Source organism: Mytilus galloprovincialis, chromosome 3 (genome assembly GCF_965363235.1).
Source record: "Mytilus galloprovincialis chromosome 3, xbMytGall1.hap1.1, whole genome shotgun sequence".
NCBI classification, from domain to species: Eukaryota; Metazoa; Mollusca; class Bivalvia; order Mytilida; family Mytilidae; genus Mytilus; species Mytilus galloprovincialis.
Window position 1 is genome coordinate 71,479,182 of NC_134840.1, and position 72,089 is coordinate 71,551,270.

Genomic DNA, 72,089 nt, shown 5'->3' on the forward strand with positions numbered 1-72,089 from the left:
CTTTTGCCATCAGATATTTAGCTTAATGACCCCTGAACTTTTTCAGAATTGAGACTTCTCATTCAATTGCTTATACACACCCAGTCATTTCTTTCATTGTAAATTTTAATGTAAAATCTCAGTAACAACAGATTGCAAATGCTTCTATATGTTGTAATACAATTGATACAATCAAAATTGAAAATGTAAATTATGCAATAACACCAAATTTTCAAACTACATGTTAAACAAAATTTTCATTTCAAAATATGAATGGATTGTACCCCAGTGTTTTTTTTAATGTCAAACAGGGCTGACAAGTATGAAATTGGTGCACTCTTGGCATAGCATGGTTAAATGTCAGCATTGTAAGAGTTTTCAGTTTAAAGCAATACAATTATAAACTGCTGTAAATACTTATTATTATTTTTATTAAACATCTCAAACACAAATATATTGGTTGATATTAGAATTTCCTTCTTATCTATTGAAAATCATACTGTAAATATGAAAATGAAGATTTGGTATGATTGCCAATTAGACTACTCTCCACAAGAGACCAAAATGACACAGAAATTAACAACTATAGGTCACTGGATGGCCTTCAACAATGAGCATAGCCTATACCGTATAGTCATCTATAAAAGGCCACAAAATGACGATGTAAAACAATTCAAACGAATACCCTAAATATAGTTCACCTCTGGCTTATAGCATCTGAAAAATAGATCCAACCACAGATATGCAACCAATAAACCATGAAAACAATATAAAGTGGTACAATCCATGCCAGACAGACTTTTTAACCTTACAATCATTCTATACACCAACATAACTTTGACCTATATTGATTATAGCATCTGAGAAACACCTAACCACGACAAGAGTGCACACCTTGAAATGTCTTCTTTACTAATCATTGATATTATGTTGATAGTCCTAAATATAAAGCTTTATTACAACTGTCACATAAACTTAACATTAACCAAGAAAACTAAACATTTTTATATAGATTAGACCGTTGGTTTTCTTGTTTAAATGGTTTTACACTAGTAATTTTTGGGGCCCTTTATAGCTTGCTGTTCGGTGTGAGCCAAGGCTCCGTGTTGAAGGCTGCACCTTGACCTATAATGGTTTACTTTTATAAATTGTTACTTGTATGGAGTTGTCTCATTGGCACTCATACCACACCTTCCTATATCTATTGACCAATGAACTATGAAAATGAGGTCAAGGTCAGATGAACCATTACAGGCAGACATGCACAGCTAACAATTCTTCCATACACTAAATATAATTGACCTATTGCTTATAGTTGAAGAAAAACAGACCAAAACAAAAAACCTTAACACTGATCAATGAACCTTGAAAATGAGGTCAAGGTCAGATGACACCTGTCAGCTAGACATGTACACCTTACAATCATTCCATGCACCAAATATAGTAGAACTATTGCATACAGTATAAAACAGACCAAATCACAAAAAACTTATAATCACTGAACCATAAAAATGAGGTCATGGTCAGATGACACCTGACAGTTGGACATGCACAACTTAGTCCTTCCATACACCGAATACACTAGACCTATTGCTTATAGTATCTGAGATATGGACTTGACTCCCAAAACTTAACCTTGTTCACTTTAGCCACTGAACCATGAAAATGAGGTCAAGGGCATTGGACATGTGACTGGCGGAAACTTCATAACATGAGGCATCTATATACAAAGTATGAATCATCCAGGTCTTCCATCTTCTAAAATATTAAGCCTTTAAGAAGTTAGCTAACGACACAGCCGCCTGATCTCTAACCCATAGTGGAGCTTTCTGCTACAAAAGTCGCAGGCTCTACAAAAACTTAAAGTGACCAATGAACCATGAAAATGAGGACATGGTCAAATGCAAGCTGGAAAAGGTACACACATTATATACACCAAATTTATATAGTTGACCTATTGCTATTAGTATTGGAGATTGGGACTTGACCACGAAAACTCAACACTGACCACTGATCCACATATATTGAATATAGTTGTCCTATTACTCATAAGTAAGAACTATACATGATTAAAAACAAGTGTATATCTCTGAATCCTGAAAATGAGGTCATGGACAATTGACATGAGACAGAAACCTTATTATATTAGGCGTGAAGTATCTAGCTTACTATGCAGTTAGGATGTTTTTAATTTTTGAATGCCGTAAGGTGACTCTATTTGTTAACCTTTGTCATTTTGTTTCTGATGGAGATTTGTTTCATTGGCAAGCATACCACTTCTTATTTTTATAAGGTCTTCTACCTTTTGAAATATAGGATTTTATTCAAAAAGTTTCTGATATTGTACTGCCAAATTAGCATCCATGTTTCATATTCAGTGATGAAGGAAGGAGAAAAAACTAAAACCTCTGCTTCTTCATACCATTGGGTTTAATGATGATGGAGGGATGGAATGTCCAGTAGCAAATTTAATGCATTTTTAGGACCATTATATGTTTATATGATTATTTACCCTACTTTGTACTTGACCAGATTTTTAATATGCTAGTTCACAAGGTAACAGTCAGCAGGAAGACTTGTCACTCTATCAGGACACACTTTTATGACTCCCAGCCCACGAGTGTATGATCTTACTACTTTATTTTGCATGCTACGCGGAGAGGCAGAAAATACAGATTTTAAAATCTTTGATTTGACACACCAAAGGTAAATTTGACAGTTAATACAGATATGCCTGGTTTTATTATCTATCGTTCCAAGTGTGCCTAAAAAATAAGTTTGACAACAACACAAAATATACAGAATAGAAACTTTAATTGTCTTCATTATTTTCCATACAAAATATCCATATAACTGAACAAATAAATTTAACTTTTACAGTGCATTCATTCCTCTTGAAGACTTTACTAAATAACAAATGTTTGAATCTACAAAATGTATACTTCACTTAAAATTAAGTTAAAAATTGAAAAATTGAAAAATAACAGGACTTTTGCTCAGATTTTTTAAATGACAATACTACTGAATTTCTAAATGGAAAAAAAATGTTTTTGCATAACGTAAAAGACACTTTAAGGCAAAACATAATCCTAAGGTATGCATCTGATTGATTGTATTTAATATATTGCAATAATGGATCATTTTCTTCACTTTAATTAAAACATGAAATTCTAATTGATCCATAATTGTATAAAATGTTTTCAGCTGTATCAAATAAGTTATGACAAACATATGAATGATTTATTTCATGTATTTTTAGAATTTGAAATTCTGAAATAAAAAGTATAGTACGTATTCTTTTTAAAAATTTAACTTCTGTTTACTGGTATAAATCTAGGTATATCTTCTCACCAAGCCTGCATTGCCAGCTAGCATCTAAATGTTGATCTTCATTTCAATAAGCTTTTCAATACCTTGTGATCAATATATATATTTATGAATCATTTGTATTAAACTGCAATCAGGTACAAATTATTATCATTATCTTAAAAAAAAACTATGGGGCATGGATTCCCAATTCATTGGTTATTAGAACAATGAGCAGAAATTTTGTCATTTTCATGAAATTTCCTACACTAAAGGAGTGAAATCAAGGAAAGAATGATTTACATGTCTCTGATATAAAAATCAGGTAATTATTTATTTTTAAACAATTAAAATATCCTCTTTGACAACAGACAATCAAGATGCAGACAGTTATTTTCTAGACAGTCCAAAGGTCATAGGTAATTGGGTCATTAGGCTATATGTATGTCAGCAGACATACTTTAAAAAGTGGGCATCCTGAGAATGATTAAGTCAATCTATTTTCAATAAGCTGAGCAAGATATTTGGAATACAATGAACGTACATACACATAGTGATGGCAGTAGTTAAACATGACCGTTGGGCCTAGTGAACAAATATGTGTATTCCTCACCCCTTCCCTTACATAGTGAAATACCAAAAAGCACAATAATGAAGAAAAAGAGTCCAAAGTTCATAGGTAATTGGGTCATTAGGTTATATGTATGTCAGCAGACATACTTTGAAAAGTGGGCATCCTGAGAATGATTAAGTCAATCTATTTTAAATAAGCTGAGCAAGATATTTGGAATACAATGAACGTACATACACATAGTGATGGCAGTAGATAAACATGACCGTTGGGCCTAGTGAACAAATATGTGTATTCCTCACCCCTTCCCTTACATAGTGAAATACCAAAACGCACAATAATGAATTACGAAAGAACATCAAGTTAACAGAATGACACGATGCATAAGGTGAAATTTTTAGAATTGAAGTGCAGTTTAGCAAATTAATGAGTGAATGTACAAATCATAAGAAAATAATATCACATGTGGTAGAAAATAACATACAGAAAGTAAAATGTATGTTTTTATCATAGTAAAGTCCACACTGTCACAATCTTAACATTCTTAAACATTGCATTTAATCCCTAATTTACATTCGACGATGGAAGTTTTTAACAACCTTGACTGGCTGTACATCCCTTGCATGGTTGGTTTCAAATGGCTTACCCTTAAATACTTGTTAATTTGCACATTTATATGTGTATGATTGCAATATGTTTTGTCCATTTAAATAACTCACTATATATTGAATACAAACAAAATCATTAACTACATAATTTATAATATATCAAATTTATATCCAAAATCCTACACAATAAATCACAAAATGGAAAAAATTATTTAATGCAGAATTGATATTTCTCTCTCACTGATGTTGTGTCCTCTCTCATTTGTTTGAACATATACTGTAAACCAACAAATTTTCCCAGAGCGATTTATTTTTCGTGACTTTTGCCAGTAGAAAAATAACGTAAATATAACCCGTCCTCAATATGTTAAACTTTGATCTTGAATTATTTAACTACATCAATAAAATTAGAAAATCATGAAATAATATAAGGTGAAATGAACTAGAAAGGGCTAAATGTGAAATCAAGTCTCAGCGAAAATAAGTTGGTTTACAATTATCAAATACCATTGAGACAGACTGACTAGCAATTGCACCAATGTTAAACTATGATGAAGTTGTAGAAAAAAACTTTGATTTGTAAACATGCACCAAGAATCACCTATAAATTATCTCCCCTTCTAACACCAACATATATACAATACATTCTAGCACTATTGAACCTCATATAAAAGCATGTTGAGGTATTGAACTCGATAAATTTTCATTCTTCTTCAGAATAATCAATTTTGAATGTAATCTAGAAATATTTTCCTTATCATGGAATATTTCCTAAAAATTGCACATTGGGAATTTAATTAAGTATCCAACGCATCTATGAACAAAAGAATAGGAAATTACCTTAACTGGCCATGTTTCACAATTGAATCTTCATTACAAGACAGATTACTTTTAACTTGTATATCTATAAACAGAATCGGAATGTACTTATACTCAAGATTCACTACATTTAAAGAATAAAAATTACGTGTATAAACAAAATACAGGAAAATGTGGGAGAAAACATGTAGAAACATTTATTTGCTATTGGAATTACATGATTATAAAGTTTATGTTTAGATTATCCACCTAAACATCTGACAAATTTACTAGCTCTTAGAGATTATATTTAATTCATCCAATTGAAATTTTTCTTCAATAAGTTCAAGTTTAAGACAATCTGTCTTTCACCATCTTGACAAGTTCAAAACCGATCAATGTGCGATAATACTGTTGTATTTTAAGAAAACTCCCAAATATTTTTCTTCAGTAATTAAGTAAGAATGTGACCCTATTACATGTTACATAGTATATTAAGCACTATCAAAACTTTCTGACAAGATCATCCACAACAATTATTCATTACACATACACCCACTTATTCATCTAGAGATCACATTAACACCCAAATTACATCATCTATATTTTTAGTAACACAATAATCACATGACAGATTGTAATGGTAAGTAGATCCTATTTATAGCATGGATCACAGAAGTGTGATGACAAAATCTTCTTGCAATTTAGTTCCTGGTTTCTTAATTGCTAAAAGTGATGTATTAGGATCATATCCAAAAGCTAATTGTTGTTGCTGATTTCCTGAAATATACAAAAGCAAAATTGACAAAATATGTTACTTAAACAGGGTCTGGACATAAATAGTCATATACAAAAAAGTTTTCGAAAACCTCTAACAATTCAAAGGAAACTGATGTTATATATAAATGGACTTTGAATTTAGATAACAGAAGACAAAAGTATTTGATTTAAAAAGATCCACTACTATAATAAGGAGATGTAAATGTATTGATATTTATAGGTTATCGTTGATCATCTCAACCAGATTGACTTTCTTGCTTGAGCAGATACAGCAAAAGTGAGAAAAGCAATCGAGTTGAGATGACCAATGACAATCTGTTTATCGCTATTTTGACGACGTTGTCAATTTCAGTAACAACGCCATGTGCCCCCTTAGTTTCTAGTGATAATGTTTCATACCACTAGACTCCGCTAAGAAAAGATATAATCAGTCAGCAAGATCAAAGGAAAAAATCCTAAAATAGCGATAAAGAAGTAATAAACTGCTCACCTCCTAATTTTGTATGTACATGTTATTTCTATAAGTTCATTACAACTTGCAATATCTATTTTTATGTTACAATTATTACACGTAATGTTTTGGCAGTATATAATATCCTTAAAGGTAACAGGAAAATGTGATTACAGGTGACAGAGTAAGCTTAAACAAGAGGCTGTCACAACGACAGCAAACTGGATTTATTAACATTTATTTGTGTCCTGGCAATATCACAAGAACCATAACTGGTGAACGGTGAAAGTGAAAATCGTCAATATCAAATTTGACCTCCATTTTGTCATCAGTATCAACATACTAAAATTTAAAAAGCTTAGGTTGAATGGTTCATGAGTAAATGCAACAACATGAATGGAAACGTCCTTTTTCGATCTTTCAAGAACCATAACTCCTGAACGGTAAAAGTCAAAATCAACATTATTGAACTTAACCTCCGTTTTGTCATCAGTAACAACATATTAAAATTTGAAAAGCTTTAGTTGAACAGTTCATGACTAAATGCACGGACACGACTGGAAACGCCATCTTTCAAGAACCATAACTCCTGAACGGTAAAAGTCAAAATCGTGATTATTGAACTTGACCTTCATTTTGTCATCAGTAACAACATATTAAAATTTGGTAAGCTATGGTTGAACAGTTCATGCGTAAATGCACGGACACGACTGGAAACGCCATTTTTCAATCTTTCAAGAACCATAACTCCTGAACAGTAAAAGTCAAAATTGTCATTATTAAGCTTGACCTTCATTTTGTTGTCAGTAACAACATAATGAAATTTAAAAAGCTTTGATTGAAAGGTTCACGAGTAAATGCATGGACAACATTTGGTTGCCGCCCGCCAGGCCGCCGTAAATCCCCAAATCAATAATCTGGTTAAAAATGTAGCTTACATTCAATTTAATCTAAACAATATCTTTGAATTAAAATGTTAAAGAAACAAATATAACCATGGCTTTACTTAAAGCTTTCAAATGAAAGCTGATTTCAGAAACCTCTTTTGACCAGGTCACAAACCATTATAACCTTAATTTACTGCACACATATCAGATATAACTTTTAAACTATCTTTACAAAACATGTGTAATGTAATACAAACCTATTTTAATTGCAACACCATTCGGCTTTTTAAGAACTCCTAAAATTAATATTCTTTCTATCCATTCTTTTGTTTCGAAAACACCATTTTTATCTGCATTGCTAAAAATATAAAAGAATACAGTTGAAATCCTCTGAAATTTGGAATATGAATATATATACCGGTAACATACAGTAAAACCTGTTTTGTAACAGTCACCTCAATTGAGAGCAAACCAGTGTTGGAAGTCACCCTCATTACACCATTGTAGGTTGTATTTTGAACCTAAATTCAAAGGTCAATTTCCCCCAAGTCCAAAGTGTGACCTTTATATACAGGTTTGGCTAACTTAGAATACATGTAAAATAGGTGAATGGAAAAGCACATCTTATTTTTTCAGTAACGTTGTTTACCTCCAGAAATTAAGATACAATCCAGGTAAACTCATCAATCCATTAATGAAATCAATTTTAAAATATTGTTTAAATATGAATTTTGTTTTTGTTATCAATAGATTAAAACCATACTGAATATTACACATATGTACTTTCACAGTACAATAATCTGTTGATACCTATATTTTGGCATTGCACATGTTCATGTTTTTCTCTTGACTAACTATACACTAAATCTATTGAATGTTGGAGGTGAGCTTATTGATATTTTAGTCTTAGTTACATGATTTGTTTAAGCTGTTATTGGCTTAAAACTAACTCTGAGTAATTGTGAGTACTCTTAAGATCTATACTTTTGTGTTTTGTTGTTAGAGATGATGGCTGGATATATACCCTGCCATGTCTCGTCTGCATTTTTGTTTGTTCTTTTCTATAGAGTCTAATCCAGACATTGGCAAAACCATGAAATCAAATATCTATGAAAAAATCATTTTTGTCCTTAAGGTGGTACCTAACACTACAGGGAGATAACTCTGTAAAGTCATCTAAACGTTTTAATTACGTTGTGTTGTAAAAGGAATATTAAGCTTCTCAATGATCAAAATTGGTGTTAGTCAAACTGCTATATAACCAGTGTAAATTTTCTGACAAAATGGTTGGTTCAAAATTTTTGAAATTTTTATATTTTTGTTAAAGGGTCAAAGTAAATACTTTGACAAAATTTTATTAAAATTAAACGAGCCAAGTTAATTTTAGTGAAAGTGTTGGGTACCACCTTAATCCACATAAATTGGCACCAAGAAAATAGATGAATCCACAGTACTAACAATTAATCTTACCTATTAGTTAACTTATTATTTGAAAATGTAAACTGTCTATGTAAATATTTTCCCTTTTGATATTGGAATGTATGGTAATCATCTGCATACATATCACCACTAGCTTTACCCTGTAAATAATAAACTATAGTTTAGGATTCATAAAATTGATTTCTTGGTTCAGATATACAATGTACAAATGTAATAGATATTTTCTCATATAGAGATACACATAATTCACTTGACACATACATTAAATATTTACAACTAGAATGTATCCAGTTCTTTTTCAGTAAGACTGGCTGCTATTCAGTCAAAGTAAATTGCATTAAGATTTTTTTTAATATCTAGATTTTATACACACCATTTGAACATTTTTTTATTTATTTAAAGCGAGAAATGATTGTTTCAAAAGGAGACAGTATTTAATCCTTCAGCTTATTTATTCAATTCCGATGTTGAAAAGCCATCTATCACATTACATTATCAAAAAGTTGACTTGTCTTTCATACTTAGCCACTAAACAAATTATATTTATAAGACCAAAACAAATAATACATGTGTTTCAGGTAACTCTTTCGACCCTAATTTTAAGTGCCAACACAAACACTTTTTATATCATTTTGTAACAAGCACTGTTAAAGTAAAACTGATTCCATAGTAGTAACCAGCTAAAAAATGTTTTAAATCAAAATGATATTGCCTACCTACCTATGGATTATTTTGCAGCACATAAGCAGAAACACATGTATTATTTATTTTGCCTAAGGTATTATATTATTACCTGTCTATCAAGACAAATAAACAATGTGATTGGATCATCATGCATCAGTCCAGACGATCTTCTCACTCTCATTTTTCTTGGTATGACAGAACCTCCTCTCTGGAATACTGGTATTTTTTCTAATGGAGCATTTACATAAATTGATTTTCCTCCCAAATATTTCTCAGCTGTTAAAATGTCATACCAAACCTAATGAAAAAAATGTTAATAAATTAAATTCATTTATTGAATTTCAGGTTACCATTATTCAGATTTGTTATAACAATTAATCAAAAGTTTACAGAGCACATAATTTTGGTGTCCTACATATAAACAACAAATTGAACAACCATTTTTCTGTGAGAGCCTTAAAAGCCAATTTGTTTCAATTTTGGTCTTAGAAGATAATTGGTTTTAATTTACTGCATGAAAAGAATATTATTCCTACAAAAGCAACAATTATGAACATTTATCTATCAAACATCAAGAAAAATAAAATACAGCTTGGTATCATGACATTATAATTAAGTGCAAAGGGAAGTAACTCATTATTTAGAAAATGTATTTGCATTTTGAAAGCTGTCATATGTCAGACTAGTAACCAATCAACTAAGAGAATGAACTGCATGCAGTATACTCACATCATTAGCTCCAGGGAAATATACATTGGTACCAGTACCCCCTTGTTCTGTGATTGGTTTAACCAGTAATGATGGACCTAAAAACAGAACAATGCATTTAGCAAATGTTAGGAAAAAAATGAAAGCTCTATTAAAAAGCTTTCTTGTTTAAATGTAAAATGAAATTAAGAATTTAACAAAGTTTGCATTCATTAAAACAATTGGCAGTTGAAAAACTGTAACTACAGAGACGCTATAACATGGACAAAGATTATGACACTGATAATGAAACACAATACAACTAATGTTTTTGGATTTAACATTCCCCCCTCTCCCCCTCTGATATTCAAAAATCCCAAACGAGTTTATGGGATTATGCAGCAGTTACTTAGAACTCTTTCGTTTTCATTTTACCGGTCCTCTAACTTACCTATTAGGAATTGATCATCCATTTTAAATGTTGATTTATCTTCTGGATATTCTGCCCACAGTGGCTGCATGACTGGTCCCCCATTTTTATAAGTGTTATAGAATACAGTATACCAGTAGGGTAAGAATGTGTATCTTGCTCTGATGGCATTCCTGACAATCTTCATATTATTATCTGGTAACAAGTATGGCTCTCTACGTTTGGTGTCAATATGAGCATGAGATCTGAAGAATGGCTGGAATGCACCTGCCTGCAAAATTTAATTTCATACAGTGAAATAATTACTTGTTTAAATTTATAAAATGTTTCCAAAAATTCTGCAGAACCCTATATAGCTTGCCTGCGGATTGCTGCTGACAGATAAAAAGTGTAATGCCAACTGTAAAATGTGAGAGCATTTTTCAGTAAAATACAGAGTTTTTAAAAATCTAACTTTTTCTGAAGATGCTAATTCTTCATCTTGAAGACTAGCTTATTTCCAAGTTTCATAACAGCCTATTTATGTTTGCTAAATGTTAAGGTTATTTTAATTGAACAATTCCAGCATAACATACTGTAAACAGACTTATTTGTGACAATTGAAATTTGCATATATTTTTTTTATTTACGAAAGTTGTGTAAATAGCTTTACTACAAAATTAGTTGCTTTCAAATATGTGTGTGTTGAATATCAAAGACATATGTCCAAAGAAGAATAACTTTCAAGATACTAGAACAAAACTTGATATTGTAAACATACATGAATTCAACATTTTAGATTCTAATGCATTTTTGGTAGTATTTTTAAATGTATACAGCATAATGTTGTATTTGTTCAAAACATCTTAAACAATGCAAAATGAACCAATAAATGACTTTATTTTCTTTTTTGGGTACAAGCAATGAAATTATGCATAGTTCTTTAGATTCTGAAACAGTGAATTGCCAAAAAGTGAGCACCAGATGAATCTTTGAGCTTAACATGTGCAATATTTCGACCCACTTACTTGCCACCATCTTGTGAGTAATTCTGGATCAGGATTTTTGAAGAAGCCACCAACATCAGCTCCAGCAAAGGTAATACCAACAAGATTTAATGATAACAACATAGGATTGGACACCTTGAGATGGCTCCATTCTCCTATATTATCTCCTGTCCATACAGCGCCTGAAAAAAAAAAATACTCAATTAACTTGTTTAGCCTATAGCTATTTATTACATGATTCATGTTGAAATAATTGAATTTAAATTAAGAACTTCTGGGATCTTTATTATTGCAAGAATTGTGATGGAAAAGGTTATAACAGAATACCAAAGTCATCAATACAATAGGTGGAGCTGTAACCAATATTGTTTCTGAGTCAACTCACAAAGTGATTCCATCCAACTCTGCAAATTTGATTATCTCCCCTTTGACAATTTGGACAAGGATTATATTCCTGTAAGCAAATCCTCAGGAAGTGTCTACACTTGTGTAAAATTTATTAATATCCTTCTAGCACTTTAGAAGTTGTGCTTATGAGAGACTATTATCACATATTGCAATGTTGAAGTAAGCTTTGAGTATCTACAATTGGAATCAATATTCTATATGGGCATTTTAAGATAGTGTTTTACAACAGCCTTCAGTTTTATCAATATCCCTCAACCTGTATAGGAGAAGATGTGATTACAAGGCAAATGAACAAACAAACTAAAAGACAGATGAAGAAACCAAAACTTAGAAGATATGAGTACATTAGTTTCCAGAAGTATAACAAATGAGTAATGCAGTTGTTAGACCATTCAATTACCTAGATTTGACTAGAAAATTGGTGTATGGAAGGTTTTCACAAACATGATGTAAAACTTGTATTCTGAAACAAACTATAATGCTCAAACATTATTTATTTAACAGTATTCTTACCATTTCTCTGTGAACCAGCAAAGAATGATCTAGTTAATACAAAAGGTCTTTCCTTGTGATCAGATCTTAATATCAGTCCATCTGCTGTTGCTTGTTGCTAAAACACAGGAAAAAAGATACATTTTTAAGAAGTGCTACTAATTTTGAAATTTTCTGTTGTTAACACAACTGAATCAAAATATAATTCACCAAAAATCTTCAAACATTACAAATCAGGTAAAAGCTTATGCACAAGGCAGGTTTTAATTTATCTGATAATAAAAATTATTTATATCTCAAAGGGAAATTTCACAACTTTGTATGTTTTTCATAGAAGAGTACTCTTTGTTTGATGGTAAATTTCATTTGATTCTGATATTAATATTCATTTCAATGATTTTTAGTTTTATAGACATTTGCTAAACAATAAAGGTTTTAAGGTTATAAATGTTATTTGAAGAAACTATTTCATTGGTTTCATAATTTTAAGTTGAGTCAGGGATCTCCATGGATGAAAATTGAACGATGGAGGAACTTTCACCATTACAAACCGTGTCTACGCTGTACAGTGTAGCGCGATCGGAAGTATTTTATCCCTCCATACAAGGAATGGTGAACATGCTAATTCATTGCTTATTTAAATTATATTTATTTGAATTTTCATTATAGAATTAGAAGTATCAATATTTTCATTTATTTCCGTGTTTAACCATTCAAATGCCAAGTCTTCATGGTCCCCCCTTAGTCAAAAATGACCAAAAGCTGTCATGAAGGTCCCCATGTAGATATTCTTGTATTTTTGGTACTTGTTATGGGGGTTAAAAATCATATGATGTGGAGCTTATTTTTCATGGACACTGTCAAATTCAGAACCCATTACCGGTATGGCTGATTTGCAGCAACAACAAAACGATTCGTACGGGTTATGTAAAAGGTTAAAGAGATTTGTAAAGCAAACGTTGACAAATGAAAAGGTTTTTAATGACTTTACCTGGCAAATTGATGCTGTGCAACATGCATCTTTCGAGTCTGAATAGAAACCGGAAACGCGGATGTACCAATTTAATTGTAATATACGAAATGAATTCGGAATTACGATACGATATTTCTTTACAGGAAATATTTAAGTTTTTACTTTTAAACTTTTAAAGTAATTCTAAATTATCGTTACAGCAGTACTCGAGTTATTTGTGATGAAATAATATTTACTGTTTTTCGTCTTGTTTTGTACTTCTTAAAAAAGGGGGATGCTGATTGCGTAAGTCAAAATAAAGCACGTGTTCGACTTGTTAAACTGTTTTATTTGCAACTGGATTATTAATTTATTTATTTAATCTAAATTATCATAATCATTTGCTGAATCTTAGTTGATTAATTCGACAAATGGATCGTCTTTTCTCAGATAGTATTCTCCTGTCTGGTTTGTTGATCTACCTGTACAAGCTCAGGTAGAAGTGATTAGCAATCTTAATCCGGATATCCCTCAGGCGTTAGAACTGTATTGCATTATAATATAAAAAGCCTAAGGGTTATGCAATTACATGCATTTGATTATAATTGATAAAAAAAATGGCGTCGGGCTACAAAAAACGATGAAGTTTTGAACGATGGCGGAAGACAATTTAACGATGGCGCGAGTCATTTGACGATAGCGCAAGACATTTGAACGATGGCGGGGAGCCATCGTTAAACAGGCCATGGAGATCCCTGTTGAGTACTACATAGTTGAAGCATTTTTTATAGGTACTAATTGTCATGTTTTGCAAACATACACATATGCCTGTTCGAAGTAAGGAGCCTGTAATTCAATGGTCGTCGTTTGTTGCTGTGTTACACATATGTTTTTACGTTCATTATTTTGAACATTAAGTAAGCCCTTATTTTTCTCGTTTGAATTGTTTTACATTTGTGATTTGGGGCCTTTTATAGCTGACTATGCGGTATGGGCTTTGTTCATTATTAAAGGCTGTACGGTCACCTATATCTTAAATTTTGAGTCATTGTGGAGAGTTGTCTCATTGGCAATCATACCACATCTTCATTTTATACACACACAATAGCAAATCCGCCTAATTGATAATATTTACCACTAAATGACCATATATATTGTGTACATCTCTGTTCTCCCATCCATGATGATGTTTTGCATCTCTATGGAAACTGATTTCTGGACCATTAAATACAGAAGGTTCATTCATGTCATTCCATGTGTGTAGGTCATTAGTACTACCTTCATATTCAGACAACAGGAACTTAGACTCCCACCATTTTCTGACCTCTGGGTCAGTAAAATCTGGCCATGCGGAGGATCCTGGCCAACACCATCCATCATACTCATTACCATCTTTATTTTTCACCAATAAATCTTTACTTTTAGCATCTGCATACACCTTGTAGTTATCATCTTTCTTTAAATGTGGATCCACAATCGTAACCATTTTACGACCTTTTGATGCTACATTGTTTATCATGTCGACAGAGTGTGAAAACTTGTTTCCATCCCATGTAAAATATCTACAATATAAACATCAACAATGCAAGGTTCAGATCACCAGTGCAATTTGCTTCAAACTGAAAAGAATCTGTATTATTCTTAATTATAAAAGCAAGTGCACACATGGATTTGGTTTTTAACTAACAGATAGAAATCTGGACACAAGATGAAAAACATTCAGATTCCTCAACTTCCATATCAGTCAATATAAAGACATTTCAAATGAGAAGTTGTTTTGTCCATTACTGGCTAACACTAAAGATATCTTTCATAGATATAAGAAGATGTGGTATAATTGCCAAAGAGATAACTCTCCTTCCAAGTCACTATTTGTAAAAGTGAACCATTATAGGTCAAAGTACGATCTTCAACACAGAGCCTTGGTTTACACCAAACAGGAAGCATTCATAGTTATTTTTGCCGGTTTAAACAGTATTTCTCTGAAAGCATAAATATAATCAATAAAGTAAGGCAATAGTATTTTATCCATATAAAAATCTTGTTAATCTATTAAGAAGATGATAATCTAGGTAAACAACTAAAGGAAGAGAATCGAATGAACTCCAAATGGAGTGAGGTGCTTCCAGGGTAAGCAACAATAAGTGTATTAGGCCACAATTAAAAATATTTTGGTTTGCCCAAACCCTACCCAAGGTTGAAAAAGTGGGTAGGTAGGTAGGCATTTTTTTTTTTTTTTTTTTTTTAAAAGAAATTTACGTATCGGATGTTTATTAGTCTTCATGCCTATCTGATTAAAAAAAAACTTCTTCAAATCAGGACAATAAAAGAATTTGAGTAGGCAGTTTTTTTCTGGGTAGGTAGGGTTTGGGCAAACAAGCCTATTCTTTTTTATGGCCTTACTGCTACTCTATATCAAATTTACAACTTACCTTTTACCATCTGTATGCTCTATATCTAACCAAATCACATCAAATGGAATGTCAAATTTGTCCATATTGGCATCAACACTGAAAATACATACAGGTGATCATCATTATTGAATAGCTTGGCATCTCCCTATTACAATCCAAAGGTATCAATTATTGTGGTGAATAGATTTTCTCTTTAAAAAAGAAAAGAAAAACGATACCCTCTGTCTGTATTGAAGAATTACATCTCCTTAAATCATATGTTTATATTGTTTAATCTCCTAAATCTGTTGCAGATCTGATATCAGATACAGACATTTTATTAAAAACATAAGGTGTCTGAATCCAAAGGTATCAACTATTGTGGTGAATAGACGTATTTACACTTGTATGCAAATTTGTCCGCCATTACATATAATCACACAGGTTCCCGTAAACTTTGACATCATAATTCAAAACATTTGACGTCATAACTAAAAAGTAATAATTTTGCTTGACGTCAAAAGGGTTATTCGGAGGTGATATAAGGTCATTCGGAGGCAAAATACATCTAAATACCAAAAGTGTAAATACGTTTACAGATTTCCTCTTTAAAAAGCTCATTAAATTGTAAATTTCTTATTGTTTAATCTCCAAAATTAGTTACTTTTGCTACTGAAAAAAGAAACCTTTGCACCAATATTATTAAAAGAACTTTCAAGTTGTTTAAAGCGAGTCTTACTTTCTAACATCATCTTGGTCATTGTAATTCCATCTACACTGATGATATGCTATGGAAAACAACTGAAATAAATAAAATCATAAATATAACAAATTATGCTTATAGGTTTAACTATTTTGATACAGAATTAGAAGATTTTCTAAAAAAAAAATGAAGTCCTTATAAAACTTTAAAAATTAATTCTGACATGATTTAAGAAAATTATGAATTTCTGTATAGATTTCAGAATAGAATGCATTATAAATGCAGTGATTTCATTTTAGGAAAAACAGTGCTGTTTTATATCCCATGGTGCAATTTGAAAATACTGGGGGAAAACAATGTGTGATTTTTTGATTATCTACATACTGCTTAAAACTTACAAAATCTGCAACTTTTCAAAATGTAATTTAATTTAAACATTCATAGTATTTAGGGATGACACTAAACAAGATACCAGTTTTACATTTTATTAGCATTTTCATTATAATCATTTACATAAACAAGTGAAAAAAAAATAATCAGGAGAGGTCTCTCCCCATGTAAAGGTATACACAGACATTCAGCTTGTATGGGTAATTTTTTTGCCATGTAAAATATATCAATGGGGTGTAATATAACAATAGGTTATGTATGGTCATCTTCTGTTTTTAGATGTCTGTAAAACATGTGTTCTGATCTGAACCTAAGCTAAACTCCAAACACAAATGTGTACATTGAGAAACCCTGTGATGATATTTTTTCGAATATTAAATTAATTAAACTTACTGGAGGAACAGGTGTGGTCCCTGTTAACACAGCATACTGTTTAAATACATCTTTTGGTTTTGGTCCTAGCATAACAAACAAATCTATCACACCACTCTCTGAAAACCAATGTGTATCTGTCTGAGGAATATCAGAATCTTGCTTGAAAAAGTCAGCAACCTTGGAGAAGAAATTCTGCAAATCATAAAGTTATATAAATCTTAAACAAACCCTACAAGAAGACAATACAAAGTACAAAGTACTGTATGTGGGCAATAAAAAGTATGGTTTGTAAGCATGTATATTTTCTGGAGTTTCATTTATATTCATATATACTCATACTTTTCAATTTGTAGGAGCTACTATATCTTCTTTGACTACCATATACTGTTAACCAACTTATTTTGATTTATTTTTTGCGACTTTCATGAGAAGAAAAATAACGCGAACATAAATCATCGCGAATATGATAAACGTGGATCTGTTATTCTTAAAATTCATTAAGTAAATCAGATAATCCCAAAATTAAATAGTCGCGAAGTGGTCAAGAAAGGTTAAAACGCGAAAATAAGTTGGTTTACAGTACTGAGAATTCATTCATTTCTGTGGGTTACAATTTTTGTTGATATTTGATTTCGTGGTTTTGACAATCTCTGCATACAAAGCATATAGAAATCTTCAATTCGTTGAACTTTTGATTTCATGGTTCACATGTAACCACTAAATCCAAGAAAATTGTATACAACCAATAATAATGATTGATTGATTACCTGGTACTGCCTCATAATGAAACTATAAGACTTATATATGTTATAAATCTATGGTATTCTGTAACTGTTTATTAAAAGGTTCTAAAACTATTGAAATAAAATAATTTTTAAAAGATGAAAACACTTTCATAGTGGACTGCCGATTTTCAAAATATCATTCTACAGAAAATTACAATTTCTTTTTATTATTAGGGAGAGCTTTAAAGTCATAAGAAACCTCAAATTAAAAAAAATAATGCATGTGTTTTTTATAACTCAATGGATAGTTTACATTATAAAACTTATGTACATATACTTTTTTCTGAAGAAAATTCTTTATTCATATTTAGAAGAAGTTTACTTTATTTCCAGGAAGCAATTCCCCTGACATATTTTCCGTATGCAAAGTGACCTCAGTGTGACCCATCTCGTAAAAATCCAGTGATCGCAATACGCATGGATGTCCTTAAAATAAACTATTATCTGAATTTACATGTTAAACACATGCTCAATTTCCATGCTTTTTTGTTGATTTTTTGTTGATTGTTGACAAACAGGTGACAATCTTTAAACTTTGGCTTCAAAACACAAACTTTAATTACCTCACCTGCCATATTTTCACAACACTGACCGATTGAAAAAAAAATTGACGATTATACAAAATTTATGCAAAAAAAAAATGAAAAATTCTAGAACAGAAGACTTAGTTTATCATGTTTGTATGCATTGGTTCAAGAATTGGAAGAACATTATTTTTCACCGGTCACTCTTTTCTTATGACTTTAAAATAAAGATGAAGGAACTAAGAATTTCTGATTTTGTAAATGATTGCATATGGCAGTTTACTGGGTTGCTTTTGCATTCAGTTCATCTAGAACATGATGTTATCTGAAATGTGTTTGGACCACAATTTATTTGGAATTCTAATCTTAGGAACCTTACCTTATCTGCTACATTTGATTTTATGTCGATCCAGGTTTCTGCTGCATTATGCCAAAATATTCCAACTGTATTTTTCTCACTAAATAAAAAATATTTTAATCAAAAAGAAATAAATCAGTTTAACATATTGAACAAGAGCATTTTGAAATTCATTCAATGTATTATGAATTCACTGATAATTTGAAATGTACAAATGAAGTTTCCATTTGTTGTGCAATTTTTCCACTGTCTCTGTGTTCAAAATAAATGTTGAACTTGTGTTTCTCAAAATAAGACATTCTAAGTAGTGCATTTTTAAAAATATTGTCTACCTATAAGGAATGAGACTGTATAGTTTAAACTGAAACAGGTCTTGCGAGCCATCATAACTGATAGTGCTCAAGATAAAGTACTTATCACTTTCGTGCACTTCTACCATAATACTTACTTGTGAGCCATACTTAAACAGGTCTTGCGAGCCATCATAACTGATAGTGCTCAAGATAAAGTACTTATCACTTTCGTGCACATCTTCATTAATACGTACTTGTGAGCCATCATAACTGGCACAGCTCCATATAAAGCCATAGGATTGTACAGTTCATACTCAAACACATCTAAATTAAATAATCTATAGGGATCTGTATCTCTGAAAATATAACATCAAACCGTTTAGAAACATTCAAGCATACAAAAATGTTTTACTTTTATATACATCACTGTTTAAGTGTTCTATTCATATCCATATTGCATTTAAATTAATTTTAACCTAGATCCATCAGCTCATTCAAAAAAATTGTCTTTCCATTATGGAACATTTCTGAATTGGTCACTTACATTTAAGTTACCCACAATAAAGTTTTAAGAAAATTCAGTTGAAACTAAGTGTCTATCTTCTCTAATGATTTTATAATTTTAACATACAAAACAAATGTTGAACTTACTTTGTAGTTTTTAAGGCAAAATCATCAGCATGTTCCGGTATACCATAAACATTCTCAAATCCTGGGAAGGATACATCTAATCCTACAGAACTTGGCCCTGTCAATAGATAACAAATTATTGAGTTCTCAAACAAAGTATTTTTTAGTTCTACTTTTTAAAACTGAATAACAGAATTATTGAAACTCAGAGTAAGAATTTGTAACCCATTGAATATAAAATTCCAAATTCTGTGAACTTACAAAACAGTAAGAATAAGTAAATACAATCCAGGGTAATTAAGTTAAAAAAAAAAACACTTTTGGTTGTCATTGTTTTATAGTGGAGTCTGGTGTCTGTTCGTGATTCATTCTAATTCTTAAATAATTGTCTGTCTATTCTATAGGTATTACCGTATATAAGTAACAAATGTGTGTGTTTACACCATTAGTCACAAGCAATATCCCAATTATTCAGTCTCTCACTTCATAAGCAAGAGTTGACTTGAAAGGAATCACTTTTTGTGTTAGGTAAAAAGAGATATCAATTTGTACATCAAACTAACCATGTGGCTTAGAATCAGTAAATGATTTAAATGTTTCCTCCCATAGATCTGGTTCCTCCTCATCCTTCTTTTGTTCCTCCTCAGCAGGCTTTTCTTCAGCATTTTCATCTCCTTCCTATAAAATCACATGAAATATAAAAATATCTTTGAATCTTTTCTACAGTTATTCTTTAATTTTGATATATATTGTGCAATATTTGTAATAAAACACAATAAAAATAATTTGAAATGAATAAATCATTGGTATTCTGTATCATGAATTCATATCAAATCCTCTTTACAAAATTCAAGGTTTCCACATAAAGGTTTGAAAATGAGTAATCAGTTCATACTGTAAACACTGAGAAATAGATGAGAACTGTGCAGAACTTCATGACATGCTCTAGTTATAGTTTAAGAACCTTGAATAATGATTGAGATTTTTTAGTTCATTTTCTTACATTATTTCATAGATCATCAAGAGACTGTTAAAATTTGCAGGACAATTTGCAGGCACTCCAGCTTCCATAACCAACAAAAACAGGCATCCATAACAAATAGTGTAAAAGGTGGTGTTAGACACCATCAATCAGATCAACCCAAGTAGTTTCCTACTTATTTTATTATTACCTTTGGCTCTTCTCCTTCTTTGGCTTCTTCTACGTTTTCTTCTGGCTGGGCTTCTCTGAAAGGTGCGGAAAACCATGAGAATATAGAAGAACCTGCCTTATTTAACCAGCCCCTAAAACAGCAGATAATAAAGGGCTAAATCCCATCAGAAATCTTTCTGTGCCCTTTAAATATCCTGCATGCCTTATTAGATCTTCCTTAAAGCAAGCCAAACATTAATCTTTGTGCAAAGCAGTGCTTAAATGATATGAATTTAACATCTGTGCAATAAAATCAAATGACAAAAAAATAATAAGTCATTTTGTGCAGTAGTTTCTAAGAAAAGTGTGCCAAAATAGTAAGTTCATTTAACATATTTTTAAGATTCAAAGTACATGTAAATAGGAAGTAGGTTTCTGATTGATGCTGCTGGTCAAATATGAGGTCATTTGAAATTCTGTTTAAAAGTTTCAAAGAAAAGTGACACCAAAACAAATTACACACACACAGTGCTTGCAATATAGAATCTACATTGTACTTATAGAGTGGGGGTATAATATCAAATCTAATACTGCTTATTTGACCAATCAGCTCTTATCAAGAGGGAGTTTTTAATCTCAATAAAATCATAAAATGTGTTTGCTTCAGAAAGCTAAAGTGAATTAAATCAATCAAAGAGACATTGCAAATGATACACCCTATCCCATATTTTCTGTTATTCTTATCTGCAGAAATATACATACTTTGCATATTTACTTTCTTTGCACATTTACCTTCTTTTTGTTGTGCTATTTGCTCTTGTTTAGCAAATCCGTTGATATGAGAGATATCTAATTTCTGTAAGTTTCAGTTTGCAGTTTTCTGTCACAGTGACATTAAGCTCATATTGTGTTTAATTCATTTTTTTCTGGTTTGAAGGAAGATGAGAGTATTTAACACATGAAATTACATATTTTGCTCAGGTGATCAACTTGTTACCAGATTCATCCTTAAATCAAATTTGACAAATGATTAGCAAGGAAATCATTAATATATAGGAGCAAAGTGATAGCTTCAGTGACTCCTGAAAAAGTATAACCATAAAGGTTCAAATGAATGCTGACAATAGTTTATGTTTAGCTCTGACCATGCCGGCAACAATCGTGTTGCCAAAATGACAATTAAAGTTGCCAAAGAATTTTCAAAATTGCTAAATCTTGCTGGCCAAATAGCTACTTCACACCAGCCAATTTATTTCTTAAGTGAAGTTGAAATAGGAAAATCAGTAAAAGGGAGACAACTATATTTTTTTTTTCATTTGTTTGTGCTTTTGCAAGTGAGCAAAAGTTGAGAATAGAAACTAATTTTCCAACCTAACTTTTCCGCATTCAAACTTTTAATTGAACAATGTCTATAACAACTGTGTTTTCATACTTACTGCTTGTGTCTGTAATGTTCAAATTTAAGTAGACCTTGAGCATTTATACTGACAACTGGTTCATCTTCTGTATAAAAGTCTATACGGAAAGGTTTAAAACTGATCACTATTTTATTTTTCTCTATTCCTAATGTTAAACTCTGACTTGTCTGTTCCAACTTTTTCAACCTGAAAGTACAAATACTTGTTATTGAAATGAAATTTAAAGAAATCTTACAATTGAAAATAACAGTAGTGAACATGGGCTTTTCATTGACACTTAAAGTGAATACACTCTTTTCAAAATATTTTTCAGCATAGCTTATTTAAAATAAAACATGTTTATTTCTGTTATCCTATTTTTACGTGTCGCAAGAGATGTAACAAACAATTAATAAAAATCAGTTTGTCTTGAAATGTGCACAAATGTTAAATGTAGTAAACAACAGTCATATTGATACATAAATCAGGATGATTACGTCAAGCTGGCAAAAAACGTAAAGTTAACTTCATTGTTCTATGAACACAATCAGATAGATTAGCAAAATGTACCATATAACCTATTCCAGCAAGCAAACAAACAAACAAACAAACCCTTGTCTTTTTGGTTCCTCAACTAATACATCTCCAATAGGAATTTCATATCTTTGTTTAATTGGTTCCACCTCATTGATTTTGATTCTTGCTGTACTTCTCTCCAGACCTGACAATTCTAATGTAAGTTTGACATTAGTGACTGTGTTGAGTAGTTGTAGATTGACTGATGTAGACTGTACATTGACTGTTTCTGTAATTACTTCATATGCACTTTGACCTGGGGTCATTGCTCTGTGCCTCCTGAAGAAAAAAAATAAACATCCAAATTTAAAGTGTCATTTTTTTATAACACTTTTCTTGCACAAGGTTACAGTTTTTTGCAATTAAATGTGACAGATCAGTTTATGAAGCTTTCAGAGGCACTACTGTCATAACCAGGAAAGGCAAAGTAACCATTTTGTGATCGATATGATAAGGAATTGATCGGCAGTAAGAATTTGTAGTGCATAAATGTTAAGAATTGACTAAAAGAATGCAAATCGGGTTGTTGTCTCTTCGACACATTCCCCATTTCCATTCTCAATTTTAAATGCTGAAATGAAACAATATTGTATGAATTAATTACATGTCATTACATGTATATTGTAGTTTCATTTTATACATTTTTTTCTAAAATCAATACTTTAACAAGTGTTCCAAAATGCTTCAAACATGAGAAATCAGAGTAAAATCTAACAATCTTGTTAATGTGTTACATAACTTGACAATTTAAATGCATGAGTTTGCTTGTAACATGGTTAGCCAGTAAAAATGTACTCTAGTTTCAATTTTTTTTCTTTGAGTTTAACTTCTATTACTGAAGCTTAATTTGAATCATTTTATTTTAGTTTTTTAGCGGTTGAACCATGAAGTTTAAGTTAGGCTAAGAATGAAATGTACAGACAATTTCTAAAAATAAAATGAATTCAAGCATGTTTTCAGATATTTTTTTTCTTTTTTTCAGAGGAACTTTGCATCCAGGTTTGTTAGACCCTTGTTTAAATCACTGCATATGGTAAACAATTTCTATAAATTCCAATTTAAAATTTGTTAGCTAAATGACATGTGCCTCTTTGTACTTACTTGCAGAAACCACTTTGCTGACATGTCTTAAAATTATCTCTGTTTACAGCCACAGATGACTGGATCAGCAAAATCAATGTTACTAAAATTTGCTGCATAACCCTGTAAACAAAAGTTACAGTCAATACACTTAAGGATGTACAATTAGTTTAATTGAAGTCTGGAGCTGGCATGTCAGTTAACTGCTAGTAGTCTGTTGTTATTTATGTATTATTGTCATTTTGTTTATTTTCTTTGGTTACATCTTCTGACATCAGACTCGGACTTCTCTTGAACTGAATTTTATTGTGCGTATTGTTATGCGTTTACTTTTCTACATTGGCTAGAGGTATAGGGGAGGGTTGAGATCTCACAAACATGTTTAACCCCGCCGCATTTTTGCGCCTGTCCCAAGTCAGGAGCCTCTTGCCTTTGTTAGTCTTGTATTATTTTAATTTTAGTTTCTTGTGTACAATTTGGAAATTAGTATGGCGTTCATTATCACTGAACTAGTATATATTTGTTTAGGGGCCAGCTGAAGGACGCCTCCAGGTGCGGGAATTTTTCGCTACATTGAAGACCTGTTGGTGACCTTCTGCTGTTGTTTTTTTCTATGGTCGGGTTGTTGTCTCTTTGGCACATTCCCCATTTCCATTCTCAATTTTACTTAGATGAGGTTTTGGAATGTGCGTCAAATGTTCGGACTCCTTGGTGTTTTTCCATACAATACAATGTAAAATATTTTGCCCCATAAATATATATTTATATATCCAATTATACCAATGCAAATATATGGTAAAAGTCTGAGTCAGTCTTTTCCCGCCATATTTTAAATCTCAAATATCTCGGAAAGGACGTCCATGACCTATCAATATTTTTAGCTTATTTTTATCCTTAATTGATGCTCTACCAGCTTAAAGTATCAATTTTAACTTCTTAATTTATTAATTTTCACCTGGCCTCAGCTAAGTACATCCTTAAATAATCTTTCAATAAAATTTAAAACATTCACAAGTTTTTTACCCTTTATAATTAAAGAACAAAGTACCAATGACCCCCCCCCCCCATTGCACATATTTTATTTATATAAGACACAAGATCAATTACTAAATAAAACACTTTGATTTTGATCATTAAAAAAATTTATAAATATCTTAGGCTGAAGAGCAAATGCAATGCCATTTCAGTTATAATTTTTTTTTCTCCAAGGGACATAACTCATTTAAAATAATGTGTTAATGGAAACCTCTCAATTACATTGTTTGGGTAGTTTTATTAAACTGAGTTTGATTTTGTTTTACACTTCTTCCTGCAACTTTTTTTTAACTAGTTCCTTAAATGGGGTTGTTTCTCACTAGGATAAGTATATAAGTCCTGGACTCATAATTTTCAAAACTTTAAACTGATGAGTTCGAAGATGAATCAAAATTGTAAAATGTTATACAAATTAAGCACAGATACCACCATTTAATGACAAAAGTTTTACATGATCAAAACTTGATGACATTTCCTTATTTTGTCAAGAGGACTGAAATGATAAATGATATACATGTACATATATAATATATCACATTGTGATTGGTTTAACACTGTCACGTGGTGACCCCCTATGAGACCGTAGGGGGGTAGTAAATTTCATAGGGGGTTCATGACGTGTTAATGGTGACGTCATCTATAAATATTGTTGTGTTTCATTGTTTATTTTTCAACAAAACGCAGCCGAAAAAGTCCAGTGTGCGATAAATTGTAATATGGTTAACTACTCACCCCCTACGGACAATAGAGGGTGAATAAAATCCATAGGAAATTCGGCAACCAGCCTCACCCCCAATGGATATTACTAACCCTATATGGATCAGTAGGGGGTCAGTAGCGAACCATATAACTTATAATGTAGTAAGGCCAAAAAAAAATATATGTCTGTTTCCTGTTTCCCGACCGACCCTGACTCAAACCCCCCGACCCTAGATCTTTTTATTCAAACCCGGAAAAAAATCGTTTCCGGTCCGGAAAAATTCATTTCCGGTCCGATCCAGATCCGTATTTTACTATGCCCAAACAATCAAAATGGCTGCTCCCAGCACAAATGTGCTACAATCAAGGTTTAAAAAATGTTAGCACTGGGAGGATTATTCAATTAAAGCTTCTTTAAAGGGATTAAATCATTTTGGGGTACAGGACCTTAACCAAACATGACATGTAACCGACTGCAAATCTGACAGGGAGTGCAAAAATTAAAAAAAAAAAAAATCCCGACCTACCGACCCTGATTTATTTGCCTTGGAAGCAGGAAACAGACATATATTTTTTTTTGGCCTAATAAAATTCTTCTCACAGTTTGACTCAGAATGCCAGAAAGTTGGTCATCATGTGCAATAAGTGCCAATTTGGTGATTTTAAGCTCGGGATTTCTTTTTTTTTTTTAATTTTGACCTCGTAATTTCATGTTTTTAAGCCAGGGATTTTGGGATCAGGACCCCTCCGACCCCTCCTCTAGACAGCATGTAGAGTGGACCCACAGCAAACAAATTAACCACAGCAGTGAAACTGATCTGGGTACAGAATTCTAAAAAAAGGTTACTTGGACAAAAAGTGAAATTTCCCTTATTTTTTATGATTTTGACGATTTTATACTTAAACTGAACTTGCCCCCGGATGTAGTCGTTTCCCATGCATATTTCAATAATAAACATGATTAGCAGTTATGTGCCCACAGGTTTACACTATTTTTTGAAGTTTTAGGCCTCTGAACTTCGAGCGTCAAAGGGAAGCCCACCCGGTCAGCACTATCAGCCACTACTCCAATGCCCTAACCTATTGAAATTTTATTTGGACTAGCAGGTATTTGCAAAACTTTCGTCTTTTAAATAACTAAATACAACTGCTAAGATACTGTACCCTTCATATTGTAAAATATTATGAATTAAAATGACGATTTCTTTCTCAGGCTCAGGAATGAACTCAACAGTTATCACTTTGTATTACATGTGTAAGGGTTGTGACAGTGTGATGGGGTACCTTCATGACGAATAAAGGTAAAAATTCTTGCCAAATGACGTTATTTGTAATTTTTAGTGTATGACGATAAAATGGACACTTACTTTTAGACGATTAAACCATTGACTGATTTTGATGAATCTCGTTAATTTTTTTCCAAAAATGACCGTTATGATCATGATGATAATTATTTAAGACCTCTGACAAATCATGATAAGGTTAATCTGACGAATCATGGTGAAATTTTAACCGATTTGAAGCTAATGGTAGCTGAAAATGACTGTTTGACACCCGACGTTAACAGGCACTACCCTTATGTATAGGTTCACATTACAGATCAGTGACAAAACCTGGTTAATTAGATTTTTTTTATCTTAAAATTGTCAATATTTTTCTAGGATTTGACTGTAACTTTTAAGTTAAAAGACTGAACACATAATTCACTAGAACAAACAGAAAGTTTTGAACAAAATAAACCATTTACATGTACAACCTAGGCCAAAAGTCCATTTCCCCATCCATTCAGGGCATGCCAATAGTTTAATTATATCTAATATTACCTTACATTAATATTATGTTATATACTTTAGCTGAAGACCTTACAAAGGCAGGTGTGAGTTCAAGATAGCCCTAACTATCAAACATTTAACTGATTCCGATTATGTATTGATGATGTGGCCAACCAACCAGATTCAACCACGCAAACGACCTAGATCAATTTTTCAGGTGCCCGGTGTGTGCAAATGTCCTATATTATATTATACACGCTTTGGCAGCATGATATTAATAAATATAGAAAAAAATAATTGGGTTTTTGGTGTACTCTCATACATCTGTTAAAACCTATGAATGAAATCAATATAAGAGACAATAAATGAAATAACTCAAATAACTACCACAAAGAGGGGGTTTCCATCTTTGTTATTTGGAATAATTTAGCGTTTGAACATTAGTTTGTTTTCGGAAAAGATGTTTATTAACAAAAAAACAAAGTTTACTACAAATTTCTCGTATATTTGAATTTTTCTAACTAATTCTCAGAATAAATTGCAACATACCTACAATAAAAAACATGTTACATAAATTTTATTTTCGTATTTCGACTGGTCCTTTCTACGGTTTGTTCAAAATTGAAGACCGGTATTACTTAAAGCAAGGATGATCAGTATCAGTGAGCCTCCTCATGAAGTTATAACTTTAAAAGTGGGGTGTGGTTGTTTTGTCGAAGCGCTAACAATTTTATTAAGTTTTTCATCGCTATAATCAAACTATCTGGTTCAAAATTTAACACTATAAGGCATGGAGAAATTTTGGATTCAGAATTTTTCTTTTGTCCTCTGCTGGCACAGAATATTATTTTTTTCATCAAATTGGGGATCAGAATATTTGAATGTACCATTATCGAAGCCCCTCGTGGAAGTATCAAAGTAAAAAAAGGTGACTATCTACAGAGACATATAAATATATGTCTCTGCTATCTATATATATTGGATTGCCCAAAAGATCACCATTTATCGCTGAAATAAACTTTTGAAAAGAATTTTCAATTTTCAAAATGCCGAAACCTACAAATAGATAGATTAATGAATTAATGTAGTACAGCGGCAACTATTACATAAGTATGAATGCTGAAAATAATCTGTATGGTATACGTTTATATATGATATGAATGGAATTTCATCTTTTACAAAATCAGAGCTATAAGTTGGATATAAACGTTTACTTTATTTTGACCTTTTTATTTTTATTTGACTTTATTTGCCTTTTTAATTAATTTGATTCGAGCGTCACTGATAAGTCTTTTGTAGACGAAACGTGCGTCTGGCGCAAAAACCGACAACATTTATATCCTGGTATCCATGTATGATTAGTTTATGTAGATACCTTGTAACAGTATCTTGGCTCCAATCTACTAATATTTGATCTTAGTACTCTTAATTTCAGCGTAAATAAGATATATATATATATATCAAAAACCTCCCACATTGTTGACTAGTACAACGTTAATTGGGACAACCTTAATTGGGACACCATGCATTCAGTATTCCTACCGTACCAAAAAAATATTAACTTAAATCATTGATACAAGGCAATATAATTATGATCGTCATACAACCGAAAAAAAATGAAAACATAACTTTAAAAGTTACGACCGAAGCGCTTTTCTGGATCGACCTTCTTAGGGAACGCTCAAAGCTGAATATGTAGGGCCAACAACTCACAAAGAACAGATTTAAACGTTTAAAAATGATCGTTGATAATGTACATGGAATGATATATTCTTTAGCCAACATGATTGCAGAAAGTAAGAAGTCGCAGAGCAAAACAGAAAAATTTGAAATCAAAAGAGATAATACACCGTGTTTTTATTGCTTAGAGTTGAGTAGAAAATATATATACATGCTCAACCTAACCACACTATTTGACCTACTGCGAGTTGTTCAGTGTTTACTGTAAACTTCTGTTTCTCCTAAAATATGGGTGTTTTGAAATGAATTCTCTTCTTTTGAGAAATATTTATTTTATCATCCAATTTTGCACCGCTTACAACTGTCTGTTTGTGGTTTTATTTCGTACATTAACTTTTAAGTATCAATATGTTTTCAATTCATATTGTTTCGTTTCGTTTCACTTTTTACAGGTACCCCTCTTTTTGCCCCTTTTCTATTTTTAATATTTTAATCAAAAATTTAAAAATCAAACTTTCAAAAAGTGAAATAATCAAAATTGCACGTAAGGTTAAGTATTTTAAAATTTGATCAAATTCCTAAACTATCAAATTTAAAAACGATATTTAGAATTTTAATATTTTAATAATTTTGTTAAAATTTCAAAATTTCAAAACTTTTATACAATTTGAAATTTTGATATTTTAAAACTTTGATCAAAATTCCAAAAATCCAAAATTTCAAAACTTTTTAAAACTTGTGTTACACGGACCCAACATGTGTGTACGTTGTTATTGTTAAAATAAATAATATAAAAAGTTCTTTGAGCCTTATTTTTGATAGAAATTTATTTATAATGAATGGCAATAATTGACTCTTCACATTTTACACGGATTATTCAATCAATGTGAAGAGTCAAAAATTAGTTTTATGGTTCAATAAATTCAAAATATATATATATAAATTTGTTTATTAAAGTGTCACATATTGATTGCCATAAAACATATACAACAATTATAATATTTACACATAAAACAACAGGGGCGGATGCAGGAATTTTCGAAAGGGGGGGGGGGTGCTAACCCAGGGCACCCAGGGCAAAGGGGGGGTGCAAAACATATGTCCCGATACAAATGCATTGATCGGCAAAAATAAAGGGGGGGTGCGCACCCCCGGAACCCCCCCCCCCCCCCTGGATCCGCCACTGAACAATCAATATCCAGCCATAAATACTGACTTATGAGACACTAACATTATAAAACTTTATACAATTACTGATCAATAGTTAAAACAACTAAACATTACTCATTAAAATTGTTTCTTATACTTATAAAATTTTCCTATATCGTAGTTCTTATACTTGTAAAATTTTCCTATGTCTCGGTTATTGTATAGAAAGGTATATACTATGAAAATTAGAGCGAGGGGCTTTGCCCCAAGCTCTTATTTTCATAGTATATACCTTTCTATACAATATCCAATTTAGCACATATTTACAACTTGAGTAATCCTGTAATTAGTCTATTGATATGTTTTGGCTGACTGGATGTAGCTCATTTACGTAGTTTTGTAAATCTACTCACTATAATATCATTGTAAAAATGGGATTTCAAAGGCCCTTGACTTTAGAATGTAAAGAAGGTAGCTGCTGGTGTAAGTATGTTTATTGATATGAACGAAGCGTTGTTTTACTATACATGTACTTATTTACATGGTAAGATGACAAAATGAATTGACCAAGAGCAGACAATTCTTAAATTGCAGTGAAAGCTTTACATTCTTGAAAACATTTTTTTAATTTCACATAAAACCTAAAACTATCTTAATACAAACAGTTGGATCCCCCTCCCACATCTTTGGTTGAAACACCTTTTAAAAATGGCTGGATCTGCCCTCGGTATGTACCCATAGGTAGTCTAGTGGATAGTTTATATGCATGAAATATTTGTCACTGGACATTAGGCAACCAATTATCGACCAATTTATGACTAAATATATCAAATTGCTTTATTAATAATTTCCCTTCAAAAGATTCATGGTTGACTCTTTTTGTGTACAAAGTAATTGCATGGAAGATAAAGGATTACAAATTTTAGATTGAGTTGTACTTTAATCAAGGTATAAAGCACCATTATTATTACTCTTTATTTAAATGAAAGAAACTTTTTTAATTGTCAAAACAAAATTTAGATCAAAAGATTGATTAGTAGGATGTTAAAAATCTTTTTGAAAACTAATTACAAACTATCTAGTTAAATTTGGAACACATCATTTATTTCAAAATAGCCAGTAGCAATTTTTGTTCTAATATCTTGATTACAATACAATGAAATCTTACCCTTGTGGTCATTCATGCGTAGTTACTTAGTACACGGAAAAAGTATGTACTATGAAAATTAGAAGGCAAATTCAAGCAATTTGATTGGACGAGAAGTTGTAAGTATGTGCAAAATCAACAGGGCCGTAACTAGCCTCTTCAAATATTGAGGCAAAATATATCGCCGAGCGGAGAAACGCAATTAATTTTTAGCTTTTTTCGACAATTTTCTGGTATGAAAGCAAAAACATAGATTCATTGTAATTTAAGCTTTAAGGTTTTATGGACAACATTAAAAGACCGATATGTAGGACAAAGCAAAATTCTTAATTCTCATAATCATTAATACCGGATGTGTCTGTCTGTTTTAGTCTTGTATTGCGCTTAGACTTAGGTGATATTATTATGACTAGATTGAAATATAGTGACAGTGCAGTATTATGCTTTAAATACTAGTAATGCTTAAGTCGACACTAGGGACCATCTTGACCCTGTTTTACGGTATTAATGATTCTTTTATTGTTGAAGACCCTCCAGCAACTTTGACCAAATGATTGATCATTAGAATTTTTTTTTCATACATTGACTTTGTGTGCGATTAGGTTTCGTGCACATTTACTACATATTCCTTTATTTTCTGTAAAAAGGTTTGAACATGACTTAATGCAAGTTTAACCCATCAATAGAAATGGTCATATGGCAATACATTATTGTTTTTTTCAAATTATTTGATGACCTTACTTTAATTTAAACCATGTCAGCTATCTAGTTTTATCAACCAAAAGAAGCCAGTTGTGAATTCTTTGATATCAAATTCAATTCTCCATGCAGAAACGACCAATTTTTTCTGTGTCTTGTATATTCTTAAAATATTCCTCTCACAATATCTGGACATCAGTGGGCATGCAACATTGCAAAACCACACGTTTACAAATGAAAATCAACACTCAGACTATTGTCATAAAGTAGGACAATAAATGAGCAAAAGACAAACACGGGACGGTTGTATAGGTTCATTCCTCTATTCCCACTTTTTATGAATCTTGTAAAAAAAGGTAAAATTTCATGTGGGAATAGGAGGAAAAATTGTGCAAACAAAGGATTATACTGTACAAACATTTTTTAATCAACTGTTAATTGACCAGTGTTTTCTTTTATTAGAACAGGTAATATTAATGCATCTGTATGAATTCTGTTGGTTTTTTAAACAAAACAAATATGAAAAAATTAAAACAAATATAAGTAAATTATTTTCATTACTTTTATAACACAAATTCAACTGTAGATTCAAGCAAGCATAATATAACATAAATTATATAACAGTACTAAATCAAACCACACATTGTAGCACAAACATAAGTTTGTAAATTGACAGTTTGCTGTATTTAACCATGTAACTAGCATTATTATGTTTAGTGTGAATGTATTGAGTATAAACATGTGTATACGTGTATATATGATGTCCTCTTGTACACCTATGTGTCTGAGGTTTATTAATAAAGTCTTGTCTATTGTCAAAATTTAAGTCAGCACTAATCAGATATATCTTGATATGAGTTCATAAGTCAGTTTTGGCAGAATATTTGTAGCCAACACGTCGTACAAAGTTCGCAGTAGTGCATTCACCGTTTAGAAGTTTTGTATTTTGTTCAAGAAGGAAGTCCATCTTCTCAGAGTCCTTTTCATATTTCCAAAAATTAAAAAATTTAAAATAAATCTAACTCCATTCTATTTATCATATTTTTTTCTTTATTTTTAAGTATTTCTTTGATGAAAAAGAAATATATTACAAATAAACAAGGTATTATACCTAAACAGTGTACCAAATATGTTATGCTTTAAACAAAAATACAGGTAAATCTTAGGTGAAATTCTAATTAACTTTGATTGTTATAAAAACAAATTATTTATCAAAACATCTATTGTTATTTGCAAGTGGGAATAGAAGGAATAGTATTTTTAAAAAGTGGGAATAGAAGGAAGACACCCACGGGACACAGAAGTTCAAACAACCATCAACACTGAAAACTAAAAGTAAAAAAGAAACATGGATCACGAAAAACATGCATGGGCGACACCAGAGTGTGAAGAGAACTTGCTTCTTGTTAGACACTTTTCGTGAAAACAATTTGATATTAAGACAATCTTTTGTTTCATTTTTTTTTTTTTGAACTAACATGAGGCATTTGCCTCATTTGCCTCAATGTAGTTACGGCCCTGATCAAAGTTTTTAAAAACAAATTAAAAATCTGAATATATAATAATTTCTTGACTATGATTAAAATTGACGTAAACAATGTAATATAAAGCTTAAAAATTATTGCCTGTATTAAAATTTTCTACTGGTAAAAATATTTACGTTAAAGAACAGTTTATAATAATAGCCATTCATTAAATATATACTGAACTTTATCAAAGTATGAACAAATTCTATCATTTCTAATTCAGAGTCCCATACCGCCTGAACATTCATAAATTGGCGCTAAATTCACCCTGTGTAATGAGTAACAGGACTGATCTACCTGTCTTTTATTTTGCAAAAATGGATGGAAACCAGTCGGGACATTTTATTTCCGGTTAAAGTTGTTTACATTGCCAACATTTTTCGCTTGATTTGACGTATGGATATTTCGTAAATACCGATATCCTGGACGGAAAATGGCTTGTTGTGGGCCAGAAGCGATTCGAATTAAAAGTAAGTCGTACATTTTGTAAATAAACTATTTTGATCACCAATTTTGGGTTGGGATTGAACACCTATAATAGAGGTATCCAGATCTTAATCAATATTATAGGTATAGTACGTTAAATTAGCAGTATCATTTATTATATCATATTTGAATTTTCCACATGGATGATTACCGATACGAGCGAAAGATGAAATATTTTAAGTCGTTTTAAAAATAGACACCAAACCCCTTCTTTTCACGTACATCAATTATTTCAAGTTATAAGCATGAAAACATATCTCGTATATGAAAACTTTGGGTACCACTATTGCAAATTGTTAATAACTGGCAGTTAATCCACTTATTTGTCAGAAATGAGAATTAAATAATAAAAGATAATTTTCATGAAATAAGTTTAGTCAACAGTTACATAATTTCGAATGAGCTTATATAATATAGGACGTTTTCCCTCAGCGTTTTCCTTCGTGTTATCAAAGACATACATGTATATATACTACCATACACTTGTTTATTTGATGTATCTGTTCTTATATTCGATTTGCAAACCAGTCAAATTGATCTATTATTTTTACTTTTAAAGCAGTGCTCACTTTTACTTGTATATATCACTTTTACATGTAATAGAGGATTCATATGAAATCCTTTGAATTTTATGAACGGTTTTATATAATTATAATCATGATGATTGTACCAACATTTAAAGTAAACTATTGTTTAACCTGTCCCATACCCCTTACAGCTACTGATAAAATATAGTAAACTAATATTTGACACACTTGATTGGTTTTTGTTGAGGTTCTCGGCAATCATCTACGTAACTTTGTCCAGTAACTATAACATGTTACCTAATAATACGAAATTAAAACACACACAATTTTCACACAATTTTAAAAGTCATTTTCAGTGAAGTAAAATGTACTGTCTTTGTGAGATTCAGAATATGTACATGTAAGATAAGAACTGGTACATTTAGCTTAAAATGAAATCTCTTGCCTAAGACAATATGATTTTTTTTTTATTGAAATCAAAAGTCACTGACACTGATTATTATTTCTATTAACTTCTATTGGTCTTCATCTAGTTTCCAGGTTCTGAGCCAAAGTTGTAATTTATTTCCTGAATACTGCGAAATTGGGAAGTGAGAGGTTTAGCTAGCTATCCTTAAAAACCAGGTTCAATCCACAATTTCTACATAAGAAAATGCCTGTACCAAGTCAGTGATATGACAGTTGTTATCAAATCGTTTGATGTGTTTGAGCTTTTGATTTTGCCATTAGATTGGGGATTATCCGTTTTTAATTTTCCTCGGAGTTGTGATTTTTACTTTTTATACCATAACCAAACTAATTTCTGTGTTATTTTAGTCTATTGTGGAGAGTTCTCTAATAAACCATACAATTAACATCTTCCTTTTATATTTGCTAGTTATCAAATAAAAATTCAAGTCAGTATAAAGTTTAATACATGTACTAATTATTTGATAAACGATCCAACAAGAATATAAACGATTTTTTCAGTATTGAATCCTCAATCCTGCTTTAATGGTTATAGTTCCTTTCCAAAAAAGTGAATGCATTATATTTCATGAAGAACTTCTTCGTGAAAAATAATTCATGCACAATTTTAAAAGGAACTATAACCATTAAAACAGGAATCAATACTGTAAGATCGCTTTTCATGTTTTGTATATTTCTTAGAAGTATACAAAACATGATAATAAAGAAATACGTGTTACCATGGATTAAGCAATTATTGTCCATTGTTGAGAGATCTCGAAATAATCTGCTAAAAACTGTCTCTGATTCGTAGATACGAAGTCCATTTTCGGATATAAGTATAGAAACAGACACTATAAACCAAAAGATAATTATGTGGGAAAATATGAGCCATATATGACAATTAAAGGATATAATGATTTAAGTCCGAAAGATGATAGTCCCAATAATTTACATGCATTCCGTCCGGCCATAACACCAAGACACAGGTTTTTATCAACTTTTTCTTTAACTCAGTCACTAATTCTGCTTTTTCATAAATTGACATATGAATTATCAGAAATAGATAAATCTCCTTAGGTATTAGATAAAAACAGGGAGATGCTTAAACATGTTAAAAGCCAGTTATTTTTCATTCTGCAGATTTAGTCCATTTTTTCTCTTGCCTATCCAAGTAAACTTTTACGATCATATTTTGCTCCACAGGTGGGTTACTGTTTTTTTTTTACATCAGTAACTGTTAAACCTTCATGGAATTAAATGATATTTGCATGGACAGCAGCTTTTCTATAACCGAAAGGCAGTATTTAAACCGAAATCTTGAAAATATGTTTTTCTTCCTAATTTTCCCGTATTTTACTAATAAAGGGTTTTTGCGGTTAATATTATGATACAGTTTAAGGCTAAAGTTTTTCAGTTATCAAACTTTTATGGACTTTTACATGAATTGATCAGATACGTTTTTATGATCAAAAGACAGAATCCAGTACTTTCGGTCATAAAACTATTCTTCTATAAAAGGATCTGAAGAAAATTTCTGTATTTTACTGCTTGCTTCTTATCGTCAACATACCACTTTACACTGAAAGGAGCAATCACATGCAGGCGAGACATATAATTACGCGGAACCCTTTTTGAGTAACTATTGTTGGTTCCATTGTTGTGTTGATTCGCCACTTTTCCAGGTTAGGGATGGGTTGAGCGCTCAAAAGGACGTTGTTATCAGTTTAAGATATGCTATTAATTTTCTCTTGATTTTTCCCCTTCACATTTTCGTATATACTGGGATCTTACAATGCGTGTTATATAACAGTATTACTAAGTGTTTTGCTCATTGTTAAAGTTTGTTCGATGACCTGTAGTTATTGTCATCGTTGTCCTATTGTTTTTGAAGTAAGTTGTAACATTTTAATCTTATCAAAATTCCTGACAGATAAAGCACATATGAAATAATTATGGACAACAGGTATGCTATTCAATTATCTTTCCCCTGGAAAACAGATGTAGACAATTATTTTTAAATAATTTCCTATTACCCACTCTTCTCAGAGCCTCCAGGGTTCTCACTTAAGCGAGTCCTCAATAAAAACTCTCCAGACTCACTATTTTTAAAATTGGCGAGTCCAGGGATGCATCAAGGTCGATAAATTTTGTATAAACGTAAAACACACGACTCGGACTTCTCTTGAACTGAATTTTAATGTGCGTATTGTTATGCGTTTACTTTTCTACATTGGCTAGAGGTATAGGGGGAGGGTTGAGATCTCACAAACATGTTTAACCCCGCCGCATTTTTGCGCCTGTCCCAAGTCAGGAGCCTCTGGCCTTTGTTAGTCTTGTATTATTTTAATTTTAGTTTCTTGTGTACAATTTGGAAATTAGTATGGCGTTCATTATCACTGAACTAGTATATATTTGTTTAGGGGCCAGTTGAAGGACGCCTCCGGGTGCGGGAATTTCTCGCTACATTGAAGACCTGTTGGTGACCTTCTGCTGTTGTTTTTTTCTATGGTCGGGTTGTTGTCTCTTTGGCACATTCCCCATTTCCATTCTCAATTTTACATATCATTTTATACATTTTTGTAGTTAAAGTTTTCTGAAGTTAGTGTCATTTCATTGCTCTTTAAGGTCATGGTGACTAAAATATTGGTGTCATGGCAGTAACCGTTGATTTCTTAATGCTAACATACATAATTGTTTCTTTAACAAAGTCAATTTACTCATTTAATATAACATTGAGGCCATTATACAAAAAGCAAATACATGTTAACAAATAACAAAAAGGTATATAGATATAGTGTAGCGTATATAAATATTGAATAATTAATTGATATTCGATATGAAAACAAATTACATGTATGTATATTTAACTTAAGGTATATTCATTCTTTTAAATTACAATTTAAATTGTTTGAACACATGATCTTTAAAAATCTAAATATACCAATTTGGCAAATTTTTCCAGATTATAAGGCAAGAAAAAGTTATCAAAGGTACCAGGATTATAATTTAGTACGCCAGACGCGCGTTTCGTCTACATAAGACTCATCAGTGACGCTCATATCAAAATATTCATAAAGCCAAACAAGTAAAAAGTTGAAGAGCATTGAGGATCCAAAATTCCAAAAAGTTGTGCCAAATACGGCCAAGGTAATCTATGCCTGGGATAAGAAAATCCTTAGTGTTTCGAAAAATTCAAAGTTTTGTAAACAGGAAATTTAGAAAAATTACAACATTATTGATATTCATGTCAACACCGGAGTGTTGACTACTGGGCTGGTGTAGATGTTCTTTTTAAAAACCAGAATTCGGTCTACTCTAAGTACACGAAGACGCCCTGATCGGTCGTTGACCTTAACGAATATTATATAAATGTAGATAGATATAAAGCAGATGATATACCATTCGTAAATTTAAAATTGAACAGCTTGACATTTTTATTTTATATTTTTATTTTATATTAAAGCTTGAAAATCAAAAGACACATTTAAAATTAATCGTGCATCATGTTTTTTTTTTTGTAACTGATGAATCCTCTCCATTGACTAACTCTTACATAGTTCGTTGTACGGCCCAATACTACGATGTACTTCAGTATAAGTAGTTTACTATATATAGGTAATATTTAGATACTGTAAAATAAGAATCAGACACATAATGGTAAAAAAATGTCTTAACTTTCTTAAAAAGTGTATTCTGCTTGAAACAATTTTTATATTGTCTAAAGAAATACAATTGTGAATATCAATTTAGGCCACTCTGTTTCAAAATATTGTCCTATGACTGAAGTATTTTTTGCATATTTTTTTTTTACTGAACTTAGTTGTTTCTGGTATTATTGATTGTTTGATTGATTATTGGTTGCTTAGCGTCCAGTGGCAAAGATTTCATGCATGTTCAGGACGATTGGTATTATTGAGAGGGGAACCAGTATCTACGATCAGGGGGAGGATACATTACGTAATTTGCGAAAAGAAAAGGTAAATTGGAACGAAAATTGGTTCGTAATAAGAATGTCGATTGCAGGGGTATATGTCCTAAAGACTTAGGTAGTCTTTGTCAATGAAGGTAAACCCAGAAAACAGTCTGGGACGCAACAAATTTATAAATTTGTATATGTTGCCCTTACCTAAATCGTTCCAACTAAAGATAATGATGGGACGACAAATTGAATATTTGACACCCTTTTAAGAATTTTTGTGGACTTATTATAGCATCTACATTGCATCCCTTTTCTCAATTTATGGTTGTTTTCATAACAAGTGGGTTATGGTTGACATGAATTATCATTGATATGGTTGTATTTATAAATTAACTGTTTACAAAACTTTTGAATTTTAGAAATATTAAGGCTTTTCTACTTCAGAAATATATTACCTTAACTGTATTTGGTACTACTTTTAGGAATTTTGGTCCTCAATGCTCTTCAAATTCGTACCTTTTAACTTTTTTTTAGATTCGAGCGTCACTGATGAGTATTTTGTAGACGACACACGCGTCTGGCGTAAATACAAAATTTAATCCTGGTATATATGATGAGTTTATTTCCGCAAAGTGTCCTTAGAATTGTCAACGAATTGTATGATATTGATATCAGGCTGTTAGAGAGTTATGTTATTAGATTCGTATTCCCATTGGAATAATATACCATTATATTTATCAGATATGTATTATTGATTGTAAGATTAAAACTATTTTGAAAAGAATGTTAACTACGTCATATACTTAATCTAGCTAACCCATACCAACAGCGTGAATTCAATGCATCGTTGGCGATATATTGTTAAGCCTTGTGTGAAAGTTTGAAAGACTACTACAAACTTGAAAAAGAGAGAGAAGATACTTTAGTGAAAATAATATATTTAGAAGCTGCTTACTTAACTTCATCCATTCCCAAACCCAGATGCATAATTTATTGTCGTTGATACTCAATGCTAAAAATTGCTGCATTTGGTTTTGAAAAGCCTTAAACTTTGTCCTTTAAGGCTACAGTGTGATACAATAAAATGCATGACTAGAGTAATTCTTCGAAACCACAACCGTGCAATAAGACTAAATAAGATAGATATATAGAGACCAACATGCACTCATCTACCAATATTATAGACAATGCCATGCAAAAGGTTAGGGGGAGGGTTGGGATCCCGCTAACATGTTTAACCTCGCCACATTATTTATTTATGTGACTGCAATTTAGTGGTTGTCGTTTGTTTATGTGTTACATATTTGTTTTTCGTTCATTTTTTTATATATATAAATACGTAACAAACAAAGGAAAACAAGAATCTCTGTCCATAGGACACCATGCGTCGCTCGAGGTATATTTCTGTGTTCGATGAACCTTACAATTGGGGTCAAATACCTAATTTTTAATATAATCTTAATAGGTCATATCATAATGAACTCGTATACTAAGTTTAAAGTTGTCTGTTGCAGTGACCACAACTGCACGGTAAACTACTTTAACCAAATAAATTTAATAATACTTTTAGATATTTGGATGATATTTTGGCTCTCAATAATGACGACTTCAGTATGTATATTAAAGAAATTTATCCTGTTGAACTTACTTTAAATAAAGCTAATACTAACAATGACCACTGCCCTTTCCTCGATCTTGATATCTATATCACTAACGGAAAGCTGAATACTAAAATTTATGATAAAAGAGATGATTTTTCATTTCCTATCGTTAATTATCCATTTTTAGATGGTGACGTTCCCTTGTCACCATCTTACGGTGTTTATATATCTCAACTTGTACGATTCGCTCGTGTATGTAACAATGTTTTAGAATTTAACGAGAGAAATTTATGTATTACTGAAAAATTATTACACCAGGGTTTTCGATATCACAAACTAGTCAAAACATTTACTAAATTTTATCATCGGTATAAGGACATCATTCGTAAATATAGCTCAACATGCAGACTTCTTATACGTTCAGGTATTTCACATCCAATTTTTTATGGAAATATTCTTTATAAAGCACAAAGGTGTCAGTATTCACCTCAAAAACTAACAAAACCTTTGAATAGACTTATTAAGAAGGGATATAGTTACGATACTGTTGTCAGGTCATTAAAGATTACATATTTTGGCGTTAATATTGATTCACTTATAGGGTCTTTGCATCGGAACTAAACACATTTATTCAAAAACTAGTTGTTGGCATGACACGGGTTATGTTCTTCTCATATATGTTATAATGGTATGATACTAAACCCCTAACGGGAAGGATTGTGCCTGATGTTCATATGATGAAATCATAATCTTTCAGTCAGTTTAATTGAAGTCTGGAGCTGGCATGTCAGTTAACTGCTAGTAGTCTTTTGTTATTTATGTATTATTGTCATTTTGTTTATTTTCTTTGGTTACATCTTCTGACATCAGACTCGGACTTCTCTTGAACTGAATTTTAATGTGCGTATTGTAATGCGTTTACTTTTCTACATTGGCTAGAGGTATAGGGGGAGGGTTGAGATCTCACAAACATGTTTAACCCCGCCGCATTTTTGCGCCTGTCCCAAGTCAGGAGCCTCTGGCCTTTGTTAGTCTTGTATTATTTTAATTTTAGTTTCTTGTGTACAATTTGGAAATTAGTATGGCGTTCATTATCACTGAACTAGTATATATTTGTTTAGGGGCCAGTTGAAGGACGCCTCCGGGTGCGGGAATTTCTCGCTACATTGAAGACCTGTTGGTGACCTTCTGCTGTTGTTTTTTTCTGTGGTCGGGTTGTTGTCTCTTTGGCACATTCCCCATTTCCATTCTCAATTTTATACTATAATCTATATGAGAACAGTGATATTGTTTTCCTTAAATTACCGGAGAATAAAGGTTTTTCCCCCCTGGAGAAGAATCCCAATTTGAAAAAAAATGGCTTAAAATTATGCCAAAAAAGGCTGCATTTTCCCCAAACAGAGCAGCCTCAGTAGTAATTGTGCATGAATGCAAACTGAAAAACACTCATTTATACATTTTACATGCCTAAAATGACAACAGGTGCAGATTTGAGGTCTATATGTCCATATATCATCAATGACAATAAGGGGTCTTATTTCAAAGCAGGGTTTGAATCTTGAATGTGATTTGTAAATTGAAGTTTCGGTTAAATTTATGGCTTAATAAAAATTTCCCGATTTGATAAAAAATGAAACATAAAAAAAACGAAGACTCAGTAATAAGTTAACTGTGAACTATAACTAAACAAGTTCACATTATTATGAATTTGTGTAATACGTTTGTAGTTATAATTAAAAAAAACGACCTTTACCAAATTAATTCTTTACTTCATACAACGACGGACGGACGCACATACACACATACAAGAAAGCATATTGCACCTTAATATCATAGAAGTTGATTTTGATGCATCGACAATGTAAACGTCTTCTAATATATGTTAGTGAAGGAATTATTCCCCTTTCAATTTAAAAAAATCATAAGCCAAAGTAATAATTTGATTGAATGTCGGTTGATTACAGTAGATTCATACATAACACGAACAAGAAAAACAAATGAGAAACTAAGATTGAAACATAAGATTTACTGTACACAATTTATTGCATCTGATGCGCATTTCAACCATTAATTTGCTTAGTCCCGCTCGAGGTCAAAATATCAAATAACCCGAAACCTTGTATCGATGCTGAAAAGGGGGGGGGGGGGCTTGATTCCATTTAAGAATCTAAACTATGTGCTGGTATGATAACACATTTAGAAATTGTAATAAATAAAATGTAAAAATAAAATCATATAACCACGATAGTAGTTTTTAGGATATTTTAAAATTTAGCTACCAAGCATGCTAAAAATTCATATTGAAAGTTGTTAAAAGATCTGACAGGGTAGACTTGTCGATAATTGTTCAGAACGTGGTACAAATAAAAAGTAGCACAACGAAATCCAAAGGTTTACTTGTATAAATCAATTGTTTTCACCCATTTTCAGTTATTTTTTATTGAACGCCCATTAGTTTTCAGCCATTATAGAGATTTGCGTAAACGAACATAACAAATGTCTAGCACGGATGACCTCTTGTTGCCGAAGCTGTTGTCGGAAAAGTTTAGAAGGTACATTTTAATGAAAAAGTAAGGTAAGATGCTTACTTAAACAATGACGTCATATGACGATGTTAAGAAAACGATTCCTTGTCTAAATACATGTACATTGAACTTTGCATATTTTTGTAGGGCCAACTGCACCTGTAGTAAAGACAGGCTATCTGAAGATTTATGAAAGTACGTATGAAAAATAGTCAATATTAATGACAATAGTTTGACAGAAATAAGGATAATAGTATTATAAAAGAAAATAGGATTTTTTGACAGGTTAAGGATATTAATTTCATAGCATAGCTGAGAGTAATGGATATAACAGCAAAAAGTGCAATGGGGCCACTCTTTTTGATGCGATAATCTTATTAAAACTCGGAATTATTTTTTTCAACGAAAACAATCTATGTTAGTTGCCACTTGTATGTGGGTTAAAGATATCTTATTTATGACGCATTACTTAGTAAATTGGGGAAAAAATTATAACAGTACGTATTTTTAGAATATCGCCTTCTAACATTATCATTAAATTTAGAGAAACTAAACATTCATTAATATTGAAGCTTCTTACAACTATAGATAAGATAATGTCTGGACGAAGTCAGGAATATGACAGTTGTTTTCCATACGGTTGATGTGTTTTAGCTTTTAATTTTGCTATTTGATCAGGGACTTTCCGTTTTGAATTTTTATTGGATTTCGGTATTTTTATCCTTTTTACATATATCTTTGTCTGTAGTTTATTCCTAACATGAAAGGTTATTATTCATATCCATATACATTTGTTCACAGAGGGATTCTTAAGCAAAGGCTGGAAATCTCGATATTTTGTACTGTATCAAGACAGCAGTCTAATATGGTTCTCCGACCACAGCAGCTACCAACACAGTGGTGGTGTCAAACTGAAGGTGATTTTTTATATATAAAAGTTTAATATCGTCATTTGATTGTGAAAAAAAATCATTAAAGTTATCTGTCTAATATTATTTTCGCCAGACGCGCGTTTTATCTACAAGAGACTTATCCTGGCACGACCCTCGAATAATAAAAAAACGTTACAGGGCAAATGAAAGAACGAAGGTGAGGTGAAACATACTGAGGTAGAACATACTTAAGATTGTATGAATGAACTTACATTTGGAAAGTATACCTTTAAGGTGCACAATACAAAGATTTTTCTACTTCCAATCTCCAACCTTTAAAATGCTGTAATTTTGTCTTAAGACTGCATATAAATTAATAAAGGAGGTATACATAGATAGATAAAAGATTAACCTTTTAAATGAATGCAATATTTTTGTTATGCAATCATTATGTAATCAATTATTATGCAATTAATGACAAAATCTTGGTCAGTTCACTTGAATGAATTAAGTTCTATCGTCTATATAACTGTACAGGAAATTTTAACGAAATCAATCAACACAGCAGGAGCTACAAAAGGGTGTCTTAAATTATCGCTGTCATATTCCATTCTCTCATAAATCTGTAATTAGTGTAGGCATCCTTACCACATACAAGTAGATAATATTTGATTACGTGTAAAATTTTATCTATACATTGTATAAAAAAAACTAAGACACTCTTTTGTAGATAATGGCTCTAGGTACAACATATAATATAATCAACCCTCCCGGGATATCCACGAAGGAGCTAATTCCAATTGAAAGTGGAAATTTCTTGTAAAATTTTGTGGACACAGTTAACATTATAATTGATTACATAATTGGTGTATAATACTAACATTGCATTAATTTGAAAATAAACTCATCATAGATACCAGGATTAAAATTTTATATTTACGCCAGACGCGCGTTCCGTCTAGAAAAGACTCATCAGTGACGCTCGAATCAAAAGATGTTTAAAAGGCCAAATAAAGTACGAAGTTGAACATGTTGAAGAGCATTGAGGACCAAAAATTCCTAAAAGTAGTGCCAAATACAGCTAAGGTAATCTATTCCTGAGGTAGAAATGCCTTAGTTGGAGTAATCTGTTATCTATCCATAAATACCACTTTTATAAATTTTCAATCATTATAAAGAAAGTTACAGCATTTTAAAACTGGGAAATTGGAGGTATAACATCTTTGTATTGTGCTACCTTAACTCTAATTATGAAGGAGAATCTTCTCCGTCTTATCATTAAGACCTTTCATATTTAAACGTTACGAGGAAAAAAAACACACACACAGACGTTTTACCATATAACCACATCACATTTAAAATTATGATACGACATACACATCTCTTAGGTGTGCTATGACGTTTTGCTTAATATAAAAAGTTTTTGATGTTACTTAATATTCTTTTAATGTATACGTTATTCATCTTCTACACGTTTACATTAGGCAATCAACAGGGTTGGCAAAAACGCGGGTTTTATGAGTATTGCCCAGCCCAGTGGGGAATACTGGGAAAACCCGGGTTTTACTGGCTTTTTCCGGGTAATACTGGGTAATATGAAATACTGGCCTAAATTTCTGAAGAGGATTCAGTGATTAAACACAAATGCAATACATTAAAGATATAATTATATGTAAACACAGTTTGATTTATAAATAAGTCTCATAATCGTTTAAGAAACTTATAATACAAATGTATATATACATTTGAGAATGTATTATTCTAGCAACTCTGAGACAAGTGTACATGAAGACACATTAGACAAATATAAATAGCAGAAAGCCTTTCTAAATAATTATCCTAAAAATCTAGTAAATCACCCATCTGTCTAGATTGGTCACACTCTTAACATTCATTTAAAGCCAAATAATTCATTTATTTCAAATATATATAACTAATGTTAAGAATTAAAAATTGTATGTCAGAAAAAATTCTTTTAAATAATATCTATGAATATCACTAATTAGTAAGTAATTATTCAGAATAGAACACAGATATGTTTATATAACAATAATCAGCCTTTTCATTTCTATAAGTATTAATGACATGACCCTGTAGGGTGTTTATTTAGCAATATGATTGTATGACAATTTGAATTAACCACACTGCAATAAAATGTATTTTTTTGCAAAGATTGAATTATTGAAACAATGCTGAAATTAATAAGCTATCCTAAAATGTGCAAATCATGTATTCTGCCTACATGTATAGAATTAGTAGAGAGGAGAATGAAATTGAATTTTCAATCTTCTAGCAATGACTCTCAATGGTTATCTGTATAAAATGTATATATTTAGCTATAACACTATGAAGTCTTTTGTGCTGAAATAAGCTTAATAAATCATATTGCCCAGTATTGCCCACTAATTCCCATTTCAGGGAGTATTGCCCAGCCCGGGGTTTCCCGGGCGAGTAATACTTTGCCAACCCTGGCAATCTACAATCAAAACAGAATCTTTGGGTTACAATCGAAAACACATATATTAAAAAAAAGGGCACCTAAACCCTTGCTTTCAATTTATCTTCCAGCATGCATAGACATATATATAATTATTCATTGATCCCTGAATGTTAATAAAATCTCCCTGTCTAGATTTAGCTAGCCAAAATATTGCTTTCCTGTTTAATTATTAATTTCTTTTCTTTCTTGTTTTCATTGTATGAAAACACGTTAACATTAATTCCTCTTTGATTGCTTTTAAACTAACATGGCAGTTGTTGATTTCAGATGGTAGCAAATTATATGGCAGTCGGACCAATGTGCCTTCATATAACAGGGAGACCTGATCTTCCTAAAGGCAGATTGGCAACACATATGATGGGTATACCCAATATTTTCAAGAAAGGAACAAAGAAACAAAATATTGTCATGAACTGGATATTGTTTGATGGCGGAGACGAGGAAATGAAGTGAGTTTAATTTCAGATTCGATATGTATGTCCTGAAAACCTTAGGACGGCCAGTTATTCCAGAAACATGTGTGCACTCAAATCTGTATCAAATATGCTCTGAATTGTTTATTATTATATATGCTCCTTTTTTGCCTTGAATAAACGCTTTGAAAAGCATCTGTAAAAAGTAATGGAAAGGAAATTTGTTTTTGTTTGTTCATATTAAAGATATCGCACAATATGTTTACACTAATATTTCTTTACATATATCAATATAATTTTGAAAATTCACTCTTAACCACTCAATCACATTGGCTGTATAAAGACATGTGTTTTAAGCGTGTATAGATGTGATATTATTATTTTATTATTTTATATATTTTATTTTATATATTACATTTTTACAGGACTTGGCTAGATGCTATACAACCAACAGTAAGTACAAGACAGTAACATTAACAGTACATATTATTTTCTGACCAGATCTGTAGTTCGACAATAGGTGTATATACAATGATGACCATAGCCGTAATACCGGTATTAAAAAATCAAAAAACATAAAACAAGAGCTGTTAAAAACAAAAAAGGACAAAAAGCAAACCAAACCCGGACAAGGAATCAGAGTTTTATATGAGGGAGTTACATTCCTTGATTTAATATGATTTCGAAAATTTAAATGAAACAATGTGCGTACTATTATTTTCATGTCAGTGCTCAGTACCATTAGACTGGCGTTACCCTCGGCGACTTGCGTCCCCCTGTGGTATCGACCCAGTGGTAGTAAACACATTAACGGTACCAAATTAGTGGCATTTCGACAATTAATATCTTTTCAGTGATACTTGAAGTTGAGGTTTAGTTAAATGAAAATTTCGAACTTATAAATGTAGCTTTCGTTTAAATACTTTTATCATCTTTGTAATGGACGTTAAGCAACCAACAATCAATCAATCATCTTTGTAATGTTTCTGTAACACAAGTGATTGCCCAATTGTATGATGAATATTCATTGAGACACATTTTAGAGAATACAATTTTGTTTTCCTTTCTGTATGACAAAATGCAAAACAGTTATTAAATGTTATCAATGAAAAATGTTTTTATCAACTAAACTTTTCCCTAGATTTTCATTGATTAAAGTGGTATATTTTGTTTTAGCTACCCCCACCTCCTCCCAGACCAGAACGACCGCCTCATTCTCACCATGCAAAGCAGAATGGTCATCCACAACAGAACGGTCAACCACAACAAAATGGACAACCACCGCCATATGGATTCAATCCTAATGTTGTGCATCGTAAGTGTGAAGAAAATACAAATCTTAAGACCACAAAAGAGTAATTTTTCAATGTCATAATGTTTGATAAGATTTTGCATAGAACTTGTTTATGTTGAACTTCAACATGTTCAAGTGAATAATAATAATAAAAAAATGATGAACTGTATAACTTGAACAAAAAGGGAAAAAGATAACAATTCAAAGAAAAACAATCAACATGATGACCAAGAAAATCGACAAAAACAGTATAAAAAAGATTGGACAATAACCAAACAGTTTTGAGAGTGCCGAAAATCAAAAAATCCTGCTCAACTGTTGACACTTGATTTTTGGTCATTGAAAGTAATAAATCGATGATATGTCATATTTGCTATATTCCCAAACAAGAAGAGAGTATGGCTATGGTAATAAGGTGTTACATATCAATCTCAATCTTAGGGAATTAAATTATGATGTTAGTAAAGCTAAGAGGCAGAATTAACTGTATCAGTAGGATATATGCTTTTAAACATTGTCATCAAACTCTGAGATTTAGAGAGAGATCATCCACTATATTCCGGTAATTGAAGTTAAAGGATAATGCAAGATGTTTCTTCTCCATTAGAAGTGTGAATATATGAATAAAGGAACAATTCAGTTCGAAGAGTAGCACAGTTGGTTCCCATAGGAATGCCGATCGTTGTTGAGAAAACCGTCCTCAAACCTATAAAATATGTTGTCGATCAAGAAATCAAATATCTTGATATTGTTTCAGAGTTTTGTGTTTGCTTAAACATGACCAAAGAGTCATCGACACCATTTTGTTACAAACAATTATTCAAAGCAATGTTCTCCAAACTTTTTTTTCTTTCTAAGAATATAGTAACAGAAAGTAAAAGCAAACAAAAAATGAAGTCAGTGATCCTATGATTATTTTTATTTGTGAAACTTTATCTAACAGCATTGTTTCAGATTTTTTTGAATATCTATGAATTGTTGAAAATATGTTTTCGTCAGTTTTATTTGTTTTCTTTACAGCTGACATCAAGCTGATTTAATTTTATATAATGAAAAAAAAATAAATTTGTCTTTGATCAAAGTACAAGTATATCAATCTAGATTTTAGATGAAATAAAAAAGAATCCAACTACCTCAAGAAAAATTTACCTGCGATGGATGAAGCTATTATATCATGGGCATATTTTGGTCATATAGCTCATGAGGTATTTAAGTCCTATTTTATTTGTATTGTAATCAAAACTTTTGTCAAAAGCCAAATACATTGAAATCAGAACAAAACATGCTAGGTCATGCATAACTTATAAACTATGAAATATTTACTACTTTGCAGAAAAAGCAATCTGATTTACATTTTTCTTTTGCAGCTGCTAACAATACTGGTAAGTCTGGTATCTTTAAAAATTAAAAAAAATAAATCACTGTCTTATATTCAATCAGATATACTATCGGATACTATATTAGATGCTGGGTTAGACTGATTGCAAAACGAATGTTACTTACACTTTATAAATAGTTTGAAATATAAGCAAACTGGAGACTCCAATGACACTGTATTGCTCACCTAGTATTTTTGTATAATAATCTGACAATGATACAATGCAACAAGAATAATGGCAACTGTGTTATGAAAATCTTATCTGGATAATATTTATTTATGGACAATCCGTAACAATACTAAAATATTTGAAAAAAGGTCGTAATTGTCATTTAGGCACTTCAGCTGCTGGAAGAATGTTTTGACAAAATCATTCGTATTATCTGCTGATTTGTAGATCTATTATGCTCACAATGTTTGCTGCTTAAAAATTTAGTATATCTTTCATAGCTTTCAGTATACCTGTTATTATGTTAAAACATTTGTCGAAAATCACTAAATAAGAACAGTTATGAACATTCTTTTTCTATCTTCTAAAGTTTTCATAAAAATATAAACATGCAAGTGTGGATAAAAATTATCATTAATATATATTTCCATTCTATGCAATGCTTTGATTGTAAATTGAATCCCGTCATAAGAAGAATAAATTATTAATTATTTTAAGATATTTATTACTATGATACTGACTTCATTTTTAGCTTACCCGCCGACAAACAATGGCTATCCACCTAACCAGCAAAGAAGACAGAACGGTAAGTAAAACAAACAAAAGCTATAATGCAGCAAAACAAATTTAAATATATTAACTATTGGTTGATGGGGAATGTTTCAACTATTGAATGATTGAAGTCCAGTAAAATAATTTTTCTTTAGGCAATACATATGGGATACAGTCGGAGATCTGGGATCCTTGTCAAATTTCAGCTTTTTATTAAAAAAAAATCCTAGTTCTTAGAAATATGATTAAAAAAATTACTGGAAAAGTGTTTTATTCTGCATTTAGATTGCAATTATACAACTAATCAAAATTTTGAAAAGTAAAAGAACAAAAATACTGAACTCCGCGTATAATTCAAAACAGAAAGACTGCAATCAAATGGCAAAATCAAAAGCTCAACCACACCCAAAGAAAGGATAACAACTGTCAAATTTCTGACTTAGTACAGACATTTTCTTATGTCGAAAATGGTTGATTAAACCTGCTTTCATGGCTAGCTAAACCTCTCACTTGGATGAAATGCAGTCACCCTTCCAAAAGTTTATGTACGTCATCATGATTAGAATGACCGTTATATAGAATAAATGTGTCACATATCACCATGAAAATCCTTCTAATGTAATCAGAATAATGATATCTATGAATATATAGATCTCCCCGGCTTTTGCGTAAATTCGTGTTGTTCCATCTTTAATTTTCTGTGTCGCTCATTATAAACTGTTTATCTCTTCAGCATTTTTCTTTTTGTTCAAAGACAATGATTGGATTGTAATTGTCACTTTGATATCTTCCACCTCATTTATTTATAGAGTGATATTTTTTTGTTCATTTGCTTGACATGAAGTAACTATATGATAAGTCGAGATGATACCTATATAAATATAAAAAAAATACCAAATTATTAGATTAAAGTGGCAGAACCAAATTGATTAAAGTGAAATGCCTGTCAAATGTTTTTAATATTCAAAAGATCCCCAAATATTAAGTATACAACATATTCAAAATGACGCTAAAATGATATAATTTAAGAAATGACTATAATACTCTTTTCTGTTTATGCAGAAATAACAACAAAAATGTGGTGCACACTAAAGAACCCACGTATCTTGTTATTTATAAGTGTGATACACATTTTTTTTCGGTTTTTTTTTCGAATAAACAGAAAAAATATTAAATCATCCCTTACAATTATTTCAAAACTCCACTTGAAGGAGTAAATCATAAAAAACGTTGATGATCACAATGTCAAATGACTAAATTATGTATATGAGCTGATAGACAAGCACTTTCAGCCAATCAGAAGACTTGTAACATCTATTTCTTGGTATATTCCAATAAAGGTCAAGGAGGTGGTCACACAACTGTTGTAGTACAGAATGGTGGAGGAGGAGGACATCGTGACAATAATGACTTTGCAACTGGTAAGTTCAGTAGAAGCAGGAAACAGTTTTGGTGAAATAATCGATTGAATAGAGCTTTAAAGGGGCACTAGCTGCCAAATTCATGCTAACCGATTTGACCCAAATTCTTATATTTTATTAATAACAATGTAAAACATTTTCCAAACTATCAAAAGTATAAAATAAATAATTTACTTGACATGGTCTCAATAAGATGTAGCTTCGTTTTGTGTGAAGATTAGCCAAGATGCCATCTAATTAACTATCGTGTTGACCTTCTATGACCATATAAGCAATGTTAACATAAACATAGATATGAATAGATTAAGCAACTCGTGCAATTGTATTTTTATTGATACGTTAAATTTTGTATTGTAGATTAAAAATTTATGTTTATCGTCGTTTTTACCTTATAAGAATGATTTTGTGTGGATCGAATCAGTTAATCAAATTATTTACATAGTTTCACTATCAATGTTGACATTCTTTTCCTTTAAATACATGTACACGGACAATGCATGCGTTATTCTATTTCTTTCTTTGGGGTTAAATTGAATTTCACATGAATACGGATTTAAAGAGGTCGAATTATTCACTTGCAAGTGAATAAGTCATTATCAATGTTTATTAGCTTAATTTGACAAAAATTGAACAATTTTAGCTGATCAAGGCATATTATTATTTCACTATTTCACTTTCATTAATGATTGAGCCAAACAAATCATACTTTTGATTTTTTTTATATATCTCGTAGCTAGTGCCCCTTTTACAATATTTATTGTGAATTGATATTTGACATGATTGCTTCTATTTACCTAGGAATTTTTTTCACAAATGGTTAAGATATTTGCATCTCATATAAGTTTACGCAATCCATACAAAAAATAAATAACGATTTTCTGCTTTTGGGCTATAATATAATGATTTTACCAGGAATGCCATTGCCATTGGCCTTGAACGTCATTGATGTTTGAAAATATCGTTATATATATTAAAAGCCAAAAGGGCCTTGCCTCTACAAAATATGAAAATAAAGAAATGTCTTTTTGTAGCACTATGTTCTTCTGTGTCAATATATGACTGGGCAACAATGTTTTGTAAGCAGATTGGCTGAGATATATATATATATTTTTCAGACAATGGTTAGGATATTTACATCTCATACAAGTTTACGCAATCCCTACAAAAAATAAATAACGATTTTCTGCTTTTGGGCTATAATATAATGATTTTACCAGGAATGCCATTGCCATTGGCCTTGAACATCATTGATGTTTGAAAATATCGTTATATATAAAAAGCCATCTTCATGTATCAAGGATGTATATATATATGTATATATATTACGGATTACAAATGTGTGGAGGTTTGTGATTGGATAACAACACAGAGATGTCAGTATATATTCGGGAAACTGCCTGGGTATATAGGACGTTTTTATCCCCAATTGGAACCTCAAAAACGTCATCATAACACCGGTTAGTATGTGACGTAGTCAAAAGCTATGGGACTGTCAGAGGCTCACAGAGGGAAAATAATGACGTGCTTCAGTCAATAATACATTTTTAATACAAAATCACGCAATTTACACTTTTAATACTTAAGGTAGCACAATACAAAGATTTTTTTACTTCCAATCACTAACCTTTGAAATGCTGTAACTTTCGTATGAATGCATAGAAAATAATAAAAGAGGTATATATAGATAGATAAAAGATTAATCATTTAAATGAATGCAATATTTTTATTATGCAATCATTATGTAATCAATTATTATGTAATTAGTGGCAAAATCTGGATAAGTTCACTTGAATGAATTTAGCTCTATCATCTCTTTTAACTATACAGAAAATTTTAACGAAATCTTAATCAACACATTTTGGGCCTCAAAAGGTTGTCTCAGATTGTCTCTATGGTATTCCATTCTCTCATAAATCTCTAATTAGTGTAAACATCCTAACCACATAAAAGAAGATAATGTTTAATAAGGTGTAAAATTTGTTCTATACATTCTATCTGAAATCTGAGACATCATTTTGTAGATAATGGCCATATGAACAACATATAATAAAATCAACCCTCTAGGGATACCTATGCAGAAGCTAATTTCATTTGAAAGTGGAAATTTGGTGAAAAATATTTTAGATACAGTTAACATTATAATTGGTTACATAATTGTTGCATAATACTAACATTGCATTTATTTGAAAGAGTTATCTGTTAGCTATCAAAAACTACCACTTTTATAAATTTTCAAGCTTTATTAAGAAAGTTACAGCATTTTAAAACTTGGGAGTTGGAGTTATAAAATCTTTGTATTGTGCTACCTTAAATTTAATGTTCAAGGTGTTATTATAAATTATTACATACACGATAAAATTATGTTCACAGAAAATTAGACAATCCTTCACGTATGCCGAACATATTAGGTTGGGTTTTTCAATATATATGTGTTGTCAACAAATACTTGCACTGGAAAATAACATTAAGTCAGGGGTAATCCGTAATATATGTGTAATTCAGGTCTCAGACAGGGTATATACTGTGACATTCCCGGCTTAGGTCTTATATCCCCTTCGCCTTCGGCTCAGGAGATATAAACTCTAAGCCGGGAATGTCAGAGTATATACCCTGTCTGAGACCTGAATAACATATAATATATATGTCTGTCTGAAATGTGTTATATAGCCTTTACCTCACTATAATTGTAGTTAGTCGGTTAGGTGTTTTAAGGATGGAGTAAGTTCATCCCTTAGCAACTAAACATGAAACCGATCAACCATATCATATATCTTTTAAAGAGTGTATTTTTTTCATTCTTTGATATAAAAGTTTCAATAACATAATACACATTCATTGTCATTATAATTGTGACGATAGTCCGATTCAAACATGAAAGATATTGAAAGGATTTCTCATAATTCTTTTTTTGTGACACATTATAATTAAGAACATATTAAAAAGAAAAATAACAAATATACTGAACTCCACGGAAAATGCGAAATATAAATTCCCTTATCAAATTGCAGAATCATAATTTAAAACACCTCAAACGAATTGAAAACAGCTGTGATATCCCTGACTTGGTACAGGCATTTGCTGATGAAGAAAATTGTAAATTAGACCTAGTTTTGTAGCTAGTTTAATCTCTAGTTTAATGTATGGCAGTCGCATAGAATTACATTTTATTGACAACAATATGCGAGAAAAACAAGCAGACATATTAGGTAAAAAAAGTCAAACATTGTTTTATAATCTTATTCACTTCGAAAAACAGACAAGTATCTATACTATTAAACGAGAAGACCTCATTTTGTGTGTCGCTTCTCTTCCTTCCACAATAAATCAATCATCATGGCTCTATGTCCTATAGGTAACATGCATAGTCACATTTGTCATCCATTCTTACGATTATTCAGATTGAGTTATTTTGGGAGAAAAACGACAAAAAAGGAGTCCGGAAATGATTCGGTCATCAGACTGACTTTTAGTCATAGATAAGACTTCCGGTTTGAAACATGCACAAATACAACCAATCGTATGATAGATAACAAAAATGAAAAAATAAATAAGCCAATCAGAGCTTTCTCCATATCATGGTGTTTAGATCGCAAGGTCCACAACTATTATACCTCCTTATAAGAGGACAATTATTTTTCGCTTTTATCTACATGTAAACTACGATTATACTACTTCAATATAAAGAGACTCTCGATCTGTATTCTGTCTACTGTTTTCTTTGAAATGTTAACGTTTACTATCTAAGGGGTCATACCAGTTTCATATATATTAAAATAAGTAAAACATGTCACACACAAGTACAACCAATCGTATGATAGATAACAAAAATGAAAAATAAATAAGCCATTCAGAGCGTTCTTCATATCATAGTTTAGATCGCAAGAATCACAACTATTATACCTCCTTAGAGAGGACAATTATTTTTCGCGTTTCATATCATGGTGTTTAGATCGCAAGAACCACAATTATTATACCTTCTTAGAGAGGAGAATTATTTTTGGCGTTTATCTACATGTAAACTACGATTATACTACTTTAATATACAGAGACTCTCTGTATTCTGTCAGGGACTTTCTATGTTAGTATAGAAAATACCTGATTCTGTCTACTGTTTTCTTTGAAATGTTTACTATTTAAGGGGTCATCCCACTTGCATATATATACATAAGTAAAACATGCTCAACTTCATCTAAAACTACCTCGACCAAAAACTTTAACCTGAAGCGGGACAGACGGACGGACGGACGACCGAACGAACGAACGCACGGATGCACAGACTAGAAAACATTATGCCCATAAATGGGGCATACAAATTTATTGTTGAAAGGGAAAATAGTGATTTGGCAAAAATGAAAGTAAGGTAGAGATTAGAAAAAGGCAGGACCTTTTTGGGGGCGTCGGGATCGGGTGTTTTTAAGCTCCTGGAGTCAATTTCACAAAAAAACTTACGACTAAGATTTGTCGTAAGTCATGAACAATTCAGTATACTTACGATCAATTTTAGTCGTAAGTTTTTTTTTGTGAAATCGACTCCTGATTTTGGGATTGATCCTTACGTGATCCGGGAATATATTTTACGATTTCGGGATTTCGGGATATGAAGTTTCTTTAATTTCTGCATCTCGGGATTTCATGGTTTTAAGCCCGGGATTTCGGGATCAGGACCCCTCCGACCACCCCTCAAATTAGCCTTAGTCGGTCTTAGTCATTTATACAATATTCATATCCTACCATTGGCATGTTAATAAGGCTCCCAAAAGAAAAAGCACTGATGGATTGTCCTTGAAGCATATTTCATTAGACTAATAATGGTCTATATATAAGCAGTTACATTTATTTCATGTTTGAAACGGTGCAAATTTTTAATTTGATTTGACTTTTACTAAAAGAAGCATTGTAGCAAAGGAGAAGAATAATTGTGGTCTGAGGCCAGAAACACGAAATAATTGAATTTAACAGAAAGGAAACAAATATCGGACTTTGGAAAAAGGGAGAGAGCTTTTCATACCTTTTATGAAATTCGCCATACATAATATCTCTGACAAAAAATCATCCTACAATAGTTCACATATAGCTGTATATGCCCGCGATTTCGCGGGTGTGTTCTAGTATTAATAAAGATAAAACAAAAGGACATATACACAATCTATAGATAAGCAAATGCGCAAAAGTGAAAGACAACAATACAAAGACAAATGTTAGACACTGATATCGTTTTATAATGCCTGCGTATCAGCTCCAAGCACATACATACGGGATGAGTTGGGAAGTGTATATCCCTTTAGTAAGAGCCTCTGGTCTTTGTTAGTCTGGTGTGATTTTTAAATTTTAGTTTATTGTTTATATTTTGGAGTTTAGTATGACGTCCTTATCACTGAACTACTATGCATTTTTGTGTAGGGGCCAGCTGAAGTATGCTTCCAGGTGCGGTTGTATCTCGCTTAATTAGAGATCCCATGGTGGCCCTCGGCTGTTGTTTGCTCTTTGGTCGGGTTGTTGTCTCTTTGACACATTCCCCATTTCCATTCTCAATTTTATTTTGCTTCTAAGATGAGAGAAATTTATAATTTCAAAATCAAAATTGTCTCCTTTTTCTTAGATTCATAGTAGTACATTTACAAACACATACTTATTATACTATACATTATTATTGTATTGTGGGGTCTTTTGTAAAACGTATGCAAAGGCATCACTTAAACACGTTATATTAAACTAGTTTTGATTTTACTGTATTTCAGGAATGCTTTTAGGAGGTGCAATGGGCTATGGTCTCGGTGGATACGGTCCAGGCTATGGATGGGGATATGGTTGGGGCTGGGGACCGCATCCATATGGTGGATACTGGGGAAGTTGGAGTAGTTTTGGAAGTCATGGTGGTTTCGGAAGTCATGGAGGTGACATGAACATAGAGAATAATTACTACGACTGTGATCATGACAATGGAGATTACGGTTATGATGACAATGATGTCGGGGATTTTGAAGCCGGAGATAATGGGGACGGTGGAGACTTTGGTGATGGTGGTGGTGGTTGGGGAGGTGATGATGGGGGCTACGGAGGGGATTATGGTGGAGATTACGGAGGTGATGGAGGCGGGGGCGGTTGCGGGGGTGGGGATGGCGGTGGTGGTGATGGCGGTGGATGTGGAGGTGGATGTGGAGGAGGATGCGGAGGAGGGTGTGGTGGATAATAGATGTCACTACCGTTTTGCAAAACATTTGCATGATTTTTTTGTATACTTTATATAAGATATTATTACAATTGCGAAACAAAGTACTTTATACGTAAATGTATTAAGATCAAATGTAGTATGACACACATTTATTGATTTTTCGTGTTTTAGTCTTTTGTATGTCTTTCAACCAACAAAAGAAAGCAGGTCTGCATAATTTAAGAAACTTTGTGCCATCTTATAATGAATCAATGACAGACAAGTCTTTATGGTTATCTCGGGCATAAATTTGAAATACACAGGTAATGAATTCACGAAGATGAGCTTTTCGTTTTTATGCATTTTATTATTGTGATATAAATGGAAACAGACTTTTAAATCAGGTTGTTTAATAAGTCCGTTAAAGCTTGAAATAAAACTTTCTATTTAGTTTGACATAACGATTCTTAAATTTGTTAAAATATCAAATTTAGGACGGTCTCATTGCTGCTTATTGTCTATGAGACAAACATAATCTATACAATTTTAATACGCTCCACTTGAGATTATTTTTATAAATGTACTGTTTAACCGAAGTATAATTTTACTGCAAATATTTTCATGGGTATTTCAATGTTAATATGCTAGACAGTATCAATTGTTTCTTCTATTTCATTTGGGGAAAATGTCTGTCATTTCAGTTGTGATATACGTAGTCATTCCAGTTGTGATATATGTAGTCATTCCAGTTGTGTTTTAAGTAATGAAGTCCGTCCATAATTTAGTTACATTTATATTTGATATGAAATACACCTATACATTGATGTAGAATAGTATTTATAGTTTTATGACGTTTTTGTGGTACACGTTCTTAACAAAGAGAAATATGGATATTATTTAACTTTTTTTTTGCTGAAGCAAATACTTATGGTTATTAATGTATGTAGGGGTTTTTATTTAATTTTGATTGTGTTTATTTCAATTTTTTGCTTTTTGTTTTGTTTTAAAATTATTTTGATGTTGCATTTATAACTATTTCTATATATTCTGTTTATGATCGGATGAGAATAATACTCTATAAATTTCTTGCATACGAAAAGCTTTTCTTGATTTATCCTGACACACAAGCAAACATTATCTTTTTACATAGGGTTTCAAACATTTTCTGTGCCATACAAATTGTAACTTGTTGAGCATAGGTATAGACAAAAAAGTACAAATATATTTTTATTGCATGCAGAAAACAAATTGATCATGAATGAAAATATATGACAAGAATTTTCATTTGCTACATGGGGCCTTGGTGACCAAGTGTTCTTTATAGTTCTGTACTGTAATCACTAGCAAGTCAACACTGAGGTTGCGAATAAACTCATCATAGATACCAGGACTAAATTTTGTATATCACGCCTGGTAAACCATCTAATCTCAACCAAATGTTGAAACGGTAAAAAGTATTCTGGCACTTCCTGTTGAGCTTTTCTGGTTCAAAATATCCAAAATAAACATAGGGTAGGTCGACTTTTCGTCAATTTACTGAAAATCAATGATTGTTTTGTAAAATAGGAGAATGTCATGCCATAGATAAATGATAGTTGTAACTAATATGTCTCTTCTTGGTTCAAAATATCTGAAATTGAAGTCACAATCACTTTTCTCCTACGGATTATCATGTTTACTTTCTTTGAATCCGATAGAACTGTTACGATATTAATGATTTAGCAAGAAAGTATGTCAATTATTTGTGTTTTTTTAATGCTTTACGATAACCACTTCTGTAAATTGCAAGAATATTTGATTGTCAAGCCTAGTCTTAGCACAGAAATGAAAAATTATAAATGGTTGAGATATAAAGGTATTGGTTGAGTCTTTCTGTCACAATGTTGAGACTTTCTGGTTACTTTGTGTAATGAAATATAAATACTGTTAAAACATTGACACTTAGGTTTCAAAGTTTAAATTAAATATGACTGGCAACCCAACGCGCGTGCATTATTATTATATTAAAATAGCTATGCTAGAGTTTATTTCAACTAATCAAAATGTAATTTCTATTGTAAAAATATAGTTATTTCCCAAAATGAACAAAGAAACTTTATCAGTGCGCGATACTATTCGAGTTTACCTTTTTAACGGTTAACTTGATTTATGTTTTCTGTCTGTGGTAAGTTAAAATCTAAATACAGATACAATTTTAAGATTGCCGATAGAAAAATGCATGCCTTTCAAGTATGAATGAGATTAGTTTATAATATATAAATATTAATATGATTTGGAAGAATTCGATTCCTAACAGACATTGTTCAATGCCGAAAATGCGTACCTTTATAAAGAAATAAAATGGTTAAAAACTTAACAATCGAACAGGACCCCCTTCTCTTGGTTTGTTTTTTGTACACATTATTTCAGGATGAGTTCTCACTCTAAAAGGTGGTGATCATTTATTTGTGAGGAAAAGATGTTATTTTTGTCATTATAATACTCATCACAAAAACAAGATATGATTCGATTTTAAAACTGCTTTGCAAGTACTATAAGTGACGTCCAACTTAGTGTAATCACACGTGTTGTATTGAAATAATTATAACTTAGAATGATTGTTCACAACTGCATTCAGGGCACATCCTAGGCCAAGATCGCACCCCGATCTCTAAAAAGAATCATGCTTTTGACGATGGTAGTGCAATCGTGTAGATCGCAGTATCAGGCGGAAACCGGCGGTTGAAACAGAACAAAAAAAAATCGAAGCTCTTTGTTAGAGAAGGCGATAAATGCTTACTGAATTGTTTACTGTAGTAACAAAAATTTTGTTAATAGAAAAAAATAAAATGACAATTTTCTTCTCTGTTACGAAGTGTTTTATTTTAAAAACACCATTTGCATAAGTTTTCAATTTACCTATAACATAGTTAAGCAGAACAATTATGTATCAAGTCCACGACATGGGTATCTATCAAGATGGATGTAGAAAATGCATAACCTCCGATTTATTTGGAAAATTACCACGAACGGAGAACATCAATCTATTAGTAACAGTTCAGTAATTTTCGTGTCTGCCCTTCCATTAGGGACAACATAAAAAAATCAATGAAGGATAACAAAAAACTTAATTTAAATAGTTCGGGGGTGGGGGTAAAAAAAAAGTTATGTTTAATTGACATCGATTTTATATATATCCTTATTGGTCAATCAATTTTTCCCAAATTAAGTTAAGACGGGGGTTAGGGGGGGAGGGTTAGTGAAAAAACTATATGAATTAAGTTTTTTTATCCTACATTGAACTTTTAATGTCTAGTGAAATACCACAGGCACTTGTCTCAGAAAAAAATCCTATATACCTTAGTATAAGACAAATAACGGATACGAAACGGACACAGAACGGACGAGTATTGTAAAAAAAAAAACGGACGCTTACCGGACACTTCATCCGTTGAACGTCCGTTCAAAGTTTTGAACATGCTAAAAATTTTCCATCGGACAAAACGGACGTCGACTGATAAAGCGGACAGTCCGACACTGAGCGAAATGAAACAGATATCGACCGACGTCTAACGGATAACAACATGCGGCTTACGGACATGAACGAATTCAAAAAAAAGAAGTTATCGGTTCGGCGTCCGTTCGCGCTATCTGGTAAGGTGTGACCGGAGTTTTAAGCACCAGTCACACCTTATTGGATAGCGCAAACGGACGCCGAACGGATAACTTTTTTCAATCCGTTCATGTCCGTTAGAAATTCCTTAGTTTTCGTTTCATGTCCGTTCAGCATCCGTTTTATCCATCAATGTCCCTTCTGTCCGGTGGAAAATTTTGAGCATGTTCAAAACTTTGAATTAAGGGACGTTCAACAGATGAAGTGTCCGTTGTACATCCGGTAGGCGTCCAGTTTTTACGGTATGTGTCCGTTGAGTTTCCGTTTTTAATTCGTATCTTCATCAACGGACTCCCAACGGATATCAATTTTGTCAACGGAAACCCTTGTCTTTTATCCGTTAGGCGTCTGTTCGTGCTATCCGGTACGGTGTGATCACAGCTGAAGTGAGAAGTAAACACTTCTAGACTTAGATTTAGAATAATGTGTTCTTAAAAAGGGACAAATATTAACTGCAGGATAATACCTTGTGTATACTATAAATATAGATATAAAAGAAGATGTGGTATGATTCCCAATGAGAAAACTCTCTGCAAGCGAACAAAATGACACATAAATTAACAACTATAGGTCACCGTACGACCTTCAACCATGAGCAAACCCCATACTGCATAGTCAGCTATAAAAGGCCCTAAAATGAAAATGTACAACAATTGTAGCGAGAAAACTTATTTATTTAAAAAATAAAATGAACGAAAACAAATATGCAACACATAAACAAACGACAACCACTGAAATACATGGTCCTAACTTTTTTTTAGGACAGGCACATACATACATAATGTATGTGGCGGGGTTAAACATGTTATAGCGGGATCCCAACCCTCCCATAACCTGGGACAGTGGAATAACAGTACAACATCAGAACGAATCATAAAAATCAGTTGAAAAAGGCTCATCAGAAGTACACAAATACAAGTGGACGTGTATACCAATTTAATTTCAAAATAGATATAGGAAGATGTGGTGTGAGTGCCAATGAGACAATTAATTTTTAAAAAGTAAACCATAATAGGTCAATGTACGGCCTTCAACACGGAGTCTTGTTCATGTTGATTATAAACATAGAAAAAACGTTATAGAAAATAACTGACCCACTGACATTTACTTTGGTGAAATTGCTACCCGTTGATATATAATTTGACAATGAAAAAGAGACCCATTCCTGTGGCACGTCTATGTATTCTTTATAAAGAAGGAACCCCATACCACGACATGAGGCTGTCAGAATAAAGGTCTAGTGTTGAAGATTCACAGTTAAGCACTGATTATGTAAATATAGCGCAGGGAATACAAATTGTCCCGTGCTAACCGTCGGATTTTTAAAATCAAGTTCTGTAGATAAAGTGTAGTGTTGATGTTAACACCAGCACTGCAAATGTAAAGTATAGCGATGTAGATATCAAAAAGCTAGCTATTGAGATGTTAAGATAAGCGATGTAGGAATAAATTCTAGCTTTTGGAGATGTCAATTACACCAATATTGACTTTATAGCTTATAAGCAAAACTGCATCTCAAAAGCTAGACTATTAATCTCCAGCGCTAGAACTTTAATACTTTAAAAAACACACAGTTGTTTACTATTTAGACTCTATTACAACCAAAGGTCTCTTTAGAAGCTGCTGTCATAACTACAGACAAGATTTAAATGACAGTAGGAATGTTTTAACGGTTATATATGTAATTGATACTAAGCTATAGTTGAAAGTTTCCTTCACCAGAAGATCTCAACATTGTTCCAGAATATCTCAACCGATACCAGAAAATCTCAACATGACATACTTTATAGCATATTTTGCTTAATGCAATTATATAAGTAAAGAAAAAGAACAAACTGTAATTTTATGTTTATAAGGTTTTAGAAAAATACTAATTCACTGATATATACGTTAGTTTATCAATAATATCGCTGTCATTTTGTCAATAGCTGACTTCACTGGCCACATTTACCTGCTGGAGAAAAGTCATTCCGATGTCATTTTAAATCATATTGGTCCATGTTATACACGAGAGAACCCCTAATTCAATTATCTATGGCATGACATTCTCATATTTTACAAAAAACGCATTGATTTTCAGTAAATTGACGAAAAGTCGACCTACCCTATGTTTATTTTGGATAATTTGAACCAGAAAAGCTCAACAGGAAGTGCCAGAATACTTTTTTCCGTCTCAACCATTTGGTTGAGGTTAGATGGTTTACCAGGCGTGTATATACGCCAGACGCGCGTTTCGTCTACAAAAGACTCATCAGTGATGCTTGTGCGGGTTCACTCGACTCCAATCTTAATTGACTAGGATTGTCAGTTTCCCTTTTGAAGGTTGGAGGTTTTCTCCGGACACTCAGTCTTCCTCATCTAATATAAAATGGTCGCCACGAAAAAAAAAACAAATTGGCGTTCAAAAGTGGCATTAAAAACAAACAATCAATCAATCTTTCAATAAAACTTAATCCTCATTAGTATCAACAATCGGAAGAATGACACTGTAATAAAAATCAATTATTCCAAAAAAAAAAATATCAAAGACATTATAACTCCCTGAAATCATTTGAAATGAACGAACATGAAAAAAAATTAAGTTTCGAAATTGTGAAGGACTCTGAAGGTTATAATTGTCATAAAAATAAAAAAATAAGGAGATTCGGTATGATTTCTCATGGGACAACTACATTCCAGTCATCGTATGAGTTTTGTTTCGGAAAGAAATAATTTCATTGCATTTTTAAAAGATTTATTAAAATCTGTCAAAGTCAGAAAGAAAAAGAAAAGAAGCTATTCAACAGCTTTAAACTATTGTTTTAGTTTTTACTCCCCCGAAAAGACACATAACGCGCGAAAATGGATGCTAATCCGGTAGTTATAATGGAAATAAAACCATTTTCACCAAGCTGTTTATTTCCGAAGTCAGAAGATTTGGTTAGCTACCGGTACCTCATGTTGTTATGTTCCTATTTGTCATATGTTCATTGCCCTTGATCTCATTTCTACTGTTAAATGACTACTTAAAGTATTTTTTACGTATTTTTTAACTTATTGGAATTGAAATACTGGTTCATTGCAACAACTGGGTTCACTTGACGTTGACTGCATTTCAAAGAACTCTACGCATTGTGATTTCTTGTGCTCAAGTCCATGCCTCGGATACTAAAGGCAATATGTGAACTCTATTTGATGTCCGGAACTCTTGTTAGTACACATATCCGTCAAGCAGGGCTTATCTGATCTTGACATTATTTTCATGGCTTGGTAGTCAATGTTAAGTTGTTGCGGTTAGGTTTGTTTCTAAGATATTTTAACTAATAATTTAACTTTACTTTGTATATGGAATAATTGAATTCTGTATATGTCCGTAAAGCAAGATGTTACTGGCTTGTTACTTTTAAATTTTTGAAATACTAAGGCTTTTCAACTACAGAAATAGATAACCTTAGCTTTTGGTCCTCAATGCTCATCAACTTCGTACTTTATTTGGCCTTTTAACTTTTTTTTGGATTCAAGCGTCACTGATGAGTCTTTTGTAGACGAAACGCGCGTCTGGCGTAAATACAAAATTTAATCCTGGTATCTATGATAAGTTGATATACCTCATTTTAACATCAGCGTTTCTGTTGTTGTTCAACTGTTTTCCTTTCATATCTGATGTGTTTTCCTCGATTTTGTTTTCTCTCAATTGATTTAAGACTTTTGAACAGCGATAAACTACTGTTGCCTTTATTTAACTGATCGCCAATAATGACATGTGTATATGATGCTTGAATTTAAACTTTAGTCGGAAGACGTTTAGCATTTTTAAATCATGATCAGTAAATCAGTCAAAATATTTCAACCTACATTTGAATTGAATGTTCAGATTAACAAACCTCACGAAATGTACCTTCAATGCTCTTCAACTCTGTACTTGTTTGGCTTTATAGATATTTATATATGAGCGTCACTGATGAGTCTTATGTAGACGAAACGCGCGACTGGCGTACTAAATTAAAATGCTGGTACCTTTGATAACTGTTATGATTACTTTTAATAAATCACTTTAAAATACGTCTTTACTATTGATAAAAGAAGCTATGTGGTTGACGTTAATGAGAACAACAATCCGATGTCTCTCATTAACAAAATAAAGGGGGTTTAAAATATATATGCGAGAGTTTTTTTTAAGCTAATGGAAAGAAGAGGAATCATTTAAAACATACGATGATTTGAACAAAAGTATTTCAGTTGTTCGTCGTTTTCATCAATGGATACCAGATATTCGCATTTCCTTTGTTGACGGTAGGTCGAACCTTTTTATAATTTAGGTGAGAACTGAGTTGCTGACGAAGCAAACATAAAATAACCAAATGAAAAATTGCAAGTTGTTGGGTTCGACTGCAGTGTAAGAGTCTCTTGCTTAATATGTTTTCATCACCCACCAGGCAAATCGACAATAAGTCGAAATGTGACAAACAGGAATAGAACAAATAACCCATAATTTACAGATTCAGACGATAACGACGTAAGAACGATATTACTAGGGAGTTGAGACCGAAGACCCATCGAATCTATCAACCTATTCGCAATGGGCACAGAAAAACCTTTAAAGTGTCGAATTCAGGCTTTCTTTCTTTTTATTACTATGACAGAACAATTTTTGTGCAAGGAGCGCATCTTTGTTAATGATGTCCATATGATGTGAACATATATACTAGTAAGCGTAACTTATTAAATGAGAAGTGTAAATGCTATAGGATGAAAGCAAAAGGTATTTCAATGTTAAGAAATGGAAAGTTGACAAAATAAAAGTTGTAATCATCACTTTTGAATTAGATTCTAGTTTGTCGTTTTGTCTAAGTCGTCTATCTGGTTCAATTTCTAATAAAATGTCAAGATATAAATAAAGGCAACAGTAGTATACCGCTGTTCAAACTCATAAATCCATGGACAAAAATGAAATCGGGGCAACAAACCAAAACTGAGGGAAACGCATAAATATAAGAGGAGAACAACGACACAACACTACAATGTAACACACACAGAAACGGACCAAGCATCAGAAAAAATCCCACGAGAATAACAAATATAACATCAAAACCAAATACATGAATTTGGGATAGACAAGTACCGTGACACGTCTTATCGCAATGTCAATTTACACTAAAAAATAAGAGAAAACAAACGACGCAACGTTAAATTGTAACACACATAGAAACGAACTATAATATAACAATGGCCATATTCCTGACTTGGTACAGGACATTTTTCAAGGAAAAAATGGTGGGTTGAACCTGGTTTTGTGGCATGCCAAACCTCGCACTTTAATGGCAATGTTAAATATAACATTGAAATGACAACATAATATTACAGGACTACAATACAAATAAATAGGAGAACGTATTAGACAAAGAAACACATGATTAATGAATAACAAAAAGCATCAGGTTTAAAATTCAATACGCCAAAAACGCGCCTCATCCACACAAGACTCACCAGTGACGCCCAGATATAACAGATCGAAAAGCGAAAAAAAGTTAAAAGTTGTACAGCACTGAAGATCAAAAGTTGAAAAAGTGTAAAATACGGCTATAAACATCCTTATTATTTAGAACAATTAATGCTATTGCAAACAGTAAATTTTATCAAATGAATATAACAGATATATAAAGCTGACCTTCTAGTTTCGGTACTCTCATTCTGTTGCGTATCAGTACAAAAACAAGCCGAGGGCGAAAAAAATAATACTTATTAGGACACCGTCTGTTTTTATGAAGTAGTAATCCTCATAGCTAAACGATTTTGTTGTCAATTCAATTTTGATGCATCATCTGCGGTGAAATGAATTTCATTCTTTGTAGAAATTGCTGTGTTATGAGACGATGTTGTTGATCTTTTAATTCTGCACTGGGAGTAGCAGTGAAGAGTTCAGAATAATAAAACATGTTCATATTATACATTTACTGCAAATTTGAAAAGTTGGTTAATTGGAGATATAGAGACAGATTTATTTTTTTGAGAATCCATATCTGATTTTCACGACTAGCTGAATATAATTCATTTAAAAACATTTGTAGAGACTATCTGTAACAGTAGAAAAATTATACACATATTGAATAATCAATAGTGGGTGGCTAGTTTATTAATGTAAAACTGAGGAAAAGCTTTTGATTATTTAATAATCTTTTAATTCTGTTGATTTTTAACCGACAAAAAAATTATCTAAAGCAATAACTTTCATCGTTTGTATAGTGAATTTCAATGTAGAAAACAAAAACAACCCCTTTTATTAAACTTTGGATTATCGAATTGATATTTATCACAAAAAATACCAAAAATTCGTACGGGTAAACGAAATTTTGCCTTCCCAAACATTTCTCTTTGATACAAGATAACACATTACAAATACATATTTCATTTTAATCTCACCACTCTATTTACATAAATTTATACATAAAATTATACACTCACAATTGTAATTTTAAGCAATGAGGACAACTAAAAAAAAATATTAGCTAAACATTTAATATACTAAAATTAAGAATGGAAATGCGGAATGTGTCAAAGAGACAACAACCCGACCAAAGTGTTAATAAACAGCCGAATGCCACTTATATACAGACTATATACAGGTATATATAGTACTTTCTTGAAATGGTTTTTGAACAATAACAAAGGAGTTTTAAATAAAAAAAATAAAACTGGGGTACTTTAACGCTGTTCAATAGTCATAATTCGATTAAGCAAAACCAATTCTGAGGGAACACATCAAATATATACAAGGACAGCAACAGAAGAAAGCTGAACTATAAGAACACCAAACACCAAAAGATACCATGAGCCCTGATGGCAAAATGAATCTGAACCAACGCCTGTCCATTGTGCCATGAACCTTTATTCGAAATATCGTTATGCATTTTCATAATTACAATTCTTTTCTTCCTCTTACAAAATAAGGAATATTTGAACAAATTGTCACATGAATCTTAAATTTTTGATAGAAAAAATATTTTATTCAGATCTTAATTTACATTCGTTGCAAAAATCGAAAAAAACAACACTTTTTTTATAAAAATTATGTAGAAATAACACTTAAATAAACGGAAAAAAAATGAAAGACCATATATGAAAATAGAATTTATAGCTACAACGTTTACTTCTTCTTGTTTCTGTTTACAAAACTTTGAATTTTTTTGAAAAACTAAGGATTTTCTTACCCCAGGAGTAGATTACCTTAGCCGTATTTGGCACAGGTTTTTGGAATTTTGAGTCCTCAATGCTCTTCAACTTTATATTTGTTTGGCTTTTTAACTATTTTGATCTGAGCATCACTGATGAGTCTTATGTAGACGAAACACGCGTCTGGCGTATAAAGTTATAATCCTGGTACTTTTGATAACTATTTACACCACTGGGTCGATGCCACTGCTGGTGGACGTTTCGTCCCCGAGAGTATCACCAGCCCAGTAGTCAGCATTTCGGTGTTGACATGAATATCAATTATATGGTCATTTTTTTATAAATTTTCTGTTTACAAAACTTTGAATTTTTTTGAAAAACTATGGATTTTCTTACCCCAAGAGTAGATTACCTTAGCCGTATTTGGCACAGCTTTTTGGAATTTTGAGTCCGCAATGCTCTTCAACTTTATATTTGTTTGGCTTTTTAACTATTTTGATCTGAGCGTCACTGATGAGTCTTATGTAAACGAAACGCGCGTCTGGCGTATAAAATTATAATCCTGGTACTTTTGATAACTATTTACTTCTAATGTTATCTACAATTTTTCTTAACTTCGTGACTAACAACTTACATTATACATACGTCGTTTTTTTTCTTTTGCAAACATAGAGGCAATATCATAGGCATATGGTGTTGATATGTTTTTAATTTAACTTATGTAGACTAGAGTGAATCGACAAGGTAAATTTGAGTTCATACTAATATTTGGCGCATATGACCCTGGCTTTGTTGTCTAGTCATGATAAACCACTGGTATTATACAAGTAAAACTAAAGAAGACAAAAAAAAAAAAACCACAAAAAAAACAATACTATTTTTCAATAATAAAAACACAAATAAACACCTTCTAAACAGAATGCACTTTACATAACTTAGAACAAAACAATAACTCTTAACGAGACGATGACGTATTTAAGTGATAGAAAATGAAACATGAATCTTGTCGCAAAACTCATGCCCGAACGTTTGTTCTCAACGTTTCTTTTATTTTCTCCTAGAATACAACATTTCCTTGTTCGTCGTTAGGGTATTCAATGTAAGACTCTTTCTGTACTAGTTCTAGCATGACCAGTGGAAGTTCTTTAGGTTCTAGATGTTCATAAAATACAAGAAATAAAATATTCCTTCCATTTCGTGAATAAATACTTTCCATGCGTGCCATGTTGAATTCGAACATGCAGTAATATGACTCGAGAAACTTTCTTGTTATCAAACATACTGTTGTTCTACTAGTGTGGATGCAATTTGTTATGTTTACTGTGATGTCCTGTCCGGGCATAAAATTACGTTGATGTATGCATAGCTTTAAGTTTTCTTCTTTTTCAAGTTTTTCAATGCAGTCTTTAAAGACAAAGCTTCTGTCACCATTAGAGTATGATATAAATGCGTCATACGTATATTCATCGTCATCATCGGGCGATATTTTCTGATAGCTGTACTTTCCTTTTGTCATATAGTAAATGTATCGTATTTTCCACCGATATCGATACACTAAACTTGTAATAACAGTCATCATAACAACTAAGAGCGCCAATGATACACCTATTATCAGTCCTAGGTACGATTTGCAGGTTTTTTCTAACTGAAGGACTTTGTATTCGAACGGATTCATGCTTATTATGCTACCATCCTCTAATGTACAGCTGTATTCTTGAAGGTCAATAAATAGGACATTGCTTTCGATCATCCATCGTAAAAAGGGAATTGTCTTGCATGTGCATTCCAATACATTTTTAGAAAGATCTATAGTAAGCTGTTTGTTTATCACTATTGTGTTAATAGTGCGCATAACACTTTCATTAAAATACTTGATTCTATTATTCGAGAGATTCAGAAAATCGAGTGCCAACAAACAGGACAAATCGAATGTGATGTCTTGTATTTTATTGTTACTTAAATCAATATGATGTAATAAAGGTTGAGAATAAAAGGTGAATGGTGCAAGTTCTTTTATGTCATTTTGAGATATATCAATAATTTCAATCACACTGAAATACTCGTCAGTTTTCTTTTCAAAATAGGATTTCGTCGATAAGAAATCCCCTAATACATTTTGTTTCAAAATAAGACGAGTTATATTTTTTATATCAAGTATAAATCGAGTTAGTCTGTTGTTTGATAAATCCAAAATTTGAAGAGTTGGTGGTGGAGCACCAATAGATACTGGAAAGTGTCCTGCATTGCCCGAGTTGTCTGTTATGTATATTTCAGTGATATGTTTTGTGTACAGTTCCCTATTAAAAATGTACAAAGGGAATGTTTGTAAATCCATTGTCGAGTGACCAAGTTTTAAAGTTTCAATTGAAGTGAATCTTAAGTCACTCGCCAGTCTCTCAAATGGTGACATTATTCCACCTTTTTTTGAATCGACAGAAAAATCCTTTTCCGAGAAAATTGTCTCCACATTCACTAGCATCTAATTCCAGCGTTTCGAGAACAGACAAATCTTCAATTGTCTTATCCGGAAAATTTTTACAAGATGAAGATCTGATATTGTTATTTTTCAAACTTAAATGGGACAGAATTTCCAATTGTCTAAAGATTTTTGTAGGAAAAGTACGGTTGCTGTAAATCAGGTTATTATTGTCAAGAGAAAGGTAGCGTAATTTAATGAGGCCATTGAATGTATCAACAGTTATTGATGACAATCTATTGAATGATAAGTCTAGTGTTAAGAGATGTTTAGCAGCTTCGAATGTTCCATTGCTGATGCGTTTGATCAAATTATGTGATACGTTAAGAAATACGATAGACTCAGGTAAATTCTGGATTTTTGTTATGTTTTTCCACGAACAATCCACAGCTACATATCCTTTAATCGTTTTACTACACTGACATCGCTCGTCAAATTTACACGGAGATGTTTGTCCTATTCGTAAGTGTAAATTTATGTATAACAAAGCACACATAGCTCTTAATAAAAACAACATTTTTTTTGTTGGTAATCTGAAAAATACGAACATATTTAAAAAAGATAATTTCCAAATTTAAGCCCCTTGTAAAGTAAATCGAAAACTCATTTAGATAATGTTTACTGTAGTTCCATTTTCAAAAGCTTCATTCCCTATGAACAAAACTGAACTTTGCAAACACGATAGTGCACTGGCGTAAAGATTTTGTTTAACCAATCCTTAATTAGTAATATCAAACACATGACATATGATT

General features: G+C 31.8%; 3 protein-coding genes across 9 annotated transcripts in view; 2 read left to right on the forward strand and 1 right to left on the reverse strand.

The window, feature by feature from the left end:
• Positions 1–431, forward strand: part of LOC143068840 (uncharacterized) — a 24,900-nt gene extending 24,469 nt beyond the window's left edge. Inside the window, exon 4 of the mRNA XM_076243179.1 lies at positions 1–431. This exon is cut by the window's left edge and continues 2,476 nt beyond it. The gene's annotated coding sequence lies outside the window, so the exon portion shown is untranslated.
• A 2,345-nt stretch (positions 432–2,776) lies between these two features.
• On the reverse strand, positions 2,777–28,022 carry LOC143068834 (neutral alpha-glucosidase AB-like). Of its 5 annotated transcripts, none has more exons than XM_076243163.1 (21): positions 27,989–28,022; positions 24,117–24,218; positions 23,052–23,294; positions 22,479–22,646; positions 21,083–21,137; positions 20,474–20,588; positions 19,932–20,028; positions 19,535–19,636; positions 19,009–19,087; positions 17,339–17,512; positions 16,592–16,653; positions 15,892–15,969; positions 14,595–15,021; positions 12,529–12,625; positions 11,629–11,789; positions 10,643–10,892; positions 10,234–10,310; positions 9,614–9,802; positions 8,851–8,960; positions 7,638–7,738; positions 2,777–6,042 (listed from the first exon to the last, which is right to left on the reverse strand). In XM_076243163.1, exons 1-21 carry the CDS (start codon positions 28,006–28,008, stop codon positions 5,933–5,935), a joined length of 2,817 nt encoding a protein of 938 aa, XP_076099278.1. In that variant the 5' UTR covers positions 28,009–28,022; the 3' UTR covers positions 2,777–5,932. The 5 variants fall into 5 exon arrangements, with proteins under 5 accessions (XP_076099278.1, XP_076099275.1, XP_076099274.1 ...); XM_076243160.1 differs by having other exon boundaries at positions 17,339–17,497; positions 21,083–21,194; XM_076243159.1 differs by having other exon boundaries at positions 21,083–21,194.
• Positions 28,023–30,713: 2,691 nt separating this feature from the next.
• Positions 30,714–59,159, forward strand: LOC143068838 (uncharacterized). Of its 3 annotated transcripts, none has more exons than XM_076243174.1 (10): positions 30,714–30,913; positions 43,458–43,505; positions 44,112–44,227; positions 46,950–47,131; positions 47,521–47,548; positions 48,272–48,410; positions 49,757–49,771; positions 50,469–50,522; positions 51,829–51,909; positions 57,648–59,159. In XM_076243174.1, the coding sequence occupies exons 1-10, from the start codon at positions 30,862–30,864 to the stop codon at positions 58,097–58,099; spliced, it is 1,167 nt and encodes a 388-aa protein (XP_076099289.1). In that variant the 5' UTR covers positions 30,714–30,861; the 3' UTR covers positions 58,100–59,159. The 3 variants fall into 3 exon arrangements, with proteins under 3 accessions (XP_076099289.1, XP_076099291.1, XP_076099290.1); XM_076243175.1 differs by lacking the exon at positions 30,714–30,913 and adding an exon at positions 34,125–34,272; XM_076243176.1 differs by lacking the exon at positions 49,757–49,771 and having other exon boundaries at positions 30,715–30,913.
• Positions 59,160–72,089: the final 12,930 nt, after the last annotated feature.

What these genes read in the sequence shown, in the direction of transcription:
- LOC143068834 (XM_076243159.1), bottom strand. Translation starts at nt 28,008, where the DNA reads ATGGAAACCCCCTCTTTGTG. An exon ending in GAGCATACAGATGGTAAAAG is followed by an intron (nt 15,022 to 15,891) that starts GTAAGTTGTAAA and finishes TTTATATTGTAG; the next exon opens with ATATTTTACATGGGATGGAA. An exon ending in TTATTTGTCTTGATAGACAG is followed by an intron (nt 8,961 to 9,613) that starts GTAATAATATAA and finishes TATTATTTACAG; the next exon opens with GGTAAAGCTAGTGGTGATAT.
- LOC143068838 (XM_076243174.1), top strand. Translation starts at nt 30,862, where the DNA reads ATGGGATTTCAAAGGCCCTTGACTTTAGAATGTAAAGAAGGTAGCTGC. An exon ending in GGCGGAGACGAGGAAATGAA is followed by an intron (nt 47,132 to 47,520) that starts GTGAGTTTAATT and finishes ACATTTTTACAG; the next exon opens with GACTTGGCTAGATGCTATAC. An exon ending in CAATAATGACTTTGCAACTG is followed by an intron (nt 51,910 to 57,647) that starts GTAAGTTCAGTA and finishes ACTGTATTTCAG; the next exon opens with GAATGCTTTTAGGAGGTGCA.